Source organism: Muscardinus avellanarius (assembly GCF_963383645.1).
Source record: "Muscardinus avellanarius genome assembly, chromosome: 1".
Lineage (NCBI taxonomy): Eukaryota > Metazoa > Chordata > Mammalia > Rodentia > Gliridae > Muscardinus > Muscardinus avellanarius.
Genome location: NC_137786.1, coordinates 49,651,229 through 49,723,317, shown reverse-complemented (window position 1 = coordinate 49,723,317; position 72,089 = coordinate 49,651,229).

The following is a 72,089-nucleotide window of genomic DNA, read 5'->3' as shown; positions in this document are numbered from 1 at the left end:
CCAATAGGAGATTCTATAACGATCTCAGTAATTGGTAGGCAAGAGTTACTTTTTATTGCTATTTTAGCAGTAGGAAAGTCTGTCCAACAGGGCCAGGGAAAGAGCTGATAACCTTCAAAACAGACTCTGCTTTGGAGCTGTGTTGTGAAAAACAGAACAGGAGTTAGGCATGGAGAAATCAGAAGAGACAGATGGTAAGAGAGTATAATGATTTCTAGGATCACTCAAATTGTTTGAAATTCATACTAGAATTTTTTACCAGTTAGGGCAAAATGTTATCTTTATTTTGAGTTCCCAGAGGTACATTTTATTCATTTATACTGGATCTGCCATTTATGTTGTGTTTCTGGGTCTCCAGGAGTTTTATAAGCAGTCTACATTGGATTTTGTCAGCATTTCTAACCACTCCCAAATTTAAATGTTATAAACATGTTCTAAAACATTTTCTTTTAAGCCACTCTGGAAAAGACGTGAAAGTAAGATGACTTGTTTTTACATTATCTGTATTTAGAATAATCTTCTTTTAGTTGCAAAAACATAGTGATGGTGTCTTTAATGTGAGACAGGGTACATTTTAGTGGGAACAGCAGCTGTTGATTCATATATAATTGTACATCTTTCTTTTTTGCTTTTTTCTTAGGTGAATCAAAGCTTTAGTTTTTTATGAAAATTAGCAAGCCTATAAGATTGGAGAATGATTTCTCAGAAAGATTTCTCATATAAGGTACACATGACACAATCTGGTGAATGCACTTAAGTGATATACTCATATCCCATTGTGATCAACAATGTTCTGTTTGGGATTTGGCCATAGTACCAAGAATAAAACCAACCTGACACGTGATTGCAAATAACAAAAACTTTCCAAAATAGACTTTTTCAACATTGAGATCTGAATTCTCTGATTATATGAGAGCTGTCTGAAATAAAATGACTAGTTACATATAAGATTTATTATAGTTAGGAAACTTCTCTTGCATCTGTCTTATTAGTGAAACTGTTTCTAGCCTAGTTTTTACTATATGCCCAAAAATGAGCTAAAATGTAATTTAATGCATTCTCAATTTTGTTTTATTTATTTTACTATATGTAGAAATGCCAAGGGGCAAACAAAGAGACATGAATCTTACATGGGGAGGAGAAATAATATGGACATTTATCATCTAGTAATCTCTTGCCTCGAAGCTGAGGAAGACTCATACATGTTCATCAGAGGTTTTGAGATCAAAGCTACCAACTACCATTTGGGGAATAAACGATCATTGAATTTCTTACTCTGCATATTTGATGTAAGATAAGACATGAATGAGGGCCATCAATGCATCTTATCTGTGATAGTATTCTGGAGGAAGATGAATCAGAGGAATGCAGTACTTGAAAGTTTGAGAAGAAAAAATACTTAAAGTAGTGGGTGTTAGGATAGTTCTAGGTACCAATAGTTATTGAGTAGACACAACGAATTGTTACAAGAGACAAATTTTTCTTTGTTTTTGCAGGTCTGGGGATGGGACCCAGGGCCATTCGCCCTCTCAGCTACACCCCAGCCCTGTTTTCTATTCTTTATTTTGAAACAGGGTCTCATTGAATGGCAGAAGGCCTAAGTAGCTGAGGTTAGCCTTGAACTGCGATCCTCCAGTCTCAGCCTCCCAAATGCTGGAATTACAAGCATATGCCACCATGCCCGGCAAGAAGAGACAAATTTTTTGGAGGCTAAGAAGACCCTTGTTCCATTGGAATCATTCAGTCACTTCTGAAAATATTATTTTATTTAATTAATATTGTATTGAGCTCCTGGTACAATATTGATATTAAATTCTTGTCAGACCAATAGACAAATGCTCCCTGAGGGAACTGAAGCCATCATGAGTGAACTAATAGAGTCTGACTTTTCCTCTAAGAGCTTACACATAAAATCAAAGGCACACAAATAGCAATAATGAAACACAAATGAGGCTAGAGGCAATACTTGATTTAAGAATTTGGTTATTTCAAAATGTTTTAACAGTTTGGGGGACATAAAATTTGACAGAGTGGGAGAAAAATTTTTTTTTGCCAACTATTCCTCCAATAGATGACTAATATCTACAATATACAGAGAACTCAAGAAACTCACCACTAAGAAAACACATAACCCAATCAAAAAAATGGGGAAGTAAACTAAATAGAGACTTCACAAAAGAAGAAACGCAAGTGGCCAATAAACGCATGAAAAAATGCTCAACATCATTAGCAATCAGAGAGATGCAAATCAAAACTACCCTGAGATTTCACCTAACTCCAACTAGAATGTCAATCATTCAAAACACAGACAACAACAAATGCTGGTGAGGATGTGGGGAAGTGGGAACTCTAATATATTGTTGTTGGTATTGCAAATTAGTGCAACCACTTTGGAAAACAGTATGGAGGATCCTCAGATGAATGGGAACAAACCTACTATATGATCCAGCTATACCACTTCTGGGTACCTACCTAAAAGAATGGAAAACAAACTACCAAACTAATGCATGTGTATCTATGTTCATAGCTGCACAATTCACCATAGCCAAATTATGGAACCAGCCAAGATGTCCATCAACAGATGAATGGATTACAAAACTATGGGATATGTACACAATGGAATTTTACTCAGCCATAAAGAACAAAATTACATCATTTACAAGGAAATGGATGGAACTGGAGATGTTAAGTGAGATTAGCCAGTTCCAAAAAGTAAAAAGTTGGATGCTCTCCCTGATATGTGGAGACTAGGGAGAAAATGGGTCATAGGAGGAACTCTAGAGGAAGAAGGAGAAACCATAGATGAGCAAATAAGACGAGAGGGAGAATGAAGGGGGGAAGATGGAAATTCCCAGATGTACATGATGTATATTCACAAACATACAAAAGTAAACCACTAAGTCAAGTATGAAAATGAGTGAAGGGAGAGGAAATGGGCTGGGAATTGGGGAAGGGCTAAACAAGTGATGTGTGCATGTATCACTCTACCTTCTTGTACTCTATTAAGATGTATGACTACAATGCACCAATAAAAAATAAATAAAAATAATACAAAAATTAGGCCAGAGAATTCAGAGAAAAGACAAGAGATTTTTTGCCTAGGGTGAGAACTTGAGACAAGACATGGTATTACTATAATTAAGAAGCAGGATTTGAGCTTGGAAGGATTCTTATACTTAGAAATGTGTAGAGAAAAATGAGGGGAAGGAATAGTGGGCCATTCTGGAATAAGAACATTTAATTTACTATTTTTATAATTATTTATTTCTATGTATAGGCATTAAATTGCTTGCTAGAACACAGGATAGATAATAATGTTGAGTTCTTACCTTCAGAGAGCTTCCAGGTAATGGAAGAAATAGGTTTCCTAGAAGCATGCTGTGGTGCTTTATGACCTGCAGGGGGCGCCTATCCCATACAACAGCCAAGCTCCAGGGCAGAGTTCATTCTCCTGACTCCTTGACCCAGCTGACAGCTAGATGAGCTGCGTACTGCAGCATGAATGCATTTTGTTTTTAGCATACTTATCCTTTGTGCTAACAATGTCCATGTATTTATTTCCCTCTAGCTCTTAAGTTTTTGGAGGCCACACAGTCAGATTTTATCATCCTCACATCCCTCTGTGGTATCTAAAACAGTGCCTTTCATATACAATAAGGCATGTAAGATTTTTGGAATAGATTAAGTTTTTTTGTTTATTGGAAAATAGAACATGTCTAATAGAAGACATAGTTGTGAAATAAGGTATATTCTTCTGCACTAGCCTAGTCTTCCACAGCTTTTGCAGTGTTTTGTGTAGGTGGGGCCAATGGTCAGTAGTTCTGTTTTGAAGCCATACTTCCAACTCTTGATATTATTTTTTTATTTTTTATTTATTTATTTTTTGTGGGTCTGGGGATGGAACCCAGAGGCATTTGACCTCCAAGCTATACCTCCTGCCCAGTTTTTTATTCTAATTTGAAACAGGGTCTCACTGAGTTGCAAAGGGCCTCACTAAGTATCTGAGGCTGTCTGCAAACCATGATCCTCTCTGGTCTCAGCCTCCCGAATGCTGGGATTACAAGCATGCACCACCATGCCTGGCTTTTGATACTATTTTTTGAACTATGAAGTATTTGTATGCATTTTCAAGTTCTCACCTCTCAGTGCTTAAGCTTTTTCTTGTTAATCCATTAAATCCCAAAGTTTTAATTCTGCAAATATTATAATGACATCGATACAAACACATTAAAATAGGTAGGAAATAATTAGCTAGAGTTTATTATATAATTTTTCAATAATGTCAGTGGCATATTAATATCTGAATATCATCACTAATTACTCACATACTACTTTCCTCAAAAGAACAGAACTCTAAAAACATAAAAATTTACCTCAAAATTACCATAAGTGCTATATATTGCTCAATTTTAGGTTTGTAGGTGTTTCAGAAATGGGATAATGAGACAAACTAGGTTGGGGGGAGGGAATAGATCTGAACATCCTCGTGGCACTCTGTTCATTTAGTTTTTTAAATGTACTTGTTAAAAGTTACCTTTTGCCCCAATTTCACATTCAATTTACATTCATGGCTACCTACCTGACACTAAGTCAATATTCTGAGATTGTTTAGGAGGTTTCTTATTTTTCTCAACTGTAAACTCTTACCTTTTAAATGATTTTATAGATGACAGCAAATGGTCCGTAAAGCATATGAATAAAAATGAGGGTAAACATTTCATGCTTAAATAGCTATAATGGTACTCAGTGTGATGGGCTAGAGTTTCAAAAGTAACTCTGAATCACTTAGTGGCCACGCCAGATTATCCTATGCTTTCTGAAAAGACACCATTTGTAGATATTCTGATACACATTTTCCTCTAGCTAGCAATTTTTGAGGAGATTTTTTAAATGTAAATGAGTCCTCCTCTGCCTTCAGAGTACACAGGTCTATGGAGATTCAACACAAGAGCAGAGGGCCGTGACTTGGTTTTATCATTGTTGTAAATGGTCTTTGGGAATGCTTCATCCTTAGAAAATAATCTTTAAGTACACACAGTTGCTTGTCATATTTCATGGGAATGGTATAATCGCATAGTGTCTTCTAGGGTAAGTCTAAAGTTTCCTCTGTCACTAAGGAAACAGACGAGTCCTGCTATTTCTTAAATAGTTCCTATGGTGCTTTTAGGAATCATCAAGTTGTCCAGATTGTTGTGACGCAGATTGAATGTAGCCTGGCCTGAACTCCTCGGGAAGGCAATGCGTGAGTGTGGTGTTAAATGGGCGTACATTTTACCTGGAGTTGTCCAACAGAAGAGCTTCACTCATACCAGCTGTTTCTTCAAAGCTTTTTACTTGGCCAGAACTCTGCAATCATTCTCTGCCTTTTGCCTGTGCACTGTGCAACATTCCAATCTTGAAACTCGGTCACTGCATATGAATGAATATCACCTTTACCAACACGAAAAGCCAGTCCTGTGGTCTGCTGGCTATTTTTTTTTTTTAGGTGCCATTACTTTGTCAAGGTTTGAAGTTGCCAAGAAGTTCTCAAAGTCATCCTTTCTGCAGCCTTTCTTTTTACTTTGGGAAGCATATTTCTCACTATGAACTCAGGCAGGAGTGAACTGCAGTTGGTGTGGTACAGTCTTTTTGTTTGACCATAATAGTATTGAATTAATACATACTACATGTGATATGAGTATTATATTCATAATATTATGTTCTGGCTTTTCTTCAGGAGAATGTAGCAGTAAAAATCCCCCATAGATACTCCTAATTTTCTGTAATACATTTTCTAAGTTTAATTTTCTTATTCTTAAACTCCAAACAAACTGGGCACAGTGGCACATGCTTGGAATCCCAGTATTTGAGAGAATGAGACAGAAGAATGGAAAGTTTGAGGCCAGACTCAGTAACTTAGCAAGACCCTTAGCAACTTAGTGAGACACTGTTTCAAAATAAAAAGGGTTGGGGATGTATGTAACTCAGAGGTAGCTACATCCTGGGTTTAATGTTCAGTACCCAAACAAACAAGTTTATTGTTTATGTCTATGTAGTTTTTTGTTTTTACTTGTGTCTGTGTATTTTGGTTAAGGTCACTTTCTAGTTGTAATAAGAAGCTTTAGGCAGATTTTTTGTTTGTTTGTTTGTTCGTTTGCCTCTTTTATAAATAAGCAGGTCTTTACAAAAAATTACAAGCTTAAGAAAGAACATCAGAAACCTTCTTGTTTCATCCCATTCTAACCATCTGAGTGGATTACCAGACATTGTTTTTTTCCAGAAAGTGTACATGCTGATGCCTATGACATTCCATAGGTAAACTTTGGTACATCCGTGTACTTCAGACCCCTTTTGGTAGTGTGTGTTTACCAGAAATCCTAATTCTGTTTATGACAGTTGTACTTGCTGTTATGTTATATAATACAGTTAAAACCCATATGAACAATTGTAACACACACAAGTTGAGAGAAGTATTTATATGAAAATGTAATAGAATGCCAACCAATTTGCCAAAGAAAGTTGTTGAATTAGTTGTGGATAAGCCAATCAAAAGAGTGGGGGAAATGAGAATAATGCTTAACTCAGATTGGTTCTACAATGTCTTATCACCTCATTATGATGAAAAAATTTCAGAGATTATAATTGATGCACAAAGGATGAGCTTTATGTAAGACACTGTGGGAATTTAACTAGTATTTGGATACTCAAAGCAAGGTCCTTGGCCCAACATCAAAAAAGCCTCAAACTAAGTCCATTTGAATGTGTGTATTTATAAAGAATTCCTAAGGTATTATATTTTAAGATTCGTGACTTAAATACATTTTTTAATAAATTGGCCAACCACCTATCCTGAATATTTCCCATAAGAGGATTTCTAACATGAGGATAAATTACAAGCCATTAGCTGCTCTCTCCTTTCCAAGTGGGGACATAGTGAGTGAAATGTTACTGATTCTTACTTCTCTGGGTGTCCTGATGGTGGAGAAGGGACTGTTGTGGACCCAGAAGACACAGTTTTTTCCATCAGTTGGTCTCCAGATGGGTAAGGTATCCTGTTGTCATAGGTTGTTTTAAAGAAATACCAGTAGGGTTTCTATTTCATGACATAGGTCTTACCAAAGAAAACCACCATCGTCCTGAAACTTCAGCTAAAAGCAAATTATATACTCCATTCTCATATGTTGCACTTGTATCTTAATACAAACTTTGGCATTGCTGTTAAAGTCTACAGACATCAGCTACTTTAAGGATCAATCTAGTGACCAAAGATAGTGTCCCTCAAAAGCAACTTTCCTGGATAGTTCCCACACTTTGTTAGATTTTTTTTTTCATACGTTTTTACCCAAAAGATAAAACTATTATTGAGATACCTTATAGTAGCAGAAATAGAGGTTACCTTATCTTTCAGTATTGTGTCTTTTACTTAATCAACTACTTTTTAAATTTTTTTGAAATCAGGTAATAGCCATGTTAATAGCTCTTTGTACTACCTGACACCGCACCAAAACAGAGTATGTGACGAATAGATATAAAAATAATGATCAAGTTCACGAAGTGAGATATTTAGATACTTGTATAACAATTATAACAGAAATTTCTCTCCTTTGACAGATTATAGTTTTACCATATCTGTTTTCTGGATCTTCTCTCATTTTTTCATTCACTGTGCTACCCATTATAGATAATACTATACCCCTTAATGTTGAGAATTGATCACATTGGATTCATTCCTCTGGGCTCTCAGAAATGGCTGGCCATGAGACAGATTTTCTTTTTTCGGTTGTGAGATTGACTTAGTGCTTGCGCACTTCATATAATCCTCATCTGGGCTTTTCTTCTCTGCAGATGGTTGTCCCCAGGCCTCCATTTGCCTCCCTCAAATTTAGCATCACCCCAGAGGTGAATTTATAGGTAGAGTGTCCACCTCGGGAGGTTTGGCACATTCTGCAGGCCCTGCTGTGATACAAACCAATCAACCCAAATCTTTTATGCTTTTTTCCATATTGTAACTCCCACGAGGTAAAGCGTTAAGCTACATTAAGCCCCATAAAGAGAAATTTGAGTTCATGATGTGTAACTTCTCTGTAATTGTAATTAGTATAATATGCCTCTTGAATTTGATGACTAGTATCTGAAAAAAAAAGTTCCCAGTTTTCTCTTTTGTATTTCAATATTTAACACTGAAAACTTTTTAGTAGAACACTTAGTACTTCTCACAAATCTTTTTAAGTGTTTTTGATTGTATGCAGGATTGTATCAAATGATCAGGATGCAAACAGCTCATAAAATTGAGTACATAAGCATAATTTACAACATTTATGAGAAAAGTGCATTTTGAATTTCAAAGTTTGAGTAAAATCTGAAGTTAAAAATTTTTCACAACTGTCTCTAATATATCTGTATCAAGAAAAGTTTGTGGATAAAATATGTAAGACCAACATAGAACTGATGAGTGTATGTGTGTGTGTGTGTGTGTGTGTGTGTGTGTGTGTGTGTGTGTTTTACTGGGGATTGAACCCAGGGGCATTCTACCTCTGAGTCACATCCCAGACCTTTTATTTATTTTGTTTTGAAACAGGGTCTCACTAAGTTGCTGAGTGCCTTGCTTTGTTTCTTAGGTTGTCCTTGAACCTGTGATCCTTCTGTCTCATACTTAAAATGCTAGGATTACAGGCTTGCACCAATCACCACACCCAGCTGAGCGAGACTCTTAATAGCAGAAGGTGAGAGTATGTTAGGAAGTATCTATCTGTGCAGGTATCAGTGAACCTGAAGGTATCAGAGGGAGGTTATATTTGAAACTATGTAATGTAGCACATACTTCTCATAGTTATAATCAGAAAGATCGCTAACTTTCTTAGTAATTGATAGAACAAGCAGCCAGAAAATCAGTGAGGATGCAGAAGAGTTGGAGAAACACAACTGACTATATTCATTGACATTTTAGAGTCCTTCTCCCAACAACAGCAGAATGAGTATTCTTACAAGAGAACATGGGATATTGACCAAGGTAAATTATGTTTGGGGCCATAAAACAAGTCTCAACACATTTAAAAGGATTGCAATGTTACAAAGTCTATTTTTAAAACACAATAAAATTGTTATATATCAGTAACAGAGGATGCTTGGAAACTCCCCAAATATCTAGACCCTAAGTAGTATACTTCTAAATAGTCCATGTGTACAGATCCGAACTGTGACCCTCAAAGAATATCGATAAATATGTGTTCTTACCTGTGGAACCTGACAACAGGACTTTATCTGGGGAAAAGGTCTTTGATGATATAATGACAGTAAGGCCCTTCAGCCGAGACAATTCTGGATTGTATAGGTGGATCCTAAACCCAGGGAAAAGTGTCTTTACAGAAGAAAGAAGAGAGGATGCAGGTCCAGTGGAGAAGACGTGTGAATAATGAGGCAGAGATTGGAGGCATAGGGCCCTAAGCAGGATGACATCTGGAGACACTGCGAGCTGGAAGAGGCTGGGGTGGAGTGCTCCTTAGAGCCTTCAGAGGGCACACAGCCGTATTGCAGCCTGGCTGTATATTCCAGGGTGGTGGGAAAATCATTTCTGTTGTTTTAGGTCATCCAGTGTGCAGTAATTTGTTGTACAGTCATAGGAAATTAGAACACCTAATCAAAAGAGAAATTAGCAAGTCTATTGAACTAAATGAAAGTACAAATACCATGTGACTGAATTTGTTGGATGTTAATCAGTATTTAGGGGAAATTGTGTGTGTGAGTGTGTGTGTATGTGTGTGTGTGTGTGTGTGTGTGTGTGTGTGTGTGTTACTGGGTATTGAATCCATAGCTCTTCTACCTCTGGGCTGAACCCCCAGCACTGTTTTATTTTATATTTTTAATTTTGAAATAGGGTCCTACTATGTTGAGGAGGGCCTAAGTTGCTGAGGCTGGCTGCAAATCCATGATTCTTATATGTCTCGGCCTTCCCAAGTACTGGGATTAAATGAGTGCACCACCATGCCTGACTGAGGGGAAAATTTATAGAAATAAATGCTTATATAAGAGAAGACAACGTCTTCAATTAAGCTCAGTTCCTATATTAAAAAAACTAGAAAACAAACCAGGCGTGTTGACACATACGGGTAACTTCAGTACTTGGGAGACCGAGGCAAGAGAAACACTGGTTCAAGACCAGCCTCTTAAAACATAGTGAGACTTTTAATAACCTAGTGAAACTCTTACCAAACAAACAAGGCTGAGGGAGTAGCTCCAAGGAAGAATGCCGCTGGGCTTAATTCCCAGTAGTGTACACACACACACACACACACACACACACACACACACACACACACGAGCAAATGAATCTCCAAATAAGCAGTTTAAAATTTTTACAAGTTCCACTGTTTTCTGCTTATCTCTGTCAATAGCAATTTGCTTTTATCTTCACCAAGACCAGGGAAGAAAAGACATGCAAATCTTTCCTTTGTTTGGGGATTCCTTCCTTTCTAGAATTTATTTAGCTTTCTTTTTCCCCAGTTCTCTGGTGACTGTATCAAACAGATGCTTTTAGAATCATTTGGCTTGTACTTTTTGTGAAGGGAGAAAGGATAATCTCTTATGGACGTCCACATCCTAACATCATAAGCTTAAGTCTAGCCAGGTGTGGTGGCACAGGACTATAATCCTAGTATTTGAGGGCTGAGACAGGAGGACTGCAGATTCAAGGCCAGCCTCAGCAACTTAGAGAGACACTGTTTCAAAATAAAAGAGCTAGGTGGGTGTGGTGGTGCACAAGTACTTAGAAGTACTGTGACAGGAGGATCATAGGTTTTTGACCAGCCTCAAGTCCTTAGCAAGGCTTTCAGCAACTTAGTGAGGCCCTTGGCAATGTAGTGAGACCCTGTTTAAAAATAAAGAATAATAAAAAAAATAGGGCTGGAAGTATAACTTGGAGGTAGAATGCCCCTGGATTTAATTCCCAGTACTGCAAAATAAATCAATTAATAAATGAATAAGAAAGAATAAAAGGGCTGTGGGTATGGCTCGGAGGTAGAGTGTCCTTTGCTTCCATCCCTGATACAAAAAATTAAAAAGCCTTTTTCCCTGCAGTGATCTGTCTCGGTGTATTAGCTTGCCAGGTGTCATAACAATAGTCCACATAGTGGGTCACTTAAGCAAAAGAAAATGCCTTTCTCTCAATTCTGGAGGCTGGTGTCCAGTATCAAGGTTTCGGCAGGTTTGGTTTCTCCTGAGTCCTCTCCTTGCCTCGCCATTGGCTCTTCTTGCTGTGTCTGTATATGGTCTTCATCTCTTCCTATAGGCCAGTCTCTTCTTATAATTATACTAGTCATATTGAACTAGAGTCTACCCTAATGATCTTATTCTAACTTAATCACCACTTTACAGATGCTATTCCAAATACATCTGCATTTTCAGGTATGGGGGGTTGAACTTTAAAATATGAATTTGGGATGAACAGACTTCAGCCCATAACACCCACCCTACATGAGCTGGCCCTCCACTGCTGTCTTGACCTCATACCCTGCCTGCCCTTATTCGGTTGCACCCATACTGGACTCACCATTGATCTTACAGATGCCAGGCTTCTTCCCAGACAGATTTTCTCTTACTGGCTGTCTTTGGGCCTGGGTATTTACTCCTTAAGATACCCCCTCTTCTTGTTCTGCTATATCCTTCAGGTCTCATCAAATACTACCCTTTCCTTGGGGATTACCCTAACTTTCCTATTTAAGATTGGAATCCTGACTTCACTGCACTATTTACTCTTTAGTACACTTGCCACCGTCTAAGCTAGAGTGTACTCTATTTGTTGAGTGTGTGTATTTTCTTCCCCTGACCCACTAGCATCCAAGCACCATGATGGTTGGGATTTTGGTTCTATTCAGTGCTATTTTCACTCAGTAACTGGCATACTTTAATGACTCTGTAATAAATGAAAAAAAGAGGGCAAGTTTTTGAGTGATGGCTAGCTCTATGTAGCTTCTAAACCAGAACTTCTCTGTATTTATATGAGATGATGCTACTTTAAAGAAAAAAAGATTCTACTCCCACCGAAACACTAGAAGTTCCGTGTTAGTTAAATTAAAAAAAAGTTACCAAAGGACTTCAACCTGTAAGATGCTAATGCAACTGCAGTCTGTGTTGATAGAATGCAGCCTATCTCAGGTGTGTCTCAGCATGCAGTCCTTTTTTCCTGAATCATTTTGAGTGACTATTGTTTGTTAGGGCTTATTTGGGGAAATTGTTTTTTAGGTCTTTTCTTATCTTGTTCTTTTAAGAGAATCATGTCTGTGCCACATAATTTAAATCAGTTTAATTCAAACTTCCAGTAGTGATGATGACTTCTTTGTTTCATGTATTGAGGAATTCTGCTTCAAACAGCATTCTATTGCAATAAAATATTTCCTTTGTTCTCACCTTTTCTATTATTTTTTCTTTTGGTTATCTTCTTTGAGTTTTGGTTACATTAAAATTATCGGGAGTAGGCAAAAATAAATTCTAATTTCTTTCATAGATTACTTGTAATTTGGAATAATTCTTGATAAAAATTTCTCAACATTTATAGTTGATATACTGGAGGGTGATGGTACCATGTTTTTATGTACATACAGTGAGTGAAGGAGACCAGATCTTTAAAACATATGTTATTAAGAGCTGGCTTGGTGGCTCATGCTTGTAATCCCAACATTCAGGAGGCTGAGGCTGGAGGATTGCTGTTCACGGACAGCCTCAGCTATTTAGCGAGGCCCTTCGCAACTCAGTGAGACCCTGTTTCAAAAAAAAAAAAGACTAAAAATTATGGCTAGTTGTGTAGCTCGGAGGTAGAATGCTCCTGGGTTCCATCCCCAGTACTGTAAAAAAAAAAAAAATGTAATCCCAGCATTCAGGAGGCTGAGACCTGGAGGATCGTGGTTCGCAGACAGCCTCAGCTACTTAGTGAGGCCCTCTGCAACTCAGTGAGACCCGGTTTCAAAATAAAGAATAAAAAATAGAGCAGGGGGCGTAGCTCGGAGGTCAAATGCCCCTGGGTTCCATCCCCAGACCCGCAAAAAATAAATAAATAAATAAATAAATAAATAAATAAATAAATACAAAGTGAAGGAGGATAATATAAGGTTATAAGGGGAAATTTTGCTGAGGTAAGGAAAAGTAAACAGAAAAGACAGAAAGAAAAATGTAGACATGATTGAAGAATATTTAGAATAAAAAAGAAAATGCAAAAATAATATAGAAAATGAAGACAAGTTTTCAGAAAATGAATAAAATTAATATTTCTTGAGTGGTAACTATGACCCAGACTTTGTGCTCATTGGGTTCTTACCAAATGTAAATATTTTTAACAATTCTCTGAATTAATCATTATCATCAATATTTTACATGTGCACAAGATAGTCAGTTAAGTAATTTAGTGCTTCCCGAACTTTTCTTATCTTAACACACAGTAAAATTATGTTCACATTGTAGTATGTTAATATATTATCATTAATATAATAATATAAATCTAACCTTTGAGAAGATCAACATCTGGGCAAAATGTACTCCATTCACAGTCAAATTGGTTGACAAGGTCTCAAGTTAACAATTCAAGATCACACAACTGGGAGGTGACAAGCAAAAATATGAATGTCATCTCTTAGAGTTCCTTCCCTTGAGAAACTTAAAGCTTTGTGGGGAAATTCAGAGAGTCTATTAAAAAAGAATTATGATGGATTGTAGGATCTAAAATTCTTAGGGAAGATGAAGAGAAAAGCATTTTTCAACTTGGTTTTCAGAAATGAATAGATTTTTTTCCTGTTGGGGTACAAAGGGAAGAGGGAGACAGTTTTTCAGGTAGTGGGAACTACGCATTCAAAGGCACCGAAATAGGAGAGAGAGGGGGTTGTTGGGGAAATAGCCAACTACTTGATCTGAGTGAGATCCTGGGCCAGGGGAGGGGAGCATGAGAAGATGAGACAGCACAGATGGCCTGAGTCTGGTGGGAATGGGAGCGGGGCTTCTCTTACTATAGAAATGACAGTGGGAGAGGCAGGAAGAACAAAAAGTATTTGGGATATAAAATCAGTATACTTAGTGACTTCTCAGTAATGGTAAATAATGAATAATTGTGATTTCTATCTCAGTTTCTTAGAGACTAATAATGTTTCTTTCCCCAAATAGGGGAATTTAGAGGAAGAGCAGGTTTCAAGAGGAAGGACAGGAAATTTGATTTGAGACTTGGTGATCTTGAGGCACTTGCTGTTATGTTGGGGAGACTAATGTCTAGTACACAAGTGAAAGTTCATAACCAAAACAGTAGAGTGATTGGGTATAGACTTAGCTCCCCCTCCCTAGTGAGCATCTCTTTTTCTCAACATTTTTTCTGTAAGTTAGGTTAGCAGTGATGTCTATAAAGTTAAACAGGTGTCTGAAATGGTTAAAAAAAAAAAAAACCCGGATAACTTGACAGGGACATGTGAAATTCATGGAGACTGCATGGTGAATTGTGCAGCTATGAACATAGATACTCATGCATTAGTTTGGTAGTTTGGTTTCCTTTCTTTTGGGTAGATACCCAGAAGTAGTATTGCTGGATCATATAGTAGGTTTGTTCCCATTCATCTGAGGATCCTCCATACTGTTTTCCAAAGTGGTTGCACTAATTTGCAATCCCACCAACAATGTTTTAGAGTTCCCACTTTTCCACATCCTCGCCAGCATTTGCTGTTGTTTGTATTGTTTTTGTTTGGAAATTATTATTTTGCAAAACATATCATGGCCTTCAAAATGCCAATGCCCAAGGAAATCACTAGAAAATGAAATTATTAAGTTGAAATGGTTATTGTGATGATGAAGATAATGGTTACTTATAGTGACGTTTTTTTCAACCACAACCAAACATTTCTCTGGAAATGAATCACTACAGATGCAGCAGCATTTTTATTTCTCCGTTGCTTAATTAAAATTCATGTTATGTTAAAGAAGAGTTTAGTCATGAGTTTAAGCTGGTGTTCAGAGAATAGCTAAATTGCTTCTCATTTTCTTATTTATGTAATCAGGAGCATGGCAATACCTTTCCCAGCAGTTTTTAACTGTGGCTGCACATCGGAATCACTTAGCTTCAGAATATACTGGTACCTGGGCCCCATCCGGAGAGTTTCTGATTTAATTGGTTTACAGCAGAAAGTCTCACTATGCAGCCTCAGACCTGCAGCATCAGCAGCACTATTGGAAACTTACTTGAAATGCAAATTCACAAGCTCCACCCCTGACCTGGCAATCTTTGTTTAAACAAATCCTTCCAGTGATTCTGAGGCAATATAACTCAAATTTTAATGTGTATATAAATTTCCTGAGAATCTTAAAAAAGATTTTAGTTCATGGTCTGGTGTGGAACCTGAAATTATTAACAAACATCTACAGATGCTAATCCTGCTGCTGATGGACCACAACTCGAATGACGAGGGTACATCTGGACATCTGTATTTTTAAAAACTCCCCAAGTGGAAGTGCAGTTAAGATAGAGAATAACTAGTCTACATAGTTCTCTGTCAGATTGCCAGTAGCCCGAAACTTGAATGATCTCTTCTAAGTTTTCTGTACTGGAGGTTGTGGGTTCATTGGGAAGACTTCTTTCCTTCCTTCCTTCCTCCCTTCCCTCCCTTCCTTCTTTCTTCCCTTCCTTTTTATGGTACCAAAGATTGAATTGAGGGTCTTTCTACCCCTGAGCTATGCCCCAGCCCTATTTATTTTTTTATTTTGAAACAATCTCACTAACTTACTGTGTGCTGGCCTCAAACCTGTAATCCTCCTGTAAAAAGCACATCTTATTCTCTGTCAAGTGATGGTCACTGACCTTGAATTGCTCCTTGGTAACCCTCACATTACAGTTGTGGTGGTTTTATCCTTTATTTTGTAGAACCAATGTTGAACACCTGTTTTCTGTTTTCATCTTGTTGTTCTCCACCCCTACCATCACATATGTGTGACTCACCATCTTTAAAAGTTTTGCTTTTTATTCCCAGCTAAAAATTAACCTATGAGATCAATTACTCACTCCAGTGTATTGGAAGATGTAGACCCCTCCTCCTCAAGGTCATGTGGACCTTCACATCATCTGTTGCTGGCAGTGCACTGAGGCCGTTGTCCTTAGAGCATCACTTCTGGTTTCACACATTCTAACTAGGTATGCTTACTTATTCTGTGTTATCAAGAAGCATCCATATATGGATAATTTTATGACCAGGCCAAATCTCTCTAGGACCAGTTATTTAGTGGATATTTTTCTTTAGGTTTCTTAAAGTCATCTCAAACTCAGTGCACCCATAATAGAACTCATTTTTTCCATCACACCTGTTTTTCTTCCTGTGTTCTCTAGCCCAACAAAGGTAACCTGGGAATCATCATGAACTCTCTCATTCCTTCCACTCCAAGTGAAAATTATTACTAGGGTCTTGGATTCTACTTGTCTTGAATTTATCCACTTCCCCTCATTGTGCCTGCCATTTCTTGCTTACAGTGCTGCTGCAAAGGTCTATTCACCTATCTTTAGTTCATTTTGTACATCCAGAGTGTTTATTCATTTTTAAAACTATTGGGTGCTTTCAGAATTAAGTTGAAACTCCCGAAATATAACTTAAAAATAATGAATAGTTTGGTAGTCACCTTACCAGGAGCTTTTCTCCACCTTGAACCAGATATGTTTTTTTTTTTTTTTTTAATGCACACCATTTTCTCTGTAGGTTCCAAGCCTTTAAAAAGATGCTTCTTCGCCGGGCGTGGTGGCGCACGCTTGTAATCCCTGCGCTTGGGAGGCAGAGACAGGAGGATCGCGCAGGTTCGAAGCTAGCCGCGCGCGCTGGCTTAGGAGACCATGTTTCCAAATAAAAAAATGTAAAAATAGGTCTGGGAGTGTAGCCCTGAGATAGAAGGGCTTCCAGGAACCCCAGTACCACCACCACCAAAAAAAAAAAAAAATGCTTCTTCTGCTTGGAGTATCTTTCTATTCTCCCATGTGCCCAATTCTTACTCTTCTTCTTGCTAAGAAACTACCTCTGAACAGATGCCTTCTTTGATCCCATTTCTCTCAAGGCTGAGTTACATAGCTTTTCATCATCCCTAGGGTCACAATGTTCACACTGAACTTTAACTCCCTCTTGTTTATCTTCCTCAACAGCTCCTTACAAGTAAATGGGGATTAGAATGTTTGCTGTGTCCTTAGCATCCAGCCTACTCTCTATATTATAGTGCATGCTCAAAAAATATCAATAAAAAATTCCCAGCAGTGTGAAGAAAAAGTCTGCCATTTGAAAATCAGCCAGAGAGATGACAAACAGAAACACACAGATCACATTATAGAGTAGCTTTTCTATTTATCACAATCCTCAGTTTCTTATGGTAGGTTATCTAAAATAAATGTACCCTAAATAAACAGAAAAGGAGTATTCTAATAGGGTGGAATTGCATATTTTCTTCTCCCAAGGTATCATAATCTAATTTGAAAAAATTATATTAGTTAACAAATCCTTCATCTACTTGCAGCACTTTGTTTTTTTCTAGGTTCTATTTTCTTCCAGAAGCAGATGGATTTTCTGGTTGAACTGACATAATTCCATGTTCTGAGTTCTCACCCTTCTTCTACTTCAGTTCCTGGGTTATACACTGTGAATTGTTCAATATACACCTGTCGGCACTAGGTCAGAAGGGAAGGAAACACTTCAGATTCGAGAGCCACCACCATTCTTTGATGAGTGATGAACTCATGCCCTGATCTGCAGATGGGAGCGATCCCTTCTTCCAAGGAGTTGTCTTTACAAACTTTGAAGGAAAGCCTGGTTTAAAAGATGGCCATTCATTTCCTGCACTTATATTTGCCTGAGGAAATTTTGTTATCACAAACCCTAACTGGATACATAAATAGTGAATGAGTCAGCATATGGCCTGGTGACAAACACTCGGGCCTAGCATCTCTAGGCCCTTTGCAGCGTTCCTCTAGAGTTCTGTTTCCCAGTGCCCATCTACGTTTCATAGTCTCCTCCTGATTCCTCTATTATTGGGTCATCCTCTCTGAAGATCTGAAGAGCACGTTTTTTTTACTTCTTCTACAAAATGTATTGGTATGATGTAATTATGCATCACAGCGAGATTCAAAATTGTACATTCATATATGCACACAACATCTCCTGGTGAGCACGATTTTTATGCTGACTTCTTTGTGGAGGGTTTAAAGTACCTTTGTAGCCGGGTGTGGTGGCTCACACTTGTAATCCCCGCGCTTCGGAGGCAGAGACAGGAGGATCGCGCAGGTTCGAAGCCAGCCGCGCGCGCTGGCTTAGGAGACCCTGTTTCCAAATAAAAAAAAATGTAAAAAGAGGTCTGGGAGTGTAGCCCGGAGGTAGAAGGGCTTCCAGGAACCCCAGTACCACCAAAATAAATAAATAAATAAATAAATAAATAAAGTACCTTTGTAGACCCCATTCCTGTGCAAATTAATATTAACGTTTCTCCAATAGAGAGAGCCTGGCCCACTGAACACCAGTATGATATCTCCCTGGGCTGCTTCTTCCCAAACTGGGAGCCACGTATGCTTGTCATTGTTTCAGGGCCTTTCCTTAAACATTTCTACCCAGGAATTACCCACAAAGCCCCTTCTTTGTTCTCCATATTTTCTGCTTACCTAAATTTTAATTTCAGGGTTCATCTTAAGTTTCTTCTCCTGCACTTAAGCTAAAGATCACCTATGTACCATTCTCTCAAAGTATTTTCTGTTACTTTAGAGCAGGGGTTGTATTTTTTTTTTTTTTTTTACTTAATAAGAAAAGAATGGCCAGGTGCAGCATATAGCTCATTGTGAGGCCATTTAAATGCTCTGCTTTATGTGAAATGACACCTACAGTTGATCCTGTTGCCCTTCCCATTGTCTTATCTAAAAACCAAGTTAACACAAAGGAATACTTTGGGTTGTTGGTACATTCTTGTGATATTTTCCTCAGTTTTCAAAATGATTATACCGGGAGTTTTGTGTGGATTATGTTCCTCTGGCTCTCAACATAACCAGTCAATTTTCTTCTCATTTAGTATGAGACTCTGAAGGAAAGAATTAGAAGGTCAAATTGTATGTTTAGAGATTACCAAAAATTGGCTAGTATCTTTTTTAACATCTAGTTATAAGAAAAGAATTGGATCAATTGTATTTCTATGAGCTTGATCTCATTTTTACTGTTAGGACTCAGTAACAGTGCCTGGTACATGAAAAGGGCTGTTGGTAAATAAGTCTTGAATAGATTTATCATACCAGGGAGGATGGCTATAATATAAAAGTAATCTTGTACCATAATTGAAATAATATCAACAATAATATTTCCCTGCTGATTGGTTACTATCCACATCTCTGATTCCCTTCAGTATTGTGGAATCAGTAAAAATGGCATTTTTTAAAAAAAATCTAATAATAAGTGCATCTATATGCCTGCTTGGCGAGGTGGAATTTTTGGAAAGAACACATTTGAATAATAAAGAATAATGTAGAAATATTTACATAGTAAATATTTAAATGAAGGTGATATTTTAAATCTAAGTCCCGAGATATTGTTTCAGAACTTTATGCAGGGACCAAGCAGAGATCTTGTAAAGAATATTTCTACTTCTCATTTCTAATGGCAGGAAAGTGCAAATCTTCAGTGAGTTAGATTTCTAGCTGACATTTTCCTGGTGGTATTTTATGTTAGTGACATTGATTTTTGGACTTTATTTTCTACTAGGACATACCTCTCTTATTTTCAGTAGAACTGATTAACAGGATCTATAGGAGAAAAAAGAAAGCAAGACAGCAAAAATATACATGAAAACTGTGTAATAATTTTAAGCATCATTTTTTGGACCATTTTTCAAAATTTCTACAATGACTATGGATTTTTTTTTTTTTTTGGTGGTACTGGGGATGAAACCCTTATACCTCTGAGCTACACTCCAAGACCTATTTTATATTTTATTTGGAAATCTTCCTTTCTCTGCCTCCCAAGCGCTGGGATTACAAGTGTGCGCCACCACACCTGGCAATGGATTGATTTTATAATCAGAAAAACTTACTCTAACAACTGATATCTGGAAAGGAATACTTAGTTCTTAATATATTGGGGGAATCATGGACTTCTTTGATGTTTTGAAGAGTGATATAGAAAAATGAACATCTCTCCATCAATGCAAAATATAGCAGATGGCATACAATTTTAGCAGGATTTTTAGATATCCAGTAAGTGAAGGCTCTCATTTAAGAGGCACTGGAAAGCCCAGGAGACTGACCTCACCTCCTGCAGTAGTCTGGCCGTCCAGGCAGGGCTACATCTTAGGGCTTTATTCTTTTCCCCTGAGACTGGGTGGTCCAGGACACTTGGGGTCACTCTGGTAGCATCATCCAGTCCTGTAGTACTTATGTCCCCTCTATGAGTTGCTAAGCCTGCAAGGCTCTGGCTACACCTCTTTGTGTGGAAGAACCTCACCTATTTGCTCATTGCTGGTAGCTTCAAAATTCCTTTCTTTGAAAGACCCAGAAGAATGGATTCAGTCAGTAGTGGCCCTACAAATAAGCAAGTATATGTCTCAGTCCTGAATCTTCTGTTTCTTTCTCAAACAAGTCCTCCCATAATCTCTGATTTTATTGTGCAGGGGTGATGGAGACTTTTGCCTCGAGAATGCTCATTTTCTTCTATCATCTACTGGTTTCCTTTCTGTGCCTTTGATTTCGGGGATGACACCAGGAGTGGAGGCCTCTTTCACTGTTGGTTCTTAAGTCATTCATCCAATTGGGGGCTGTCAGAGTTCACTTGTGGGCTGCGAAGTTTGGGGATGCCAACGTTTTCCTTTTTCTCATTTTAGGCAATACTGTTCTTTTCCAGCTTTAATTCAGTAGTGAGAGAACACCAGTAGCGAGGGTGGCGCACACATCAGAGCCAGCTTTGGTGATAACTGAAGGATGTTCTTACTTTGTCAGAACATCTGACAGGGCCCTGATAAATCTTTCCACAGATAGCAGATCTTACAGATAAGGGAAGAGAGTTCTCTTTGGTGCAATAAAGCTGGCAAACATAGATCTAGAAATGACTGTATGATCATTTTTTTTTTTTGTAAATTGTTAAACCCTCCTCAATCTAGTCTCTGCAGAAAGCCCTAAATCAAAACAGGGGACTGAGATTCATTGGGTAGAGGAGTTGTGCTAAAGGTAAGGCAGTGAGCATTTCTGAGTTCTTCCAAGTACCAGTCGTGGGGGAGGTACTTCCACAGATGTTAAATCTATGTTTAATCCTAGGAAACTCCTTTGAGAAGGTGGTGGTGTTCTTATTTTTTACAGGTGAGAAAACAGAGGCCCATAGGGTATTTTGTACAAAGATTCACAGTTAGCAAGAGACGAGGCTGGGTGTGTCTGCTTCCAGCTTAGGCTCTTTCTGTAATAAATAGATAGTATGGTAGCATGTTGAAGTCTCTATTTTTAATTTGTATATATGTTTAAAAAGTATTTATACAAGCACATAATATATATATTAATATATATTTATTTGTATCTCATTCATAAATTTAGAACATACAAAAAATTAACACACATACACAAAGCCATTCTATCTTAGCACAACTACTTGTAGAACTTGAGCTGGCCCTGATGAAAATTTCCTCTCTTCTCTTTGTCACTTTGCTCAAACACTATATTTTTTCCTAGTCATCCCCTCCCCAGGCAAATTCCTCATATCATTGTGATCTAAATGTACAGATAGTTTTAGGTTTGCATTATCGATATCTTACTTTGAGCATAGTGTTTCTTTCTGTCACATCGTTTAGTGTTCTCTGGCTTCCATCGTAATGAGATCTGCCTCGTGGAAGGAGAACTCAAAAAAGCAAAACAGCCTCTGAGAAGTCTGGGTAGAATCAATGTGGGGCTACAAGGGCATCCCCAGGCTTTACTTTAATTCCAAGTTCCTTTCTAAATGAAAATGGTTGGCATGTTATCACTTGGTTTGTGGCACAGGAGAACATAGTTATGTTTTCTTGGCTGATCATAAACATGTGTCTACTGCTTTTATTTCCACTTTATTGGTAGCCCCAAGGAGACAGTAAGATGGTATGACTTTCAGATGTTGTCCCTCTACCCTCATAGAAATAAAATCTTTACATTTGTTGAGTTGGGGTGTGTATCCACCTAGGATCGGGCCAGGATAAAAGGCAAGGAAGGATGTAAACTGTGTGTACACCCTGTGTGGCGTCTGTCAGAGTTTGGGACTCAGTAGTCTGGGGTTGCCTGGTCCCTGCCCCTCCCAGATGGCCTGCAAACATCCTACCAGGTGCATGCTGTCTGGGGGTGGAGCAGCAGTACCCCAGCAAACTGCCTGTGATGGAGGATGCAGAGAGAAGTGAGCAAATTAGAGAGACACCAGTTAGAACATTTTTTATTCAGGAGCTGACCTTTTCTTTCTACAAAAAGTTTAGGTTGCCAGAGCTGGGCATGATGGCACAAACCTATAATCAGTATTTGCAAGGCTGAGACAGTAGGACTACGGGTGTGAGATTAGCCTCAGCAATTTAGTGAGACCCTGCTTCAAAATAAAAAATAAAAAAGGGTGGGGGTTATACTTTAGAGGTAGAATGCCCCTGAGTTAAATCCCCGTTACCACACACACACACACACACACACACACACACACACACACATGCATGCACACACACTGCACAAGTTGAACTTCAAGGTTTTTTTTAATAAATAAAAGCCCATAAAAAAGCACTCTCGTTCTATATTTCCCAAGAGCCTGCTTTCAGGGGCTTTTCCAATACTCTGCTGTACTCCTTGTGAGAGATTTAACATCTCTCATGGGTTGCCCCTCTCTCTTTCCCTCCTGTGTTCCATGATAATAAGATTGTGTTATGTAGAATTTGGCCTCCTGTTTGAGTAAGGACCCTGGTTCCAGCCCTAGTCAGCATCTGCTCCGCCTTCCTGTAGCTTCCCACTTCCTGTCTTCTGCCCTGTCTCTGCACCCGCCCTCCTTTGTCTGTGGACAGCTGCTTCTCCCAAGCTGTCTGCTCTCTGGAGGGACCAATGCTCTGCAGTTCTGCAACTTCCTTTCTGTTGTGGAGAATGTACGTTCACTGACGTAAATGGGGCTTTATGTCTTTATCAACTATGTGTGGAGTACGCTCTTTGCTAGAGAGGTTGATTCAGAGAAACTCTTTGTCCTAGGTGTCCTAGGTTCCCTGCCTCAGCATGGGAAGGAGGTGTGGCACCCCAGAAAGAGCACGGCCTTTTTCTGAGGACCAGGGTATTGGTGTTGGATCTGAGATGCAAGCAGGTGACCTGACCCTTAGCACCCTCTGTGTGCCTGAGATGCTTGGCCATGTAGGAGGAGAGAACAGACAAAGGGGCTGATCTGTGCAGGGTCTTATCAGCTAAGGGATTCTGATTCAGTCATACAAAGTCTCAGGGATGGTGACCTTGAGCCAGTCTCTGAACCATGCTCTCTGCAAGATGATCTTGAGACTGAGAGTCAGTGTTATGTGCTGCCTTGACTTTTGGTAAAACCAAGAGATGGAATGGCGTCACCATAGTTCTCTCCACTGGTGTTTTTGTGGTTAACATTTTCTGGCCAGACAATCTTTCTTATCGTAGGGCCCAGGCACAGTTCCTGCTTGTCCCTGAGGAGTGGGCTTCCATTCTTTGCTACTGTGGGCCCAATCCTCTTGTGGGAACTAGGGCCGCCTCACCCTCTTGTTACTATAGAGCCTGCTTCCCCAAGTCCCTGATGTCCTGCTGTTCATATGCTCCTCAGTGCAGCCTCCATGTGGCCTGTGTGGCGTGCGTTGTCTTCCCCTGGGCTCTGTGTATCTGTGAAAAATATGCTGCTGTGATTTTCACCTGTCCAATGTTGAATAACGTGTGTCCTTTCATTCTCATTTCCTTAGGGTGGGCATTTCTCCCTCACCAACAGGGTGAAGAGGAGGTGATCAAAGTATTTTGCATCCAAATTTCTAGCATCTTGCATGTATCAACTGTATTTTCATTTTTCACCTATTTGCCCTCTCTCCTGTAAACTTCACAGAGAAAGAAGCATACCTGCAATTTCCACCACTGTATCATCAGCATCCACCCCAGTGAGGCCTGACACTTGTAAGTGCTTGATAAATATCTGTTGAATAAATGAACAAGTGAATCCCAAGGGCCCTTTCTGTAGGATTGCTCTAAATGTTCTCTCTTCTCAGCTGCAAAATTTTTATCATTCCATCATCTGGGATGAAGTGAGGTGTGTGAGCAGAGCACACAGTTTCCCTCTAATTCCCCCAAGTTCTTCCAGCCTCAGTGTCTCAGGCAAACTAGAGGGGAAATATATCTAGAAGACATAACCTACCTCTCTGAGTTAGTACCAGCTCATCATGATGGTGATGTACTTTTGTTAATGCAAATATTGCCAAAATTCACTGAATTTGGCAGCCAATTCTACTATGCACCTGAGACATCCTGGCCCACTTGTCAAATAAATTTGAAAGAACTAAGGTGTGCATGCTTTCTCTCTTTCTTCTCCAATTCTTATTTCTTTATGGAGAAAACTCCTGCCTACAACCGAGAGAGGACAGAGCTGGTAGAGGAAGGAGTCTTTATTTTAGTGATTTATGTCATTGCACTAGCCATCACTAAGCCAGTGTACTATCCTACTCTTTTGGAACTGAAGCCAAATGAAAGCTGCCGAATCTGATGCTCTTCCTAATATACAAAAGCTAGGAAGAAAATGGGTCATAGGAGGAACTCTAGATGAGGTAGGAGATACTATAGATAAGCAAGGCAACCTAACTGAGGGGCTGGGAGGGGGGTAAGAGGGGAATTCTCTAATGTTCATGATGTACATTAATAAGCATATCAAAGTCAATCACTAAGCCAAATGAGAAAGATGGAGGGGGAGGGAATGGGGTGGGATTTGGGTAAGGGCTAATGGGTGATGAGTGCATCTATGCCTCCACTATCTTGTATTCCATCAATGGACCAATAAAAAATTAAAAAAAATAAATCTGCCACATATCTCAGCCATGGAAATGTTAGGGGGATTTTGACCTACACAAATTTTGGAAAACTTTTTATTTCCCTTTGATTGTTTCACCATTTGAAAAAAAATTAAGCTTGGGGGAGGCTTTTCTGCATTTGCTTTTTTGTGTCTTTTTCAGAAATACCCAAGATTTTTTTTTTAAATTTTAACATGTAGATCATCCAATGTGTTAATTTTATTCTTGTTTGCTTTTCAAACCTCAAGACCTTGAGAAATTCTCTTTGCTTTGTATAGTCTCTTAAACAGTGCTCTGTTTATAATAGTTTTTTTCCCCAGTGTTTGCTACTTGCTTTTTTGACAGTAGCAATCAGGTCAGTATGTCTCTACGAGGGTGAGTGTTATTTATAAGGAGACAAGAAAACAAAACTGGTGTCATTTTGTTGGAAGTTTTTCTGAATGGATTCACAAGGCATCCTAAGCTCTGTGTGCTGAAGCAGTGGAGATACCATGAATAATTTTAATGCAAAAACAATTTGGCCGGGCAGTTTCCCAGATGTTCCTGAACTCTGCTTAAATGGCTTTGTAGTGCCTGTTGCTTCCAGAGATGGTGATTTTGGATATGTCATCAATCCTTATCAGTGGTTTTTTGCATGGATTGATAATCTGGACCTTATGAGCTCAATTATATTATAAAAACAGTTGAGTCCCACAGCTTAAGGAGTAAGGAATGATAAGAATACATAAGGAACATGTGGTTACTCTCACCTCAGACAAGAAAGAACAAAGAAACAGAGGTGCAGAAAGAATAACCCAGAGCATTAGTTTGCCAAAGCATATTTTGGTTGCTTGTATGGCAGTGGAACGTAATGGAGTTTGCCTGCCAGTTACCCTAACACATCTTCTTGGGAGTCCTTGGCAGGACTCTCTCTATGGGATGATTGGACCTAGGCCTCATTAACAGAGGCTTTGCTGCTGCACTGGAGTTAGGTATAACGCAGGTGGATGTTAGCATCCAGGTTTACACGACCAAACCCACCTCAGCAACCAGCACTAATTGGCTCCCCTGGGAAGTCCCAAGAGAAGCTGTCAATTGCAAAGACTGAGTTTTTGTTTTATAATTTGTAGAGATTTCTCCTCTGTTGCTCTTTCTTACCCCCATCCAGACTGCCTCTCTTTCTTGCAAAAATAAATGGTTGTTCCCAAAGCACAGATAATTAGAAAGGCGAGGCACATCGTACATGGATTCCAAGGACATTTTTGTCCACTTTCTGTTCTCCGCTCTCCCCAGCCCTTCCCCCTTTTCCCCCTTCCTACAGTGAGTGCAGCCTGTACCCTGTGTACCAGAGGATCTTCTCCCAGGTTTAGTTGACAAAGTAGAAAGTAGTGTTGAGAAATAAATGTACATTGTCAGTGCATTGATAGAAGGTGGTTTCAGGTTTCTCTAATGTGTTTCTAATTCCACATTGTTGAAAACAAGAGATAATTTTAGTACACTCGCATGTTCTTTGAAATCATTATATTCTCATGTTAAATCACAAGATGAGCTATATGTTTGCAGGATATTGGGTGTAAAATAAAGAGTGGCTTTCTGTGGTTCCAGAATCTTCTGTTATGAAGATACCAATACTAGCTACCATTAGTGAGCACTTTTCTGTGAAGAACTATCATTGTTCCTTCTTTACAGGGAGAAACTGAGGCTCATTGGTAACTCAACGTACAGAGCAAGTGTCAATGTAAGGATTTAATCTTGGGTTTGTCTGACTCCAAAAGCTAGTGCTCTTAACTGCTATGTGGTATTGCCATTTTGTTTTATTTTTGTCCAATGTACAAAAATAATTTGAATTAGCTCTCTGACCAAGCATTCTTTCCAGTTTTTGAGGGTCTATAACAGGTAAGGTATAGTTGGCTACTATACTACGATTTTGTTAGTTCATGTAGTATGTGTCAGGGCTAGGATTCAGTATGTGTCGTTGCTAAGTCCAGGTGATAATAGGCTTTGTGGGTCGTGATGGTGGATTAGATAGACTCCAGCTAGTTTATGACTTTGTTCTCTTCTTTCCTGCACTGAGTTAGAAGAATGGGGAGGAGACCTGGGGGGAAGTTCTCTTTGCTGGAATTACACAGCCTGAGCTTTGATCTGTCAGTCACCTGGTTATGGAATATGATTAGTGCCAGGAAAACTCAGATGAGTATGAATTATAGAATCCAGGGCTGGGGGTGGGTAGAATTGAAGGGATTAACAAAGAATAAAAGTATAGTTTTTTTTTATCTGTTTCATGAACATGTGGGGCCCAGGAAAATGGCAATTTCTTCTTTTTGATTATACTTAATTTAAGAAGCTTTTGTTTTGAGTAGTACTTTACAGGAGGATTTAAACCTGATCAATGCAAATTGATTTTTAAAAAATCATTATAGTCTTTAAACCTTGGGCATTATCTTTAGGTTGTTAGTGCTAAACTCAGCCTAGCTTTTTGTTTCATAATGAGCAAAGTTAATCTGGAGAACATCAGTGCTAATTAACTCAGATAAACCAAAAGCACATGTATCTTCTTATTTTAAATGAGATGGATTTAGGAGTTGTCGTTCGTGTGTGTGTGTGTGTGTGTGTGTGTGTGTGTGTGTGTGTGTGTGTTTAAGGTTAAATGGAATAGAAAAGCAGTCAATTTAGTTACATTTTAAAACTCCTGGAAAGCCTTCTCAGAGTTATTTCCTTTTAGTAGCAGATTATAAAAAGACAAGTGTGTGTGTGTGTGGTGGAATATACATGGAGGAATCAGAATCTTTGTAAAGTCTGATTTGAAGTAGAAATTGATTCTGAAAATAGGTTTGGAGAATTAACTAGAGAAACTCCTATCAGCTGTAGCTTGGTCAGTTATTACCAACCCAACATTCGGGGTTGTTTCTATTTGATTGAGAAATAGGATACAAAAACAAACACATTACCTAAATCATATTTCAGCCATAATATTTACCTTCTGTTAAGTCCTATGTTCAGAAACTAAATCTCTTTAGCAAGAAGTTCCATAAAACAATTTGTTCTCAGTCTTCTTCCATTTTCATGTCTCCCCATAGCGTGGATAGAGATTCCAATACACAATAAAACAATGGAAGTGAGAGACAGAGTCTCAGGACGATGTGCAGACAGGACAGTCAGTCTCTGACTCACAGGCTGTCTGGAAGGGTTGGCAATGACTTTGAAATTTTATCGAGTCCATCTCTTTCTCTTTAGGCGGGGCTGTTATCACACCTTTCCCAGTTGATGACAATCTGTCCTGTATTTTAATGAAACTTCCATGTAGAGGACCCAAGCTCCCGGAGGAACTCATTGTCAAGTTAGGTGGTTTTCAGAGAATGGTCTGTTGTTTCTTTTTCTTGTTCATCTTCTCCACAGGGAGGAACAACTTTATATAAACAGGGTTGCATCCATGAACATCATTTTATATGGTTGTTGGGTAGATTGACAGATACTTAGATAATACAACTACCCTGGGGAGTAACGTGTCTAGTTTCTTTATTGTGGTTAGTTTAAGTCTCCTCTACTCCAGACTGAGATTACAGGCTTTCCCATTTTAAAATCATCCCGAATTGCTGATTTACATTCCCATTAGACTTTCCTATCTTTTACCAACTCTGGACCTTAAGTAAAACTTTAAATTTCTAGAGTTTTCCTCTCTGTGCTAAAATCATGCTGGTCTGTCAAAATGTGTGATTTTTTTAAAAACAAAAAGTGACTATTGGTATCTGTGATTGATAGGAAACTGGAACAACTCAGAGACCTGGGCAAGACGTTGAGTGGGTAATTTAGTAAGGGTCTCTGGTCCTCATTTATCGCCAGCAGAAATGTGGCTAGATTATAGCTGTTTCCTCAAGGGAGTTTTCATGAGGCATTAATATTATAACATGAAAAATGGTTCCCTTTTTAAAATAGGTGATGGTCAAGGCCAAAGATGAAATAAATCTAAACAGATGTCTTTACTAAAGGTCTTGATTATTTTGTGTTTTGGATAAAAAATATAGAACATAAATCTTAAAACCTTTAAGAGAGGTTTTATAGGGGTGTCCATGTATGGTTCCTTTTTTTCTCTTTTAAATGCTATTTTAATGCTAGTCTCTCTGTCCAGGCTTATGTACAGAGCAGAAGTACTGACTGTTGGCTTGGTTCTGATCCCGGAGATGTAGCAACACTCAGGGCTCCTGATCAGAGGATAATTTGTGCATTCTTTTGCGTTGTGAACTCTTTGAGAGCAGAGGTCTTCCTTTATTTCTCTTTGTAAAGAAGGTTTAGTCCTCTTTGACATTTGGGGAATATTTAATAAATATGTTGAGTGAATCAAACCGTCTCACTGAAATAAAAGGACCTGCCTTGAAAAATGTTTGAGCTTCCTGTCACAGGAAACATTAGTGAAGAGTGGGGTTTTGAAAGGGATGGAATTTGTAATCAAAGTGGTATCTCTGATCAGGAATTTATGGGAGTTTCCCAAGGGTATTAAGATAACATAAAAATAAAACTACTTGCAGATAACCACAGGTAGTTTAGGGAAGGGCGGAAGGCTTTGACTTTCTCCATTCTAAGTCTGGATAAATTTTCCTGTTGTCTTGGGTTCAGATTCTGTCTGGGAATATAGAATTATTGCTTAGACAAGTCCGCCCAGATTATAACCAGGGAGAGACATGCCACAAAATTTACTCTGGCTTTCACCTCCTGCTGTGCCATCGTGTACTTATGAATTCAGTTCATTAAATTTATAATGAATTTATTTTTCTACTTTGCTGTTCCATTATGTTGTGTCTTTGTTTTATGCTTCTAAATAGCATGGAATATGTCTCATACACAATTATTTCTTCTTTTTTTGTGGAAGAACTCAATAAATATTTGTGAAAAAATAGAAGATAAATACAGTGGCTCAGACATTTTCTAATTTAGCATCTGAAGATAGAGATAGTAACTATGATGAGCTTCTATTTGGGGAAGTTCAAGTTTTAAAAGTAGGAACATTATGAAACAAAATCACCTATCATTTCACTACCAAGAATAGCTACCATTAACTCTTAAGCTTATTTTCTCCCGGTCATATTTTATACAAAGGGGATTTTTATGTAAGATTTTCTTAAATATTTTTTATTTTCATGTTTCTTTTTAGGTTCTTCCCTCATTTTATTTTAATTTATCCATTTATCTTGCTATAAAAAGGCTGAAGTAAACACTTTTGAACACGCCTTTTTGTTTTTTCTTTAAATATTTTCAAAGCATCAAAGCTTATCATCAAACTGTTTTCAGAAGTTTATGACAATATTTGCTCTTTGTAACGATGCACAAACATTCCAAATTCATTGAAAATTCAGTAATAAATAGAAAACTTTTAAAAACTATTGACTGATTTAAATAAAAAATGAGACTTTGTTGATTTTTTGAGGGTGTTTTGGGGTCTTATTACTGAAGTCAAATCTGTGCTCATGTATCTGCTGGTCATTTTTGTTCTTTTGTGAGTCGCCCATTTGTGTCTTCCTGTTATTTTTCTTAGTGAATTAGATGAATGCTTCATTGCACAAAGCGCTGTTTCTGGCAGGTATGTAGCTGATGCCTATGGCAGTGTAGGGAGCCAGGAGAAGCCGCCACAGCAGGCAGCCTGAGCAGGCCCTTGTGTGGACTGTGTTGTAATTCAGCAACCAGGAGGGAGCTGAGCTACTAAATAACACCCTCTCTCTGTTAGTTCAGTTTTGCAAAGCCCAGGCTTGGCTTGTGAGGTGTGTGTGACGGTCTTCATTCTTCCCTTTGTCTCAACTATCGTTAGATAGGTGCAGAATTGCTGCCGAGTTGGGACTGTGGGCAGAGTCGGTGTGTGCTGCTCTCTGAGATACACGAAGTGTCGGAACTACTCAATATGGTTTGCTCTTCACTTGAGCAAATTGCTAACAGCTTGTGTGTGACTTCTTGAGAATAATGAGAACCTCGTTTTAGGAGAGGGGACAGATTGTGTCTGTACTCGGCAGCTCACATCCCACTGCAGCTGGGATTGCTGGAGACACTCCGCGGAGCAGTTGGACCCACACTGGCAGAGAAGTGTCCGCTTTGTCTGAGGAACCGCGGACTCTGTCAGCATCGGCAGTGACGCCTCCTCCAACATGACTTCCCTCCCCAAGTCCTCGGACGTGACAGAAGCTAATGTACTCTCTCTCCAGTTGCTTTTAGTCCCTTGCCATTTCATCAGGAAACTAAATGCTAAATGCCTTCAGACACACCAGAGGCAAAGGGATCCTCTTACAACCAGCCAGAAATTTAAAAGTCAATATCAAATCATATAGGTCACATGAGTTAGTACTGTTTTTTAATCTTTTGTGAAATATTCAGAAATAGCTCAAGAGTGACCAGTGCCATGAAAACCATCCTATAGCAAAATCAACAGTGAGAAAAAGAAAAAACAGCCTTTTACCCGAACAGCAAAGGTTTTCTTATAGGGAGAAGCAACAGCTTTTTCACCTTAATGGCAGAGGTATGGGAACAGAATTTCCCCATTTCCAGAAGAGCTGGAAATGACTTGCGGCTAGAAAAGTCTTTCCCGAATGCAATTTTTTATTGTTTTATTATTTTCTTCTTAAGAGTCTACAATGCTCCTCGTTACATATATGATTAAATTCAGATTCTCCTTGACCATCATTCCATACACATTTTATTTAGCTGTTTAAAATGGATATAATTGGCACTCAAAAGCTGATCCTATTTAAGGTGCCCCACTTGATGTTTTGCTGTACATGTTCATTGTGGCACAGTGACCACGTTCCAGTTAATTAAATCCCCGTTACATCTTCATAATTGCAATTTGCATATATGTGTATGTGGCAGTATTTAAATTTTAGACTCTATACTATTGTTAAGCAATTTTGTTCATGTGTTTGCTTTGCAGTATTGAGGATTGAACTTAGGGGTGTTCTTTACCCCGGCCCTGTTTTCTGTTGTTGATTTGAGATGGGTGTCACTATCTTGCTCAGGCTGGTCTCAAATTCCTTGGCTGGAGAGACCCTCCTGCTTCAGACCCTCAGGTGCTGGGGTTACAGATATGTGCCACCACACCTGGCTTGTTAAACAGCGCTTGAATCAGCTTTCTTGATTCAACCCCAGGATGTTTGCATATGCATTCTCTCCCAGAAGTAAACCCTCTCCAGCCTCTGTGAGTTTGAGATTTACTTCTTCAGACATCTGCCTGCTCTGCTTTCTTCTTCAATTCTGTACCCATTATACTATGTCAACTCACATATGCAAAATATATTGTTTTATAAATCCTTTTGGGAGCTGGGCATGGTGGCACACATTTGTAATCTCAGTACATAGGAGGCTGAGGCAGTAGGATAGCATGTTTGAGGCCAGCCTCAGAAACTTAACGGAGACTCTATTTCAGGATAAAAAATAAAAAGGGCTGTGGCTGTGGCTCAAAGGTAGAACACCCTGGGTTCAATTTCTAGTACCACAGAACAACAACAACAACAACAACAAAATCCTCTTGATGATGTTTGTATATTATTACTTCTTTCAGGGGAGAATTAATTGTAAATACTCTGGAGTCTGGAAATGCCACTTTCTGGAGATTTCCTACAAGATAGGCTGGGAAAAGATGTACTGAAGATAGGTCTTAGCTTTTACCCACTAAAATTAATTTTTTATGACAATAAATATGTCCAGAGAGATAGGAGGTTGTCACATATCAGGATTATAATTGTAAATGACAATATAAAGTTGGGGAAGTGTAAAAAGAAGCAAAGAAGGAATGTTTTGTGTGGGGAGCCATTAAGGCCTTCCCCTAGCCTGGTGTCTCTGACTCAGCTGACTGTCCTTCGCCCAGAGTCAACAAGGTTTGGGGCTATGGAAAGTTCAAAGAGGTCTGAGAGAAGATCAGGTGGTGATGACACGAGGGTACTGATTGACCTATCTGTAGTATGTGTTTTGTATTGGTCTTTATTGTATTCTGGTGGTGGTAGCATGAGAAGATTGACTTGTAGCTGTGTATAAATACCTCTGGAAAAACAAACCCAGCGTCGGCGCAATAAAGATGAGATTGACCCAGAAGCTGCGTTGGCCAGGAGCGTCCACGCAATAGAGAATACTGACCCAGGCATAGTCGTCGACCTGTAGGAAATATTGACCCACGAACAGGGGTCGACCAGTGGAGATAGTAGGCTGGCGGCTCCCCCAAGTTAGAGTTAAAATCTCTTCATCCCCACGCCTCACTTCAGAACCCCTACTCTTTGCCGGCTGGCTCCGGCAGTTTTGGGGGTTGGTTACTTGCTGAGCTTATGTTGGAAAATATGCTGCACACTTTTTGGACTCAGGAATGTATCATGGCCTGAGTCAAGCTTACTCTTGAGTAGCTGCTGCTGCTGCTGATGTGGAGAAATTAATTGTGAACTGAAACTATTTACTCTTTACAACAGTATTGCATGGTATAATTATAAATGAGGAAAATTGAGGTCCACTGAAAAGTGGATTGAGCAGGTCATATAGCTAACAGGCCAGAGAGTGTGGATTTGAATCCATTTCTTATTGAGTCCAAAGGCCTTGTATCTTGAAATATTGGTAAGTTTTCAGGAAATGGAAAATGAGTCATGATTAGTTATCATGACATATAAAGGAGAGAGTAGTTGTGATTCTGAAAGGTACCAATGAGCTAATGTTCATAAAGTTAAAACTATACACTCTTTCTAATCTCACCTGATGTGGTTGAACAGTGATATTTATCTTCATCATTTGACATGAAGAGGTGGTTGCTAAACTCACAAAAGGGCTAATATGACATCTCTGAACTGGGGGAACAAAGTATAAACCAAGGCAGTAGTCCTCTTCTCTAGAAAGTGTTAAACTCGTGCTATTTCCCAGTATATTTTTATAAGAGGAATAGTGTCTGTTTAATAAACACTCTTACTATATGTTAGTAGCTGTACTAGTTGATCATTACTATATTCCAGAACCTGTATTTTGTATGCATATTTTCTCATTTAATCTTTACAATGACCATATGATATAAATGCTCTTGATATTCTCAATTAACAGATTGAGGAAACTGAAATATAATAAAATTAAATAACTTTTCCAAGATCATATTTTATTACTACTGACTAAATCAGATTATGGTCATCCCCAGTACCCATGAGGCATTGGTTCTAGGATGCCTATGGCTACCACAATCTATGAATACTCACGTGCCTTACATATTACCATATAGTTACTTTCATATAACTTGTCATTTTCTTCTATATACTATGAAAAATCTCTAGATGACTTTTTATAATACCTAATACAATGTAACTACTGTATTGTTTAAGGAATAATAACAAGAAACAAGTCTGCATGTACTCAGAACAGACAATTTTTTTAAATATTTTGAGCCATAGTTGGCTGAATTTGTGATGTAGAACCCAAGGATATGCGGGGCCAACTGTATATTTAAGCATCATGATGATGTGCTTTATGCTTTTAACAACTACTCCCTGCTTTTTGCACATTAAGCATTATGCTTGATTTTACAGGAATTTGCACAGGTTTACGTAGATGACATTGAAGCCCCAAATTACTGCTACAAGATTATTTGGAGGGACACCATAGAAACCTTATCTCTGGTGATTAGTTACTATTATTTTTGCTTTAGTTAAAAGCACATTATATTGGCTTCAGGACAAGTGAATCCCAGCAATAGAGATGCTCTTGGAATCACTTTTTTCATCTGTAGCATGGAATGAACAGTGTCTCCCCTGCCTAAAGTTAGGGGCTGAACCAGACAGTCTCTTTGACTGGGTATCCACAAGACAGTACATTTCTATGGGTATCCACAAGACAGTACATTTCTAGTCCTCTGGGGTGCAGAGATGCTGACGCATGTGTGAATGAGCTTGACGTGGGCATCTTAAGTGGCATCATAAAGGCATGATGGGAAAAAAAATCTTCCCTTTCCTTAGAGTGGTGTTAACCTTTCTGCTGAACCGTGGCCTCTGCACCATCAAGGGATCTTCCAAGTAGCAATATCCCTACTATGAGAAACATCAGTGCCTTTATTTTCAAAATGATACGTTCTCTTTTGCTTATCACCCCTAACTAAAAATGAGTAAGAAGGGTGTAGAAAGAAAAGATATATATTCTCTTCTAAGAATCAAGGTTGATTGATGATTATTTTCAGAAACAAGAAGCATTCTTAAGGTCTAATATGTTGATGGTTTTCTTGGATTAGAAATTTATCATATTACATAATTTTGTAGGTAATTTATTACTGAAACAGGTTCTCTTTACTCAGTTCCATTATTATAGGTTTTTTGGGGAGACATAAAATTTCTGAAATACGGACTATCCCATTTTCAAAGATTGTTTTGGAAGTCATTAAGACATTTATCTCCTTTTGATTCAATATCTTTTACTTCATTACTAATTTTTGGCACATCGGGTATCTGGTATTGTCTGAGCACCTCTAAAGAGAGTAAGTGATATTAATTAAGATAGCTGTGCTTTTCCTCCTCAAAATCGATTTTTTGACAGAATGGTAATAATAGTGTTTTCAATACAGGTATCACTTGGGAATGTGTTCCCTTCTCATAGTGTAGCTCTTTAGTATAAAATTGAGATTGCCTCTCAAATCTAAAATGCCTTCTAATTTATCATAAAGGGACAAACTAATGTTCCAAAGCAGACTCGACACTTTTAACACACACCAGTTTTAGGGCCAGTCAAGGGAATTGGCTTGTTGGACAGGAAAACATTTCTCGGCTCATTGTTGTTTTAAATGCTTCCAGGAGACTACAGAATAAGAGACGCTGTGGCAACAACACTCAGCATGCCTGGGGGGTGGTTTGTTCTCTCATATTTGTGGAACCCGGTGTCAAGAGAGAAAAACATCTAAAAATAAAATGCATTTGCTCAGAACCTCTGGGGCAAGGTGCAAAGAGCCTGTTTCGTAGGAGCCAAGATTAAAAATTAAGTGGTTGAAATCTGCAGAGCAACAGCCATCAGCAGAACCGTGGGCTCTCGCTGGTTAACTCTGTGCCATCTGATTAGTTTCAATACATTGGTGTTGAGTGCTAATGTTCTTTAGTTGTTTTTGTTGCTGTCCATAACTCACAGTGACCTCTTTGCTGGTGAGTTGTTTCTTCACAGTCCAGTGACTCTTAGCCTTTTAAAGTATTGACTTAATCCATCTTTGTGTCCAGTCACCAACATGGGGTCAGTTCAACATTCTAGTCAAATTCCAGGTGGCAGGAATCTAAAACCCACTGAGGTATTATTCCTATAGCCCCCTACCCCCAAACCTGAAATACAGCATGGAATGGACAATAGAGTCTGAGGATGTTGTTAACATTATTTTAAACTTATCAGCAGAGGGAGAAAAGGGCAAAGGAAGTCAAAGGGATTTTACAGATTACTCTTTTTTGTTGGTGACCACTCCCTTGCATTTTGCTCCAATTCGCTACTCCTTCCATAGGAGCAAATCTTAAACCTAGAAGTCTGAAGGCAATAGAATTCTTTACTTCTACAAGTCTCATGACCAGACCATACCTCTGTCACTGCTACTACCATATTTTAAAGCATCTTTCAAATCTCCCCAGAGCCCTACAACTCTAGTTTATCATGTATTTGAAAAGCTCCATATTGGTACATTGTAGTCATACATCTTAATGGGGTACAGGATGGTAGAGGCATACATGCACACATCACTCATTTAGCCCTCCTCCAATTCCCACCCCATTCCTTTCCCCCTACCTCTTTCACATGTTTGGCTGATTGACAGATATGTTTATGAATGTACATCATTTATAAAAAATAAAAAAGAAAGGCTCTCCCCATCTAATAGAACTTCAAAAGTTGAGGCATCTTTAGAACAAATATAACTAAATGAGTAGGAATAAGTCTGTAGTTGATGTCTTCACCCAAAAGAGTGAAAAGTTCACTGTGAAATTGTGAGTGATGATTGTACAAATTGGAGTGAGATTAAAAGAAAATATTTTGTTTATAGGTGAGAAACGCATATTTCTTTGTTACAAAGGCGTGTTATGATTACATTCTTCACCTATCTCCCATACAGTTCTAGCTTTGATAGTCGTCTGCGGTGGTTTGCATTCCCCAAGGGCCCATCATGACTAAAGGCCTGGTACCCAGGATGGTGATGTTGAGGGCGTGGAACTTTTTGGAGGTGGGATGGAACAGAGGCCCTTAGTTTATTGTGGGAGTCAGGTGGTTGCAGTTTTTAATGTAACCCTTGGTGGTTCTTGTATGAGCTCTTGAGTTTGTGCAAGAGAATTGTTACAAAAGGATCAAGTCTGGCTCCACATATCTTCTTTCTGCTCACATCTGTTTGAAACGTGAATTTTTACTCCTACATGGGCTATCACCAGGATGTGCTGCCATCCAAAGCCCTCACCGCATGCTAAACAAATGGGGCTGCCCGGTCTTGGACTTTGAACTCCTTACACTGTGATCTGAGTAAACTTGTTTTAAGTAGTCTGTGCCAGATATTTTGCTATAGTAATACAAACATGCCTAATATACCATCTCATTTGAATATTAGAAAATAATCAGAGTTAGGTGATTAAGAAGGTCTAGGAACGCAGGGTCACTGTGTAAGCTATGCTTCTTTGAGCCCAGGCAGACCCAGTCTTGGCGACACCTCCTAGCTGCTTTTAGAGACACTCATCACTGAATAGAGACTCAAGTGCATAAATGGAACATGCTTTTATGTGCAATTAATATCCAAATTAAATTTTACATTTAATATTTTCATATTTTTGCATAGTCTTTGGAAAAGAAAATGATAATTTATAGGTGAAAAATATCTATGTTGTCAAGAACTCTTTTACTATCAACCTCAATTTTCAGTAAAAAAAAAAAAGGTGTCTGATGGTGACCCCAGTGTCTACAGAGAAGATAGGCTTTTCAGATATTAGGGTCAGAGTGCATGTAGAAGCACTGAGAGAAACCTTGAAATTTTAGCGGAATAGAATTTTCAACAACAAAATTTAAGGAACAGCCATATCAATGGGATTCTTTTGGGCAGTTATTTGAAATTTCCTTTACCCTATTTGGTATTATATAAATACTTTTAATAGCACACTGAATTAAGGCCATGATTTCTAGCCTTAGTAGTTTTAACATTATTTCAAATCTAACTCATTTTTCTGGAATATTAAGATGTGTGGTTTTGTTGTATTTGTAAGTAGAGCAGAGACAAGGGTAATGGATACATTTTCTCCCACCTTTCTGTTGGGCAAATGGAATTATTTTTTCAGGAAAAGGTATATACCTGCTTATATCTTTGTAAAATGCCTTTTCAGAAAATAGGTTTTGAATATTCATTTAAATCCTATTTCTTGTGACCTTATGTAGGCTCTGGGCTGTTAAATCTGAAGTGTGTGCGTTGCTCTATCTGAGCAGTAATTTTAGTGACATTTTAATGTCATATCTTTTCCTTAGCTGGTTCACATATTGCATACAAACTAAACTTCAGAATTATTTTTAAAAATGTTATATGTTGCTTAGTAATTTTTACATGACATCTAATCTTTTTGGACCAACCATAATTCATAAACATTATTATGTTTTATTCTTGAATGATTCATTGCACCTAGAAACAGAAAAGGCAATCTCAGTCATGCCATTATGACTTGATATGGACCTTGCTGTGCTAGTTACTTATTATTTTTACCAAATGCTGAATAAAATACACCTACCCCTGTCTGGACATAAGAGGGAACCAGGGCCCAAGGTTGCAGAAGTTGCATTCATATGCCATTAGTCTGTGGTCAGCCTCTCCCTAGAGGGTTGTAACCCCCTTAGACAACTTCCTCTTTGGGGAGTTGCAGAGTGTAGAAACTTCTGAAGGGGCCCATCTGCAGGGATAAGGTTTGGAGCCACCTTACGCGGCAGAGGGCCATGAATGGCCATTTCCTGTTGTGACTCAGGCTCAGCCCACCCGTCAGTTGCAGTCTTTGGGAAGAGTCATAAAGAGGCTCCGCTGTGTCTGTCGGAGCCACATGTTCATTGTCTGGTGGTGTCCCCTGCATGGTGAACACTAGCTGCTCCTGGATCAGGTATGCTTGCCATTGTCTTGAGGGTGATTAGATAAAAAAAGTGGTAATGCACATGTGTCAGGCTGATGGGACATGAAAATAGGGATTTGGGAGGTGCTGATATCTAGACATTTCCTCTTGAAACCAGAAGCAGGCAGGCAATGTGATTTAGAACCAGGATCAAGAAGGTCCAACAAATGGCAACTTGAAAATATACTCATTAGGGGTAAGACAGTGGTGAGACAAATATGCCTTAACAAAGAAAGATTAGAAGGGTCATGAAAGAATGGTCTGGTCTTTGCTCACTGTTTCCTTGAGTTGACATTACTGTGGTCTCACCACTGGGCCAGAGCAGTTCTGTAACTGAGCTCCCAGTTCCACCCTGTCTCACGCAGGTTGGCTTCTACCCATTGAAACCACAGACAGGTTTCACTGCTCCTTGCCCAAACTTGCCAACGAACTCCAGCCTCCCTAGGAAACAGACTGAGCATTCTGACCATGGCTGCTGTTTTTTTCCCCTGGGCCCAGCTCTGCCCTCTTTCTTTATCTTGCTCTGCTCTTATCTTTACTCACTCTGCTCAGGCCCCTCTGCTTTCCCAGCTCCTCCTTGAATATGAGATGCACATTTCCTCCTCAGAGCCTTGCCGTCTACATTTCCCCTGATTAGAATGTCCTTCCTCCAGATGTCCGCATTACTCAATTCCTCACTTCACTCTTGTCTGCTTAACGGCACTTGAGGAGGGAGGCTGTCCTGGCCATGCTGTCTAAAGCAACACATTCACACACGCCCCATCACTTTCTTCTCCCTCCTAGCGCTTAATACCACCTGTCACATCCTATTAAGGTGGATCACAGGGAATTGCCTCTTGGTGGGTCAAGAACAGCTGAATAGTAGCCATAACATATGGTTCAACCTTATATGTATTTATTAATGTGCCTATTATTTTTATTTATTCCCTTGCACTCATATTCACACTCTGTGAGGCCAGATGTTAATTTCGTTTTGGGAAACACCTCATAGCAAGCATTTAGAAAAGTGTGTTAAATTAATAGAAATGAAGAAAGCCAGTGGAATTTGTCAATAAAAAGCAGAGGAAAATTATCAGGGAAATAATGTGTGTGTGTTTGTGGGTTTATTGTGTGTGTGTGTGTGTGTGTGTGTGTGTGTGTGTGTGAGAGAGAGAGAGAGAGAGAGAGAGAGAGAGAGAGAGAGAGAGAGAGAGGGAGAGAGAGAGAGATATCTGAAAGAGAATGCAGAAAAAATATGCTTGGAAGGACTTCTGAGGAAGTTCAGAAAATTGAAGGATTTATTTGTATCTAGGTAAAGTCTAGTATAAAGGTTATACTCTGGGCTCTGCATTATCTATGAACTTTATATTTTTCTGTGTGTTTTATGATACAGAAACTAAGAAAGATAATACAGGTTTTGGGTAATATAATTCTGAATTTAAAAAGTTTCACATTTCCTAAGTGACATGATTCAGCTTATTCATTGTGATATAAGTTGATTTTGATAAGGGAAAAAATACTGTTTGCATTTCTGAAAACATGGCTAACAATCTTAATTCCACACCTACTATGAATACTGAGAAATACTAGGTGAAATCCTACAAGTAACCTCATTCATGCATATCTGATCCTGAAAGAAAATAAACCTATCACCATCAGTCAGAAATTAAGATGGAACTGAAAACCTCAGGGATAAACTTTTGAATTGATGTGGTGGCTGCTCCAGGAGGATTCCATTAATCTCATTAACCAAGGGTTTAGTTTTAACAACTACTTGGACATATAAAATGAAAAATTGAGGTCATTAATCAGAACAGAGATCTTTTGCACAAAGTTGTGACCTTTGAATAAAAGGGACTAGAAAAAAATCCACCATCAGCACAGAAGAGATAAGGAAGTTGTGTTCGAGTAAATAATGTCTCCTTCAAGACATATGACTATTTGTACCTCTTTGGGTTTGGGATTTAAATTTGTACTACTTGTGTAGTGTGGGAGAATTATAATTTGAGATTTCAGCTGACTAGTACCCCTGAAGCACCTGTCAGAAGCATTTGCAAACTTCATAGATGGCAAATTACACTAAACTAAGCTTTATAAGTCCTACAGATAAATACTTTTGGGTTAATCCAGGTACTTGGGAGGCTGAAACAGGAAGATTACAGGTTTGAGACTAGCATTGGCAACATAGATTCTCAACATCTTAGACAGACCATGTTTCAAAACCAAACCAAACCAAACCAAACAATACAAAACAAACAGTGCTGGAGGTTTAACTCAGTGGTAGAATGGCCCCCAGATTCCATCCCCAGTACACAAAAAGAAAAAAAAATACTTTTGAAGTATTGGCTCACAATATTTCTTCTTTTGAGAAATGTCTGTTTGGGTTCATTTGCCCATTTATTGATTGAGTCACTGGGGGTTGGTGTTAAGTTTTTTGAGCTCTTTGTATATTCTGGATATTAATCTTCTGTCAGAGAGGTAGCTGGAAAATATTTTCCACACTCTCTTCTTTTTTTGGGGGGGGGTCTAGGGATGGAACCCAGGGTTATTCGACCTCTGAGCTACATCCCTGCCCTATTTTTTTTTTTTTTTATTCTTTAGTTTGAAATAGGGTCTAAGTTGCATAGAGCCTCACTAAGTAGCTGAGGCTGTCCACGAACCGTGACCCTCTGGTCTCAGCCTCCCGAATGCTGGGATCACAAGCGTGCGCTACCACGCCCGGCTCTCCACACTCTCAATTGTTTTCTTTGCCGGGCAGAAGATTTGATGATTCCGTTCCACCTTTGCTCTTAGTTACATTTCCTGAGCTTTAGGGGTCCTATTGAGAAAGTCACTGCCTGTGCTTGTTGGAGAGTTGGTCATAAGTTTTTTCTAGAAGATGCAAAGTTTCTGGGCCTTCTGACCATTTTCTAGTTGGATTGTTTGTCATATTACCATTTAGTTTTGAGAATTTTTTTCTGCATATCATTTTTGTTGAAGTTATTCCTTTGTCTAATATTTGGTTTACAATATTTTCTCTCGGTCTATGGCTTATATTTTTATCCCCTTATCAAGGCCATTCACAAAAATGTTTTTTTATTATTTTGATAAATTCCTATTTATTTATTTATTTTTGTTTATATATTGATACTGGTGATTGAACCCAGAGGCATTCTACTTCTGAACTATACCCCCAGTCCTATATTCATTTTTTATTTAGGAACAGGGTCTTGCCACATTGTCAAGGGCCTTGATAAGTTGCTGAGGCTGATTTTGAACCTGCGGTCCTCAGTTTCCCACGTACTGGGATTAAAGGTGTGTATCATCATACTTGCTGTCAAATAATTTATTTTGAAATGAATTATCATTTGTTGTCATTCTTAGAGCTCTTCACCAAACTTTAAGTACTGAAAATTATCTCCTATCTCTTATGTTTCATATTTTACATGTGTCTGTTATCCATTTTGATTTATTTTTACATAAATGGTGAGGTATGAATCAAGTTTTATTTTTTGTTGTCTAAGATTATCCATATGAATTGCTCTAGCACTGAATGTGGGAATGCCTGCCTGTTCTCCAGAGAATTGCTTTTTCACATTTATAAAACACAAATTTGCCATATCTATGTGAAGATATATTCTTCCTTCAAAGCAAAGATAAATATAAATGGTTAAATAAAGATAAGGACATAGTTGCTTGTTCTTATATTTTTGGTTGTGTTGAAATTTTTCATAATAAATAACATCAAAGGAGGCATTTTTATCACTATCAAAGTCTAAAACTATTTAAAGAGTGGGGCATGATGGGGTGGGATGGGTTCGCAGTGCACTGAAGCCTAATAGTTACATGACTTTGACCAAGGTCACTTTCTTCTCTGGGCTTCAGTTTGACTTCCTGGGAACCAAAAAAGGCTGGACCCTAAAAGCTCTTGGCCATGTTATGTCCAGAGAGCATGTGAGAACTGCTCATCAGTGTGTTTGGAATAAGTGATGAGGAGAGGTATTCAGGCTGTCATTCTGGTTTATAGTCTAAAGAAGAGAGACTGTTCACATCCCCAAATAGAAGCTCCATAACTCACTAGAGGTTCACGGGTTAGGGAAACTCTGTACTTTAAAAGGTTTCATTATACCTGTAACTAATCATAGTTATGAAGAAGATATAATTATACCATCTTATAAAGCCACAAACATTTCTGGGTTTTATAGTGGTATTAAAATATTATGCTTCTTCAGATTTTATTTATAATTTATAAGCAAGTCTGAAATATAAATCAGAAAAATATAATATATGAAAGTCTTAGAGGTTTATTCAGCAGAATTCCAAATAAGTATTAAACCCTCTAAGGAACACTTATATTCTTTTAAGTAAACACATTGTAAATTAATCATGAGAAGATGTTTATTACATACATTTTAATTAACAATTTAGCTATTACATTTTAAGCAGAAAAAGGGTTTCTGCCTACCTTTAGGGCTCTGATTTTGTACCAATAATCTAGGCACAGTTTTATATTCTGGCTTCATCTTGCCTGAGGGGGTATTTAAAGAAGGTTAAAGTAAAAAAATATAGCAAAAGGAAATGTTTCCTCATCTTCTCTTTCTTCTTTTGGCAAATAGAAAGATTTTTGTGATCAGAAATTTTGCCATTGGTAAAATAATAAAGGATTAAATAGTTTACATATGATGTCCTATTACCTTTATTTTTCTAAAAAAATTAAAAGTGGTTCTCTTTCTATACAGAGAGACTTTTAACCCCCATCAAGGTACAATCAGGTGATTTCTAAAATTGCAGTTTTTTTCTCAAAAATGACCTGCACTAAAAATGTATACTTGTCTGGAACTAGCAGCAGTGCCTGGGAAATTATTAGAAATACAGGATTTCAAGGCTAGGCGTGGTGGCGCACACTTGTAATTCCAGCATTCAGGAGGCTGAGAGAGGAGGATCATGATTTGCGGGCAGCCTCAGCTACTTAGGGCCTTTGAAACTCAGTGAGACCCTGTTTCAAAATAAAGAATAAAAAATAGAGCTGGGGGTGTAGGTTGGAGGCAGAATGCCCCTGGGTTCCATCTCCAATACCTTAAAAAAAAAGAAAGAAAGAAAGAAAAGAAAAAAAGAAAAGAAATAGAAGATTTCAGGCTGAATCCCAGACTTAGTAAAGCAGAATTGGTATATACAATGTGGCATCCTGAAACAGAAAAAGAACATCAGTGAAAAAGTTGGTGAAATCTTAAGAAAGTTTGTCATTTAGTTAGTAACAGTTTAGCAATGTTAATTACTTAGGCTGTCAGTGTATCATGTTTGGGTAAGATATTAATGTTAGAGGAAGCTTTGTGAAAAGTACATGGGAATCATCTGTACTTCAGCAACTTTTTGAATAATTTAAAAATTATTCCAAATATAAATATTGATTTAAAATTTCCAGGTGATCAGATGATTCATTTGCACATTAAACTTTGAGACCCACTACTAGGAAACTCTTTTTTAAATATAATTTTATCAATACAATCTAGTTATACATCTAGTTATACATGAGGTTCAAAGTTATACAAACATGTACTCATCAACTGGTTTCCTTTTACCCCACCATTCCCTACTCCCTCCTCAAAAATGTTGGTAGTGATATCTTCACATATGAACATAAAATTATTTCAACTCTTTCCTTCCTCGAACTTCCTTTTCCCCTTTTCTCTTTCCATCATTTTCTCCTATTCTACTGGTCTCTTTTCTCATTTATCTGAAGTTGTATTTTTCTTCTAGCTTTCACATTTGGGAAAATAACACATGACTCCTGGCTCAGACTGCTGGTCTCACTTACCATAGTATTCTCTACTTCTCATTTTCCTGAAAATGGTATAATTTTGCTCTTTTCTATGGTTGAGTAAAATTCCATTGTGTGTATATACCATATTTTCCTTATCCACTCATCTGTTGACAGACACCTAGTTTGGTTTCATAATCTGATTATTGTGAGTTGTGCTGCTCTAAACATAGACATGTGTATATCACTATAGTATTTTGACTTTAATTCCTTTGAAGGGATACCAAGGAATGGTATAGCTGGGTCATATAATGGTTCCATTCTCAATCTTTTGAGAAACTTCCATACTGCTCTCCACAGTGGTTTTTACTAATTTACAGTCCCATTGTCTTACCATTCTCACTGCTGTCATCTATAAGACTTGATAATACAACTTAAAAAAGGAATATTTACTTGCTCAAGATATCCTTGGAAATTCCGGGTTCACTCCATGCGAAGCGAAGCTGGTGTTTGGGTCTCAAGATATGACAGTGGAAAGTGGAGAGAGAGAGAGAGAGAGAGAGAGAGAGAGAGAGAGAGAGAGAGAGAGAGAGAGAGAGAGAGAGAGAGAAGGGAGAGAGAGAGAGAGAGAACGAACAAGGCTTTTCTCTCATATCATGGAGAGACTGGAAACAAGAAAGAACAAGAGGGAAAGAGAACCATATATAGTCACCAAGGCCATACCCCCCAAGTACCCCTCCTCAGCAACTAAGTCCCTGCTTTCAACATTACTATTTTGTTTCTATGAGGACTAAGGGGACATTCTAAATCTGAACCATCACAGCTACCAACAGTGTATAAGGGTCCCAATTTCCCCATCCTCACCAGCATTTATTATTGTTTGTATTCTTTTTCTTGGTGGTACTGGGGTTCCTGGAAACCCTTCTACCTCCAGGATATACTCCCAGACCTATTTTATATTTTTATTTGGAAACAGGGTCTCTTAAGCCAGCGCGGCTGGCTTCCAACCTGCGCGATCCTCCTGTCTCTGCCTCCCAAGCGCGGGGATTACAAGCGTGCGCCACCACGCCCGGCTATTGTTTGTATTCTTTATGATTGCTATTTTAACTGAAATGAGATGAAATCTATGTAGTTGTGATTTGCACTTTCCTGAGGATACACTTTTAAAATAAGCTCTCTCTGGCCCTACATCAGACCTATTAACTCAAAATTTCTGATTATGGAGATTATATTTTAAATTTTAAAACATTTCACCGTATTCTCATGTGTACAAAGATGTAGGAGTCCTAGTTTAGAGCTCCCTTTAAAAAGATACTTTTCTTTTGAAAATGTAACCGAACATGTTAGGCCGTGTCTGGCTATGGTCAGAGTGTCTAGCCCTCTGATGCAGGGCTATTCTAAAGTTTTGTCAGTCTACACCATGGTGATGACAAAAAAAGTTTTCAACTTCTGTAAAAGAAGGAGAAACTCTATGGACCAACTCAGCCAAATAACCACACACAGTCAGAATTATTTAATAATCTAAGCATTTAAGTCTCTGGCAATTTCCAAATGCCATATAGCAAACTGGCAAATATTTATTCAAGAATGTCTACTAAATCTGGGTTATCAAGTGAGTTTATGGCATTTAATCTACATCCCTCTGGCTCTCTTTTTGTTCCATCAGCTCAGTAGAAACTGTACTCTTGAGTAGCTATAGTCAAATAGGGGTCTCTTTCTCTTCTAACCTTCCAGTTCACTAATATATTTCCCTGGCTTGAGAGGAGTGCAGCCACTCAGACCTCTGATTCCTACCCCCAGCTCTATGTTTTAGAGCTGTGTTTGTGTTCTAGGCAAGAGCACCAAGCGGTCTGAGGGCTCCTTAATTCTTTCATCTGCATCTTGTAGGGTAAAGCTTAGCCTCAGGCATGGAAGACCATGCATAACTGGCTTCAATCACCCTTACCCCAACTGGCTAGTAGGACAGAAGATCCACACCAGAAGAGGCAAATGTAAGAGAACAGAGGATACTGGCCCTGGTGAACACCTGCTTTTAAATAAAAATAGGAGTTACTCTAAGAAAACTCCATGCCCTCAAATTTAGAACAGTGATGCATAGACAATTTATAAGGAGAGAGGCAGATTATAAGTCAAAGAACTCTAAAATCTCCCCCAAAGAACTAATTTTATTTGGAACAGAATGTGAGAAAGTTCAAGCCTAAAGCATTACTGAAAACAACATACATCTCGGTAGTAAGTAATAAGACATGTGCAGCTCCATGGTAGCCAAAAGGTATGCTGTAGGTCAGCTGGAAGTTTGATAGAGATAACTAGGAGAAGAGACAGGTAAGAAGAGTCCTTCTGGCATCATAACAATCCTTAAAACTTGGATTCAAATGCTACCCTTGGAAGGAGTTCAGATTTTATTGGATTAAACCATGGAGCAATTTAGACCCCGAGGCATTGTTGAAATAAATAGAACAATCAGCCATTAGTTAGTGAAGCCAACTGTCAAGTGTGATATGAACAGAAACAGGCAGGTTAACAGAGGTGAGGGGGAAAGTGGTCAAAAAGTACAGGGCTGAGTACTGTCATCTCCTAGTGACTGGGAACTTGATCGAGGCCACACCCTCTGAGGGAGGACCTCAGAGGCTGCAAACCCCATGGAAAATAGAGTTAATGGAGTAGTTCAGCTAAGTTTCTAAACAATTAAATGAGAAAATAACAATGAAAAGCCTCAGGATACAGGGATCAGAATTGCTGAAACAAACAAAAATGTTTTTAGGAAAAGAAAAACAGCTTTCATCAAAAACCAAGAGGCTTGCATAGAAACAGGAAAGTGAGACCTATACGCAAGTTAAATGTGAGGGAAAATGAAGTACATTTGAGACGACATAGATCCTATACTTAGCAGATGTAAAAATGACTTTTATTAATGTGTTCAAATAAATGAAAGAAACCATGTTTTTAAAAGTAAAGGAAGGTGTGATGACAAAACAAGGATTGAGGAAGGGAACAGCTCAAATAAGGTTATGTTCTCATATAAAGGTATCACTACCGATGTCACTAACGTGTGAGGAGGGTCAGGGGGAAGGCGGGTGGGATGTGGAGGGAAATACCCCAAGTGATGTGTGCATGTATGTTTCTATCACTTTGAATTTCAGTGTGATGTATAATTATAATTCAACAGCAAAAGTATAAAATATCAAAAAATTATCAGTAAATAAATAGATTATAAAAATTAAACAGTGAAAATCCTAGTTTAAAATTAAAATGACCTAAAGAAAACATTTATTTTGGAAATTCAATAAGAAATTTACCTTAGCACTAAAAGTAATCAAGAAAGGTATATGGATAGAGATTTTGCAAAATAAAAAAACCAAAAGAAAATAATCAAGGGAATATAAACAGAACCTCAAAGACTTTGGGACACCATTAAATGTAGCAAAATTTGTATAGTTAGAATGCCAGAAAATGAGAGAGAGAGAGAGAGAGAGAGAGAGAGAGAAAAGGAAAGAAGAAGGAGAAGAAGAAGGAGGAGGAGGAGGAAGAAGAGGAGGAGGAGGAAGAGGAGGAGGAGAACAAGAACAACAACAAGAACAACAAGAACAAGAACAAGAACAAGAAGAAATAAATATTTATGAAATGATAGATGAAAATTTCCCAAATTTTATGAAGAAACTCATGAACTCCAAGTAGGATAAACTTGTGGGATCCACACCAGGCATATTATGGGAAAATTTTTGACAGACAAGACAAAGGAAAAATATAAAAAGCAGCAAAAAAACCTATGCAAAAAAAAAAATAACCCAATAAGGTTAATATGAGTCCTTATGAGAAACAATGGAAGTCTAAAAGCAGGACAGAAAGATTGATAGAGCTGAAGGGGAAAAAAAGTTGACCAAGATTCTTGCATTCAACAAAACTATTTTCCAGTATAAAGGTGAAATAAAGATATCCCAGATAAAGAAAAACTGATAGATTATGTTGTTAATGGATCTGCCTTACAAGAAATATTCATAGAAGTTTTCCATGTGGAAGGAACTTTGCCAACAAATTAGTTAGCTTAAATGAAAAAGAAAAATTGTTATTAATAAACAAACTACTTAAATTGACCCAAAATAAGTAGAATACATGGAAAACTGGTAAAAATTGAATTAGTAAATGAATAATTTTTCCCAAAGAAATTCTCCAATCCAGACAGCTTCACTCATTAATTTTAACAAAAATATGAGAATCATTGACACCAACTCTTCACAAATTCCTCACAAATAGAAACAACCAGAACGCCCATTAATTGCTGGTGAGAATATAAAATGGTGTAACCTTTTTGAAAAATAATGTGGTAATTCTTGAAAATGTTAAGCATGGAGTTACAATATGACCCATTGCTTCTTTATACTCCTTCATATGTACACAAGATAAATGACAACAAATGTTTACACAAAAAATTTTACCTAAATGTTGATAGTAGCATTATTTTAAGAGCTAAAAAGTAGAAGCAGCCCAAAAGTACTTCAATCAATAAGTTGTTAAACAAAACGCAGTGTATACACAAAATGGAATATTATTCAGAAATGAAATATTGATACATGCTAAAACAGGGATCACCCTTGAATATGTTGTGTTTAGTGAAAGAAGCAATGTCATGAAAGACCACACATTGTATAATTTCATTAATATGAAGTATCCATGGTAGAAAATTCTATAAAAAGTTGATTAGTAGTTTCTGGCAAGTGGTGAGTAATTGTAAGTGGGTATGAAGTTGAACTGGTATAAAATTGATTGTGGCAATATTTGTAACACTCTCATAAAAAATCATTGAATTATATACTTCAAATGGTATGTGAATGGTATCTGAAGAAAACCGTTTCCAAAAAATAATGTAAATAGGCATTGAGAGACAGCATGGCGTATAGAAATCATGTAAGGGAATTCCTTAAGATCACCACCTTGAGCTTAGGGTCATGTTAATTGCAAGAGCTCTGTGACCTTGCAGCTTTTAAAATTTATCTGTTTTGCCGGGCATGGTGGTGCATGCTTGTAATCCCGTCATTCGGGAGGCAGAGACAGGAGGATCACAGTTTGCAGACAGCCTCAGCTACTACTAAGTGAGGCCCTTCACAACGCAGTGAAACCCTGTTTCAAATATAAAAAGGACTAAAAAAATAGGGCTGTGGGTGTAACTCTGAGATAGAATGTCCCTGGGTTCCATCCCCAGTACCACACACACAATAATGAATAAATAAATAAATAATAAAATTTATCTGGTCTTGGTTCCCCCACCTGTAAGCATAATAGTGGTTTGTGTATTATAATGTTGTTATAAATAATAAATGAGTTAATATTGAAAAACACTAAAAGTAATTCCTGGAACAATATAAGTGGTAATATGTTTGATAAACAAGTAAGTATCATTTAGGAAGACTATTGTATTTATTCCTTGGAAAATTGCTTTTTATTCTGAGAGTTTGACCTTCCTATTCTTTTTCTTTGTGGTACTGGGGTTTCTGGAAGCCCTTCAACCTCTGGGCTACACTCCCAGACCTATTTTATGTTATTTTTATTTGGAAACAGGGTCTCTTAAGCCAGCGAGGCTGGCTTCGAACCTGCGTGATCCTCCTGTCTCTGCCTCCCAAGCGCAGGGATTACAAGTGTGCGCCACCGTGCCCATCTTGACCTTTCTATTCTATGTTGTAAAAATTTCCTTTGGCGAAAAGAGAAATGAAAGTTAACAGTACGTTGCAGTTATTTTGTAATGCTTTTAACCCTTTTTGTTCCATTGTCCTAGATATGAAACACCTATAGAAAGTTAAATGAGCAGGAAATATACAATATTTGGTCACTTAGAAATAAATATCTTGTTTAAGAGTTATATTCTGAAAAAATAGGTGAATGATTAGGATACTTTAAATATATATATACATATATATGTATAAACGATATACAAGCTCTATATTGTGATTTTCAACCTATTTTAATGTGTCTGTATCAGTTTCATAAATATTTGAAGAATTATAATTTGGAACTGAAAGGGTTAATTTAGAAAAGGAAAATAGGTGCTCCTATATTAATCTATAAGCATTTCTTTAATACTTTTTGAATATGAAACAGTATGAAATCTTAAATAAAAAAACACTTGTTTAAGAATTTTGTTTTTGTTCAGTGGCCCTTGGAAACTAATGCTTTTTTTAAAAAGATGCATGAATAAAGTATAAAGTATAAAAAAACCCCACCATGTACACCCCTCTAATCCCAGGAATTGGCAGACTGAGAAGATCCTAGATTCAAGGTCAGCACACAGTAATTTAGTGAGACCCTGTTTCAAATTTTTCAAAAAGGGCTGGGGATATAGCTTAGAGGTAGAATGTCCCTGGGATCAATCCCCAGTACTCTAAATGAATGAATAAATAAAAGTATTAACACTATAAGGACATGTCTTAGCATTTTCACTGATAAAGTCCCAAAGAGTTACCATACAACTTAGAAGAAGAAAGATTTATTTGCTCATGGTTTTTGGAAATTGGAGTTTCAGGCCAGGTGAAGCTGGCATCTGGATCTCAAGTCATGGTGGTGGGAAACAGAGAGAGCACATGGGCCGTTCTCCTCGCATACGTGAGACTGAAGCAAGAGAGAACAAGGGCAGGAGGAACCAAACATAATCTCTAAGGCCACAACCCCAGGGACTCAGGTCCAGCCACATCCTCCAGGCCTGGGTCACCACCCTGATAAATCCATTAGATGTCAACCCCTGAGCTAAGACATGAGCTCTTCAGGGGATACTCTATATGTAACCATGACTGGTAATATAAATAGACCTTATCACATCATAGATGTCAAAGAATGTGCACTAGAATAAATAAAAAACGTGCTGTGGATCACAAATAGGTGAGTAGCTCTTGGAGTGTGTGTGTGTGTGTGTGTGTGTGTGTGTGTGTGTGTGTGTGTGTGTTTTGTAGGTCTGGTGATGGAACCCAGGGACATTTGACCTCCGAGCTACACCCCCTGCCCTATTTTTTAAGTTTTTTTTTGGTGGTACTGGGGTTCCTGGAAGCCCTTCTACCTCTGGGCTACACTCCCAGACTTATTTTATATTTTTTTATTTGGAAACAGGGTCTCTTAAGCCAGCACGGCTGGCTTCAAACCTGCATGATCCTCCTGTCTCCGCCTCCCAAGCACGGGGATTACAAGCGTGTGCCACCATGCCCGGCCCCTGCCCTATTTTTTATTCTTTATTTTAAAAAAGGGTCTCACTAAGTTGCCGAGGGCCTCACTAAGTAGCTGAATTGAATCTGTCCATGAACCACGATCCTCTGGTCTCAGCCTCCCAAATGCTGGGATTACAAGCGTGCGCCACCACACCCGGCTATTCGTATTATGTGGGCTGGGTGGGAAGTAAAGATTTTTTGTGTACATTGTAAATAATTTGACCTAAATTGACTACTTAAAAATTCTTAAAAATGATTATATTTCTTTACTTTTATTAAGTAACCTGCTTACCTCAACATTGGAGAAATGTCTGTAGAAGGAGGAGATGTAGGATGGTGATTTAGCGACTTTAGAGGCTCATCATGACTCTCTCAGTATATCAAGAATACACATTTAATTTTGTTTTTCGGGTCTAGATTTGCCAATACATGAAACTAAAGGATATAGTATTTTGTACCATTATGTGCAATTTAGGCAAAACATCGATTCCAGGAAAATTATTGGTTATCCTTTTGGTAATCCAAGAATTGACTGGAGACTTAAAGGATTTAAATTTGCAGGAAAGTAAGATTATTCCTTGACTCAAAAGTCTTAGCATAACCTGTCTACAACCTTGTCAGTGACTACATTATTGTCTTAAAAGAACAGATCCATAATAATAACCAGAGTATTGCTCAGCTTAGCTACCCTAAAACATTCTCCACAGTATTTTATTATGTACTAATGTTCCTAATCTTTATATTGAAATTGCTTAGAACTGCTTTAATTAAAGCAATTTAAATTTGTATCTCCTACTGAGGCACTTTGTGCATGAAGCACCATAATGTGTAGTGGTTCTTTTTTATAGATTACAAAGTTAGAAAGAGTTGGTTACTCATCCTATTTGTGAAAACCCCATCTTAAACAGGGTTAATGAGAATGATTAAAGAAAATTTATTAAACAACAGACTTGGGAAGTGTCCTTCTCCTTAGAGTATGCCAACTCACTGTGGGATGCTTCTAACCTTTGCTGTCTGAGTAACTCATTTTTGCCACATAATGATTTAAATTTTATGTGATTATTTAAAATATTAATATCTCATCTCCACAGTTGATTTGTGAGCTTGATTTCACACTGGCTCTCATATGGACTCATCATTGTGAGAGGTCAAGGTTGCTCACATAGCAAAAGATGGTTTTATAGGATTATTATTGTCTAAATTGATTGCTTTTCTGTGTCCCTTAAGTGTGGTTTTTTTGGTTCCTATATCTCTTTGATATGTTACCATATGCTGTCCAAAGCAGAGATTTTGTTGGAGATACTGATTGCAAGTGATCACAATCCAACTTAAATGGATCAAATAATTGAAAAATTCCAGGGGACAGGTCTGTATCCAGGGCCTCAGAGATATTATTAGAATCATATTTCCATTGCACAACTTTTTTTTTGTATTGGCATAATTCAACTAGACTCTACTTATATAAACTGGTCACCAACTTAGATACCTTACTATAAGACTTACATACTATAGTTTCAGTTATATCCTATAGTTTCAATGACCTCAAAAGAAAGCTCCTCTGTTCTAACAGTTTTCATAAGTCTCAGGCCAAACTTCGCTGGACTGTTAGAGATCATAAGATCATCAGTGATCACCGTAGCCAGGAGATGGTCATATACAAAGATTGAGATGATCAAGTATGTTTTATCTGAAGAAAATCATAGTGTCACTATCAGAACATGAGAGAACAAATCTGTCCTTTCATACACACACAAAAAAATACACCAGTTTGTTTCCACACATATTAACTATTACTACCCATTAACATGACTTTTTCCTTTCTGCATTAACATACCTTTTGCTTTTTTCTAAAATAAACTTTTGGCATGTCCCAGGACATCACTGCATTCTCCCTGTAAACATGTAGGAGGAATGGGAGACCCAGGAAAAGTATAAACCTTAACTCCTATTCATGAAAAGTATAAACCTTAACTCCTATTCATGCTGGAGTGACATCTGCCAGAACCTATGTTAAAGCCTACACAACTCCCACTTCTGGTGGGTGCTGTTTGTCATTCTATGCCTTTCCGAGCTCCAGTTCACTTTTGTTGTTGAACAATTTTGGGGAATTCTGCAGTGAAAATTTTGTAAACCTAATGGAGGTTGAGACCTTTTTTTTTAATGCTGCCTCAGTCATTTGACATAAGATTTTTTTCTACCCTTGACCCAAACTTCTCTAGCCAAACATCACTATAGTCAAAGATTAAGCCATACTTCTGTAATATTGACAGACAGTTCTACAGCTCTTTTTCTAAAAGTGTTGCATTGATCCAGTTAAAATCAATGTTCCACACTGTTGCTTTTAGCAAAACAAAACTGAGTTAGATTGGTGGTTAGATTCTCTAGCAGCAGAGAAATAATCTAGAATGCTTCATTCACTCAGCATATGGATAGCGCTCAAAGAACGGGAAATATAAACTAGAACAGATCTTTCCATTGTAAAGGGCATTGCACTGTCTCATTTTTACCCAGATTAAAATAATCGGGAATTTTTTATATGTTTTATTTCAGAACCTCTATTCTAGTAATAATAATTCAGAATTGTTTTATTTCAGAACCTCTATTCTAGTAATTTTGTTAAATACTTTTTATACTTTTATTGGTGCAGTATGATAATACATCATAGTGAGAGTCAAAGTGATATCCGTCCCCCTTCTCCCCCGTCCTCCCTCCGCATACATATTAGTGAGATTGGTAGCAAAACCTTCTTGTACGGAAGCAATATTATTTGAATTGTTCCCTTTCATTTTTTTATTTTTTTGGTGGTACTGGGGATGGAACCCAGGGGCCTTATACCTCCGGGATACACTCCCAGACCTATTTTTTTATATATTTGAAAACAGGGGCTCTTAAACCAGCTGAGGCTGGCTTCAAACCTGTGCAATTCTCCTGTCTTCCCTTTCTTGATCCTCATTTTTCCTCTCCCTTCCCCTCGCACTGTTCTACTGTTTCTCTCTTCATTTGAGTGAAGTCTCTTTAGCTTCCACATATGTGATAAAACACATGACCCTAACTTTCTGAGACTGGCTAATCTCATTTAGCATAATATTCTCTAGTTCCACCCATTGTTTTTGCAAATGGCATAATTTTGTTCTTCTTTATGCCTGAGTGAAATTCATAGTGTGCATCTACCACATTTTCTTTATACAGTCATCTCTTAATAGACACCTAGGTTGGTTGTATAATTTGGCTATTGTAAATTGTGCTGCTCTAAACATGGATATGTATGTATCACTATAATATTCTAACTTCAGTTCTTTTGGAAAAATATTAGGGAGTGGTATGGCTGGGTCATATGGTGGTTTTATTCCTAGTCTTTTGAGAAACCTTCGTACTGATCTCCAAAGTGTTTGTACTAATTTCCAATCCCATCAACACTGTATGAGAGTTTCTATTTCCTCACATACTTGCCAGCATTTACTATTGTTTGTATTTTTTTTTTTTTTTTTTGGTGGTACTGGGGATCCTGGAAGCCCTTCTACCTCTGAGGTATACTCTCAGACCTATATTTATATTTTTATTTGGAAACAGGGTCTCTTAAGCCAGCGCGGCTGGCTTCGAACCTGCGTGATCCTCCTGTCTCTGCCTCCCAAGCGTGGGGATTACAAGCGTGCGCCACCACGCCTGGTTTATTGTTTGTATTCTTGATGACTGGAATTCTAAGTGGAGTTGATGCAATCTCAGTGTAGCTTTGATTTGATTTTCATTTCCTTGATTGCTAATGATGTTAAACATTTTTTATATATATTTGTATTTTTCTTTGAAGGTATCTATTAATTTCAGTATCCCTTTTTTTTTTTTTTTTTTGGTGGCACTGGGGTTCCTGGAAGCCCTTCTACCTCCGGGCTACACTCCCAGACCTATTTTTTTTACTTTTTTTTTTTTTAATTTGGAAACAGGGTCTCCTAAACCAGCGCACGCGGCTGGCTTCGAACCTGCGCGATCCTCCTGTCTCCGCCTCCCAAGCGCGGGGATTACAAGTGTGCGCCACTACGCCCGGCTTCAGTAGCCCATTTTTTAAACTGGGTTATTTTTTGGTGCCACTTTTTTAGTTGTTTATATATTCAAGATATTAGTCTTCTATCAAAGGGGTAGCTAGCAAAGATTTTCTCCCCATCTGTAGGCTCTCTCTTCAGACTCTATGTTGTATTATTTGCCACAAATAAGCTTTTTAATTTTATGGCATCTCTATTATTGGTTTTTAATTTTATTTCCTGAGATTTAAGGGTCTTGCTGAGGAAGTCTGAGGAAAGTTGAACATTTGTTCTCTCTTAGTAATTGTAGCATTTTGATTTAATTTCTAGGTCTTTGGTCATCTTGGGTTGACTTTTGTGCAAGATGAGAGAGGGGGTCTAATTTCATTTTTCTACATATAGCTATAGAGTTTTTCCAACACCATTTGTTGAAAAGGCTGTTTTTTCAGTATATTTTTAGCACTTTTGTAAAAAGTCAATTGCTATAAGTATTAGAATTTGCCTATGTATCTTCTTTCTTATTTCGTTAGTCTACGTGTCTGTTTTTGTGCCAAACAAATGCCCCTCTATTTCAAATTAATTAGAAAATCTTTTAGAAACTTTTAAGAGTTTCTACATAAACACTTTAGCTTTTCACATTAAAGTAATTGTTTTATGTTACATTTTGGCTATTTGTAATTTATTGCTAATGAAAAACAAAATCAACAATAACATCAAATGTAAATTGTAGTCCAGCATAGCCTCCCCTGATGCTTGTTGTCCTGACTATTCTGATGAGTTCTTTGAAGAGCTTGGGTGTTATGTGGTCAGCATTATACAGACAATTAATGTAATTGAGTGAAAAATCCCCTTCAGCAAAATAGCTTCTTCTGGGAGGAGACTAAACCGCCATTAAAATGAAGAAGAGTTATGTAAGACTTTTTTTAATCCAAAATGATTGGGCTGAATTCCAGATTTCCTTAATGAAAACTTGCTGAATAACTGTTATGCTTGCAGCTGCTTGATTCAAAATCAAGTATTGATTCTTGCCACTCTATCAACTAGTTTAAAAACTAGACATCTAAAAGGTAAACCCAAGTACGTGTTCAAAGAAATTATACAGAAATTTACTTTTGATGAGAGCAAGTGGGCCAGAATCCAGGATGAGCCTTTTAATTGTTATGACTTTTGTTGAGAGACATCTTTCTGATAGCACAGATTTTTTTTCTCCATTGGTCTTTGGCAAATAATGACATCTTTTGAAACCTAGAGGATCATTTATAAATTAAGGATGATGGTACTTGTATCTCCTTACCTTCTCTGAAATGTTATGAAACCTTCAACTTAAGGGCTAAATATTTTTCTTTTTATGGCTAGCTGTGAAATAAGTTTATTTTATCAATCTCTGAGAAGTTTTCAGTCAAGCAAATTTAATGTCCTACTCTCAGGAGAAAACATTGTGACTGACAAAAATAATACTTTATAAGAAAACTAGATATGTTAACTTTAAGGTTAAATGATTGATTTTATTTTATAGTTTTTTTATTTCCAAAGGAAAATAACATGTCATAAATTTGAAAAAAAATGATGTCAGATGAAGATTGGTATTAAAAGAGGACTGTAGTTCTGAAGTGAATGTATTTGAGTAATATAATATTTATGAGCACTTATGTCTCTCTACTATGGTGTTTCCATATTCTGAACTTCACAGTTTTTTGGCTGCTTCTCTGAAGAGAAAGGGCAATATTGACATATGAAATTTAGAAAATCTAGATGCATCATTGAACATTTATAGAAATTATTTTGAATTGATACCTAATTATTCTTAGTTCTTAACTGTTTTATTATCTCTTGTAGTATTACAAACTACTCTAAAACTCAGTGATCTGAGACAATAACCATTTGCTATGGTTTCCCTTCTAAGACTCATGTTGAAATTTGGTCCCCAGTTTAATAGTGTTGAGACGTGGTGGGCCCTTCCTTTAAGAAGTGACCAGGTCGTGAAGCAGGTTGTTGTGAAGTGAGTTTGGCTTCTTCTGCCCTCTCTGGCTTTCTTTTACCACGTGATCTCTCTGCATGTGCCTGTGTCTTCTTTCTGCTTGTGTGACCATCCATGTTGCTGCATTTATGCAGCATGTCAGTGGTGGGCTGGTGCCAGGCCCATTGGGATACTGGCATGATTGCAGTCTTCTGTCCAGTTTCAAGCCCTCTCTCCCTTTTCCTGTGATCTTTCCATGTGACCCCTCTTGCAGCCATTTTTTTTTTTTTTTTTTGTACTGTGCTGGAGCCAGCCAGCAAGATTACAGGTTCTGAAGAGAGGTGTGAGGATAAAGAATTTTTAATTCTAATGTGGGGAGCCGCCAGCCTACTATCTCTATTGGTCGACCCCTGTTCGTGGGTCAATATTTCCTACGGGTCGACGACTATGCCTGGGTCAGTATTCTTTATTGTGCTGACGCTCCTGGCCGACGCCTACTTCTGGGTCAATCTCATCTTTATTGTGCCGAAGCTGACGCTGGGTTTGTTTTTCCAGAGTTATTTATACACAGCCACAGGTCAATCAACAGTCTCGTGCTATCACCACCAGAATACAATACAGACCAATACAAAACACATATATTACAGAGAGGTTAATCAGTACCCTCGTGCCATCACCATCTGATCTCCCCAAACCTTGTTGACTCTGGGCGAAGGACAGTCAGCTGAGTCAGAGATATTAATTTAGGGGAAAGCCTTAATGGCTCCCCACAGTACTGGGGATGGAACCCAGGGACATTCTACCTTCGAGTTATACCCCCAGTCCTATTTTTTTATTCTTTATTTTGAAACAGGGTCTCACTGTGTTGCAGAGGGCCTCGCTAAGTAGTTGAGGCTGGCCACGAACCGTGATCCTCCTGTCTCAGCCTCCCAAATGCTGGTATTACAAGGTTGTACCACCATGCCCAGCTATAGCCAAACTTTTAATAGAAACTCAGGATATCCCACAGTAAAATGGTAAAGGTTTTTGAGTCTTGTTATTTCTTAGACCCAGAAGTGGTACAATGTAACATATGAAAAAAAAAAATTCTGATGGTTAGTTCAAATCACAAGACCATCCCTGATTCAAAGGGAGAAGACAGTACCAAGATATGACTGCTGGGAAGCCTGGCTCACTGGAGCCTCCAGAGTGAGAACCTCCTACATCTGCATTTATTAATTTGTCTAAATGTTGTGGAGTGTGTCTATTTTCATTACAAGAAATGTATCTTGCCAATTACCTCTGGGTCCTGGGTAGATGAGTTTAGTTAGACCTAGTTCTCATTATGAAAACTTTGTAAAACCTTTCTTTATCTCTGTGAACTATCTTATACTGTATTTCTTAGCCAATTAAAAATATCTTACCAACATAGGGAAAGGAGAGATGATCTTGCTTTTGTGGAGATGAATTTATGAGGAGAGACAGACATGGTCAAATTAGTAAACAAATATAACTGTGCATATATGTAAGTGCTTATAATTATTCACTATATTATGGATGCTAAAGGGAATGTATAGGGGACTGTGAGCATATATGTATATTAAGGAAGAAAAGCCAAGATAATATTCTCTGAGGCATGGGTATCTGTTTTAATTAAGTTTTATATGATGAGTAAAGTAGAAACAGCGATGGGGAAAGACAAGCTGAATTCCAGAAGATGACCTTGACATGGCAGGGACCATGCATTGAGGGAGGTGAAGTGTCTGAGGAAATGAAAACAGACAGTGTGACCATAATGCAACAAGGCTGGGCAAAGGTGATGTTAAATGGAACTGAATGAAAAATTGTAGCCAGAGAACATAAGGCTTTGTTGGTCACGGTGAGATTTTGTAAAAGTAATGAAATGCCACTCAAGTATTTAAGGGATTAGAGATAATCACAAAAAACAAGATTGCTGATTTATAAAATTTAAATCTGGTCTCTATTTGGAGAATCAATTTAAGAGACAAAAATGGGTAAAGATTAATTAGAATATTAATACAAAAGTTTAAGAGATATGTAATGGTAATGGAGCAGAGATGAAGATAAGTAAGCAGGTTTAGCAGGCAAAACAGAAGAACTGATTTGGTATGGTATGGGGGTAAAAGAGGGAAGAATCAGCAAAAAATGCCTCTTTTGTTTTTAGAGCTACATGCATGTCATATATGTATTTAGGTATTTGTATTTGTCTAGCTATATCTGCAGCAAAAGCATGTGTTTATGCAGGGATGGAAGAGACAATTATGAACCTGGATTAGCTGGGTGTGGTGGCGCACGCTTGTAATCCCAGCATTCGGGAGGCTGAGACTGCAGGATCGCAGTTCGCGGACAGCCTCAGCTATATAGTGAGGCCTTCCATAACTTGGTGAGACCCTGTTTCAAAATAAAGAATAAAAAATAGGGCAGGGGGTGTAGATCGGAGATCGAATGCCCCTGGGTTCCATCCACAGACCCGCAAAAAAAAAAAAAAACACCTAGATTTATATATATTCAATTTGAGATTCTTTTAATAAAACCAAGAAGGACTATTGAATTAGATTCAGGAGTTTGAATGTTGAAAGAAAGGTCTGGTGTAGGGATCGTTTTTGTGATGAATGATGATTGAACCTGGGAACACAAGGGAGATCACTTCAGGGTGAGACAATAAGCTGAGAAGAGCGGGAATATTAGCCTGAGCCTAGAGGAGCCCAGCCTAGGATTTTCTGAGCTGAGGATTGTGAGTAGGCAAAAGAGACTGGGCATGAAGGGAAATCCACAGTGGTATATTACGGACACTAAAGATAAAGAGATTAAAGAAGGAGTGGTTGAGAGATGATGTTAAATGCTACAGAAGGGTCAGTAAGAGGAGCAATGACAAATACCCTTACTGATGAAAATACGACCATGGTAACCTTTCTGAAACTGTTGAGTGGAGATGGTGAAGCAAACCATATTGAGGTGGATTGATGAATAAGGGAACAGTGAGAAAAGAAAGACAGGTAATGGATTTGACTTTAGATAAGCTCGTCTGTGGATGGGAGTGACATGAATGACGGTAGTAGGTATGGTGAAGTGAAATTTTGGAGAGAGCAGAAGAAAGAGATAATGAGTAGAATAGAGAGTATCTCAGAACAGCTGGAAGGGTTAGTTTTGAGATTAGATACTTCCTCTTTAATAGCTTCCTTACTAGTAAGCATTTAATTCAAAAGTAGCCTTTTTCTCTTAAGGTTACAGTTTTAAGTTGCTTTCCTCATGCTTTCATTTCTTAAAGAGCAGGAGTAAAGGTAACAGTACTTATAATTTTCAATAACTGTGAAAGATATGAGTTTTATCTTAGTTATAAGTTAAGATGTTACTTTACATAGTTTCATGGATGCTGTCAGAAGACATGAGACTCCTGGACGAGAAGCAATGACTGTGTTACTCATGGCACAGTAAGCGGCATAAGTTGCACATTTGCATTGGTTTCCTTCGCCCCCAAGTTTTGTAGAGGCAAAATTGAGTCGTCCTAGTGGATGATGCTGCAAGCCCAGAGGGCTTGCTACACAGTGAAAAAACTCTAAAAAGTAGGAAGCCTAAATTTTTTATAATAGGCTTTTTAGTAAACCCAACCAATTATGCTCTGGAAGGAGACCTTGTTTTTATTAAACCAGATAATAAACAAACCTTCTCTCTGCTCTAGGGGGAAACACTCTACCTGTTTTCTAAGGTTGTTTACTATATAAACATTCTTGAAAGGATAATTCTGACCCCAAACTCTCAGACTCTGATAAGAAGATATGCAGAAGCATGGGAGACTCATAGAAAATTGCTTCCCAACAACAAAGCTAGAATTTAAAGGTATTACTTGTGTGCTAAGCAGTAAGCTTACATTTATTTTATAGTCCAAATGCTCACTGTAAGGTGCTGTATTAATCTGTTCTAGTTGTCATAACAAAATGACACCGACCAGGTGGCTTGAACAAGAGAATATTTTCTTATAGTTCTGGAGTCTCTAAAGTCCAAGGTCAATGTGCCAGCAGGGTAGGTTTCTGATGAGGCTTCTCTTCCCAGCTTGTCGACAGCTGCCTTCCCAGTGTCCTCAGATGGCCCTTCCTCTTGGCACATACCCTCTTGAGGGCTCTTCCTCTTCTTACAAGGACAACCATTCTATTGTATAGCTCCCCATCTCATTTAACCTAAATTACCACTCTAAAGCATTTTCCCCAAATATAGTCACATGGAAGCTTAAGGCTTTAATATATGAATTTAGGGGCATCAATATCCATCTCATTACAGATACTAAATGCTCTTCATTACTCACTGTCAGTATTTTATACATGAGAACACAGGCTTAGAAAGGCTAAGAATCTTTAACAAGATCATGCGTTTAAAGTGATGGAATGGGATTTGAACTGAGCTCCAGTTCTGACTCCCCAGACCATGAGTATACATAATCTTCTATATGACTGAGTGAATGTGTTGTTTTTTAGGTTGTATAGGAGAAACATTGATTTCTGAGTTCTTGGATCAAGATCACTGGTTTTGTGAAAGAATATTGTGCTATGAGCCACACTTTGTCAGCCAGACTTTCTTCTTTTCTTTCTTCCTTCCCTCTTTCCTATCATAAAATTGTTTATCTAAATATTCAACACATATTATTGAATGCTATTATAGCCAGGTACTGATCTAAGTACTACATCTTTATCAGTGAAGAAAACAAAGTTCCTGACCCCACGTATCATACATTCTGGGTATTATGTGAAAGATTTTCACTACCCTTTCTTACATACTTCTAGGTATTTAAATTTTATTCAAAACTGAAAGAGAAAGGTAACTGGTATTTGCCCAATAACAACCATGTATTAAGCACCTCAATTTTTTATCTTATTTAATAATGGATGTTCTATTAGCACAGATTAAATTGCCCTGTTTAAAAATCTTTAATTATGATTATGGAAACAGTTTTTCTTTGTGATTGATTAGGGAAATTTTGGTTGAAATTTTAAGTGTTTAGATATAATGATGTATTTATGGACACTCATGCATGTGTGAGTGGTGTGTATATATCTATATATCTGTGTGTTTGTATATTTTCCCCTTCTGTGTAAAAAAAATAGTCCGAATACTAATTATAAGATGTTAATCTTACAATTGTAATCATGGCTGGTGAAGTTGGAATTTAAATAGTCGAATACAGTTTGAAACACAGATATCCATTTGTGCACATGTGTGTATATTTGTGCATATGTGTGTGTAGGAAGTACTAAAGATACTCAAGTGTAAAAGGAATGGATTGAAATACATCATGTGGCTTTGGTGACTGAATTTGGGAGTAAATGAAAACCGAATGAAAACCCTGTACTGCTTCTGGAACCATATTCATTTTTTGGGTAGCCTTAATCCTGTTACTTCTGATTGTAGACTGCTTTTCCCTTTTTCTATGTGTGTAGGTTTTACCTATACATGATATTTTTTTGAGCATACAGGTGGATTGCTTAAAATATACTTAAAAAGTAGAGGAAATAATTTTCAATTAAAATTTAAATGACTGTATTTTAAATATCATTTTTACATTTATATTATCTGGAGTGAAGGCACATTGCATAAAGTTTCATATGATTTTTGTGAAGGTTAATACCATTAGGTATTTTCTTGAGGTTTTCTGAATAACCATATTTTACTTATTTGAGCAGCTGTGATTTGGAATGCATGATTCACTGTTACTTCAATATTATAGCACTAATCTCTTGAGGTCTAATACTTTGTTTTTATAGTCCACAACTGGGGATTAGTAAGTTAACCTTAGCTGTCACCAGATATGACATGGATATAAAGAAAGCGATTTCATAGCACAGCTACTTTAAGGAACACTTTTCATGTCAATAAGAAAGCAAATAATAGTCAACCCATAGGTTGTTACTTTTCAAGATATATTTACCTACTTTAATATCTTAAAACATTTTTTGAGGTTTGTATTCTAACTATAAGAAAAATGGATAGGATTCAGACTATTTTGGCTTTAAATATTATGTTCTATTTTCTAGAATTACTATCAATAATTTATTTTTTCCTCTAGCTAATCAATCAATAAAATTTTAGCAGATAGTCACTACAATAATAGAATTATATTTTATCATAGTTTTAAGACAAACATTAAAGAGTCAATACTACAGCTATTGAGAGGATGAACTCTAAAAGTAGATTGCTGCAGTTTAAGTTCTAACTCTGTCGCTGTGTGACTGCTATAAGTTGCTTAAAAACTTTCTGTGTCTCAATTTCTTTAAGTGTAAAATGGATAACATGGATTATCTCATAGAGTTTTCATTCTGTTTAAATAAGGCAACATGTGTACAGTACAGCACTTAATACAGTGTTAGTGATACATTAAATAAAAGGTAGCAGCTGGGTGTGGTGGTGCATGTCTATATTACTAGTACTTGAAAGGCTGAGACAGGAGTATAGCAGGTTCAACAGTGTCAGCAAGAGAGTGAGACTCAGCAAACCAACAAAACAGAACAAAACAAAATGGACTGGGGTGTAGCTCAACTCAGAGGTAAAATGCCCCTGAGCTCGATCCATAATACCAAACAAACAAACAAACAAATATAAAAGGTAGCTTTGACTTACTGGTAAAGCCCCAGAGTGTGCTCTTTTTAGAATTACTCAAAGTGAGAAATTGGGTTCTCAGCTTTGCAGGTGCAATAATTCAGTTTTATCAGTGCTCTCAGATTTAATCAGCTTATAGTCTTTCAGAGAAGGAATTGAACAAATGAAGACACCAATGGCTAATGTAAAAGCCAAAAGCCCCATTTATTACAGTGACAGAGAAATATGTTGAAATGGTTACTGAGGTAATTTTCTCATGTAGTTTCTTTTACTTGTATTCTGTTATTCTGTTAGCCTTTTCTTAGAGATTTTAGTCTAATAGAAGAGATTTTAGTAGTACTATCATATATATATATATGATACACACACACACACACACACACACTCAGGGGGGGGAGATTGATTCATTGATAGCCTTTGAAGCTTGTATAAATACTAGTCCCATAAAACAAGTCATTACTCCAACCCCTAATTGTTCTGTTGCTGAGGAAAGACAAAGTCCTTCTGAGCATAGGGAGCACAAAAGAGCCAGGGAAGATGTATATGGAGTAAATGTAGGAATTGGTCCTTAAACAGAAGTTTTCTGCCTTGTAGCACTCCAAAGTTGAGGCCTGAAGAGGTAGATAAAAGATCCAAATTCATCTGGGGCTCCAAGAGCGGTGAGGCCCTGTGCCTTGTTTTGCAGATGGTGCCTAGAAAGTACCAAGATGCCGGAACTTCATCCCATGACACTGGTTGAGTGGGGATGATGGTACTTCCTGGCATGATGTGGTACTCTAGGTTAGAATAGTGTGAGCTAACTTCCTTGAGTTTCTTATGGACCACACAGTAGTTTAGAAAAAGCTTGCTGTTTCCTTCTTCCACTCAGATTAAACATGGCCACAAATTCTTTGCTATTTTCCTTTGAGAGATAGAGGCTAATTCCCTCCCCTTGAGTGGGCCTAGTGACTTGCTTTACCAATGGAATGCAATAGAAGTGAGCCTTTATCCTATGTTCATAGCAGCACAATTCGTAATAGCCAAAATATGGAACCAACTTAGGTCTCGTCAATAAATGAATGGATTACAAAATTATGGGAAATACACATAATAGAATTCTACTCAGCAATAAAGAAGAACAAAATATCACTGCAAGAAGATGGAAAGACCTGGATGACATTATGTTAAGTGAGATCAGACAAGCATAGAAAGAGAAGGGACCTATGTTTTCTCTAATATGCTTAAACTAGGGAGCATTAGGGATACCAGAGGGACTCCAGATAATGGAGGGGAAACCTCAGCAAAGCTAGAAAGGAAGGGTAGGAGAAGGCTGAGGTTGATTAATGGAGGAGCTACATTCAAATATGTGTATAAGGGTGAATGTAGCATGGTCAACCTGGATACTCATTGTTGGAAGGGAGGGAAAGGGGAAGCGGGGAAGGGCACCAAGCACCATGTGAATGTATGCCATTTTCAATATGATCCACGTAAAAAAATAAAATATAAAAAAAGAAGTGAGCATATATGACTTCAAAGCCAGCTAATAAGAAGTATTGCAGGTTTTGTGTGGATCTCAGAATTTCCCACAGGAGAAAGCCAGCTTTTATAAAAGAGAAATCTGACCACATTGTGGAATAAAGACTTTATGTGGGAAGGCCCTGAGACCACATGGAGATGAGAGTTAGGAATTAGTTCCCATCCATTTTTACCGAGACAATAGCCACCTGATTGGAACCAGTCTGGACTCCAAACTTGTCCCTTCACCAGTCCAACACCAACAAATGGATCCAAGGGAAACAGAAGAATTACACAGCCCATTTTTTGAAGATCAAACCCACAAGCCATGACTATAATGAAATGATTATGGTTGCAAGCTGTTAAGTATAAGATGGTTTGCTTTACTACAGTAGACAACCAACAATCTTATATGCCCACGCAATCTTGAACTAGGTAGAGAAAATTATGTCACTTGAACCACAAGGAGCCTTTTGGTCAGAGGGAAATTCATAGGCTGATGGCCCAGAGAACACCTGGAAACAATGCTACTGATCGTATTTTGTAATTTTGAGATTTTTTTTTTTTTTTACTTTCAAAAGACTCTAGGCAACCTCTATTCTCTCAAGTTTTGACAAAATGAGCCACTCATTTGTTAATCAGCAGGAAATATTAGCATGGACGTATGTTCCAAAAGCAAACTTTAGTACTGCCATGATTGCTGTCCTTAGAGTTGTACAATAGGGGTCCTTGCTAGCCATCTCCATTCAGAGCCTTAGATGCTACCCAGAGAGAGGAGGAGGATGGAGAAGTTTGATTTCACATGGAAAATCCTTACCTGATAGAGAAACCTGTGACTTGCTGGAAAGTATCTTCAAGTGACTAAGTTAGTTATTTGTCACAAGGAAAAAATGGGATTTGAGATAAGGATTATATAGTATAGTAATAGAAAATGAAAAGTTATTTTTTTTAGCACAATTGAGTTTGTGACTTTATATCAAATGTACTGGGCAAACAAATCCAGTAAATAAGAAAGTACTGACATATTTTTCCCTTAGGAAATCAAAGGAATGCCAAATTTACACAATTGTAAGTAGTTGAATATAAATATAAACATTTAGAGTAAAAGTTCTCAATCTTGGCTGCCCACTAGAATTACCTGAGGGACAATGTAAAAAATCTGAATGTCAAGGCTTTAGTAGGCAATAAAAATCAGACTAGGAAGGTGTGGACAGGCATCAGCAATTTTTAAATGTCTCCAGGCAATTCCAATCAAAATTGAAAAGCACCGGGATAGAGTGAGGTAGAATGGGATAGGATATAATTAAAGAAAAAACTGGAGAGGTAAAGACCAGATGTAGGGAAGCATCATGATCCAGGACAAGTGTGGACTTAATAGGCGATTTGGCAAATGATATTAGGTTATTGGCTCTCCCTTGTATCCTTGGAGTCCTTCGCCTTTTCATACCCTCATGTATTTCTTCCAACAAATAGCTGCCATGTGTATCTCTATGAGGTTGGCTGCCAGAGATACCCTGCCAAGCCCCAAATTCTAGAGACTTTCCCATCACATCCCAAGGGCACATTCTTAAGCCCTCATTGATGGTGATGGGATATAAACCATCCAGCTTCCTTTCCCCTGATGAGGGCAATCCTGAAGTTTGAGCTTATGATACAGAACAAGATGAACTAGGGCCAGAAAATAAATCTACACTGATTTCTTCAACAAAGAAATGGCTTTATGAAAGAAATATCAGCTGAAATGAGTATCAGGCTTAGTGACTTAGCTGTCAGCACCTTCTCTCCTTATGAAACGGTACACGTATTTCAGGGACTACTGCGACCTGCAAACCACACTTTGGGTAGTGTGATGGTTTGGGTTGAGAATGGCTTCCCAGAGACTCCTGTGTTGAAAGCAGTCTCCAGCATAGCCAGGTTCAGCGGTGGGGCATGGCTGGAGGGCATGGATCCTGGGGATGAGGCCTTAGAGACAGTCGAAGGCCCCCTCCTCGGGCTCTGTTTGTTTCCTTGGTTGAGTGGCTTTTCTCCTTCATGTGTCCAGCTTCTGTGATTTCTGCCTTGGAATTGGCTGACTGTGAACTGAACTTCTAAAACAGTCACAAAAAATAAGAAATCGGATGCTTTTTCTAATATGCGAAAGCTACGGAGAAATGGGTAACAGGAGGCACTCTAGGTAAAGAAAGGAGATCCTATAGAGGAGCAAATAAGGTGGCCTAACTGAGAGGATAGGAGCGGGGAAGAGGGAAACCCTCTAAAGCACATGATGTACTTAAACATATCAAAGTCAATCACTAAGCCAAGCATGGGAAGGAGGGAGGGGGAGGGAATGGGGTGGAGATCGGGTAAGGGCTAATTGAGTGATGTGTGCATCATGTGTCTCCACAAGTCTTTTATCCCATTAAGATTTTGATGGCAATGCACCACTAAAAACTTAAATAATAAAACAGTGAGTCTGAATAAATCTTTCCTCCTCTAAGTTGTTCTTTTTTTTTTTTTTTTCCGTGGAACTGGGGATGGAACCCAGAGGCTTTCTACCTTTGGGCTATACTTTCAGCCCTATATTTTTTTATATTTTATTTGGAAACAGGGTCTCACTAAGTTGCTGAGAGCCTTACTAAGCAGCTGAGGCTGGCTTTGAACCTGTGTGATCCTCTTGTCTCAGCCTCCCCAAGCACAGGGACTACAAGCGTGCACCACCACGGCTGGCTTCTAAATTGTTCTTGTCAGACATTTTGGGCACAGCAATGATAAAGCCTACTATAACAGGTAGCAATAACGTCCACTGTCCCCAGAGTGCCCTGCAGCAGTAGCCAGCATTACCCTGTGTGGACCATGAGCCGACCTTGACCTCATACCCTTACCTGGCCTCTTTCCTTTTATTCTCCCACTTTCTGATCCTTCTTTTTTTTTTTTCCCCTAGAGGCTCTTTGTTATAAATTACCTTCCCATAAGTCAGTATCTGCTTCTAGGAAATTCAATTAAGATAGGCAATGAGGATTGTATTGGAGGGTAAAACCTGTACTTTAGGGAGATAGTATCAATCATTCTGGGGAATGATTCAGAAAAATGAATGAATGCAGGTAGGAAATGAGATTGAAGAATGTCATATATCCATCAGGGAACTCGGGAGTTATCCTCCTCCATTACTCATATTTTTAAAATGTCAATTTCTTGCTATTTTCAGGGTCTTTGCTTTACTTTAGACACTCATTATTTTTTAGATTTAGAACAACAATTGTATCGTAAGGTAAAGTCAGAACCATGCCAGTACTTCAATAACGATGGACTAGAAATGGTGGGTTCCTCACAACTTAGAAACTAAAATCTCCTTTGTGAAATATATAATTTTTCCTTTATATTTTATAGCTTAAGACTGATTCTAAACTATACTTGTAAAAGCACCTAAGCTTATTACCCTAAATATTTGACTAGTAATTAAAGCTCTCTGGCCCCACAGTTTTCTTACTCTTTGAATGAGGGAGATGGAGTAGGTTATTTCTAGGGTACTTTTCAGTTATAAAAATGTTATATTTAATAATAGCCACTAGATTGTATCAGTGAAGTAGTGCAGAACAGATTACTCTAGCAGCAACCGTTCCTTTTCAAAACAAATTGACAAAAATTATACATTTTTCATAAGAACAGTTCTCCAAGAAGCTAACCTTTGTCCGTTTTTCTTAGTGATATGCTTACTGATTTTAGCTTTGCTTTGGAAGTGGGTGACAATCTAATTGAATAGATATGGTCAGCATGCAGGAGCCTTGGGAAGAGGTTGGATAATATTTGTGTGTATATTTGCCTGGACATGTTTTCTGTCATGGTTATTGTACTTTAATGATTAACTAGAGACAATAAGCTTGCTGCCTATGCTATTTTATGAATGCACTGTTACTTGTGGTACTTTCTAAGGTAATTTGAAAATAAAAGAAAATATAATTATTTGAGGGTGTTTTGGAAGAGATGGAAATATTTATAAAATAAAAGAGTAACGTAGCCGGGCGTGGTGGCGCACACTTGTAATCCCGCGCTTGGGAGGCAGAGATAGGAGGATCGCGCAGGTTCGAAGCCAGCCGCGCACGCTGGCTTAGGAGACCCTGTTTCCAAATAAAAATGTAAAAATAGGTCTGGGAGTGTAGCCCGGAGGTATAAGGGCTTCCAGGAACCCCAGGACCACACACACACACACAAAGAGTAACGTAATAACACCATACTTTCAAAAGAGTTAACTAGTATACATAGTTCTTACAGGGGTGTTTGTAAGGCTGGAGGAGATGATTTTTAATTTCCCTGATTTTCTAGAAACACATAAATTCAGCTTGCTGTGGTTTTTATGAATCAAAAATGTGATTAACAATGTGTAAATCACATCTGCTCATCAGTTTATCACACCTTGTCCCCAGACAACCCTGAAACACTTAAATATTTTGTAGACTCTGTATTGTCAAGCTTGTTTAGAGAAATCTGAACTTCACCATTGTATTACAGAGATACTCCCTTTCAATCTCAATTCCATTCCCTTCTGGCCTTCTTTTCTTTTGAGTTTTGAAGGATAACCTTTAAAGTGATAAAACATGGAGAATTAGGACATGTAACATTTTCTTAAGTGAGATATAAAAGAAAAAATACATAAATCTTAAATGTAAAACTCTGAATTTATTCCTATGTGTATTCTTATGTAAACCCACATGAAGATATAAAACAACATTTTAAAATGTTCTTTTTAGTCTCTTCCCAGTTAATTTCCCTCTATTTCAAGATTGTGGTCATTCTTACTTCTACCATTGTAGTCTGGCTTAACCTATTCTTGAACTTTATAGAAATGGAATCATGTACCATACCTGGCTTCTGCTCAAAGTAATATGATTATTAGACTTATCTTTATTTTTGCCTGTGGAAAATAAAAATAATACTTTGTTCTGGTTAGAGTATTTCTACTGTATGAATATATCACTCTACTCTTGAAAATATTTATATTTTTTATTGATGCATTGCAATCATACATCTTAATGGGGTGCAAGATAGTGCAAGATAGTAGAGGCATAGACACATCTACTCATTTCTTTTTTAAATAGCTATGGCTGAAATTAGGATTGTTGGGTCATAAGCTAGACATAACTTAGCTCTAGGGACTGCTGCCAAAGGGTTTTCCAAAGTAGTGGGACACATTTTTTATTCCTATGAGCAGTGTAGGATAGTCCTAATTTCTCTGCATTTGTGCCTATGTAGAATATTGACAGCAATTTAATTTTAGTCAATCTTGTAAATGTGTGGTAGCAACTAATTATGGTTTTGAATTTTACTTTTCTGATGAATAATATTGAATAACTTTTCTTATACTTATTGGTCTTTTGGAAGCCTGTTTTATGGAATATTATTCAAATATTCTTTCCATTATTTTGTGATTGGTTTGTTCATTATATATTATGATACATATGAGAAAAATATGTAACAAATTAACAAGTATCTTGTTCTAATCTATATTTTCTTTAATAATTCCATCCTTTTTGCAGCACTTACATATAGTAAGTTTTCTACCATTAAGCTACATACCTAATGCTTAGAAGTTCTTAATTTTAATGAATTCCAGCCTATCATTATTTTATTCTATGGTTCATGCATTTGATGTTCTGCTTTAAAATGTGACTTGAAACTTCACTTGCCACATAACTGAGTTTGGCAGATGGTAGGCTACTTTTTTCTCCCATATAAAAATTGTGATAATATTCATAAATATAAAATTTGCCATCTTAAAAATTTTAAGTGTACAGTTCAATGCTATTAAATATTTATGGATTGTGCAATCAGTACCACCTATCTTCAGATTTTTTTCATTTTATAACATTAAACTCTACCCGTTAAGCTATAGCTCCTTATTCCTTCCTGCCCCCAGAAACTGGCAACTACCTGTCTATTCTCTGTCTTATGAATTTGTCTATCCAAGTACATCATATAAATGAAATCCCTAAGTTTTATTCATGTCATGAAATATGAAAAAATCTCCTTCCCTTTTGAGGTCAAATAATAATCTATCATACATAATTTTATAATTTTCTTTGGACCTAACATGTCTCATATGCAATGAGAAGATATGTATACTGTTGTTGGGTAGAATGTTCAGCATAT